We start from the raw sequence: 70046 nt of genomic DNA on the forward strand, positions 1-70046 counted from the left end.
CCAGCGCTGGGACGGGCTCCAGAGGCGGGTCACGGCCGTCCTGCGGAGGCTCAGAGTAACTGCTCAGCCCAAGGGTGCCAGGGAGGGGCGGCACGCGACAGCAGGCTTGCCACAGGCCTCAGCTGTCTGACATCCTTCCCTTTCGTTCAAGCCAAACCTGCCAACCTTTTATCTATAAAAATAATTTTACCTCTTTATTTTTAATATCAAGTATTATATTTCATTCTATTTCCTTTTTTTCTCTATTTTTTAATCTTAATTGTTGAGATTATTACAGATGTCTTTTTTTTTTCTCCCCATTGCCCCCCTCCTCCCGGTTCCCACCCCACCCCAGGCCTTCGCCACCCTATTGTCTGTGTCCATAGGTAATGCATATATGCATATAAGATCTTTGGTTAATCTCTTCTTGCCTCCCCCACCCCCTTTCCTCTGATAATTGTCAATCTGTTCCATTTCCATACCTCTGATTCTATTTTATTCACCAGTTTATTCTGTTCATTAGATTTCTTATTCGTTTATTTTGATTTTTAGATTCAGTTGTTGATAGGTACGTATTTGTTGCCATTGTGTTGTTCATATTTTTTATCTTTTTCTTTTTCTTCTTCCTCTTCTTAACGAATACCCTTCATTCATATAATACTGGTTTGGTGGTGAAGAACCAAACTTTTTCTTGTCTGTGAAGCTCTTTATCTGACCTTCAATTCTAAATGATAGCTTTGCTGGATAGAATAATCTTGGTTGTAGGTCCTTGCTATTCATCACTTTGAATATTTCTTGCCACTTTCTTCTGGCCTGCATAGTTTCTGTTGAGAAATCAGCTGACAGTCGTATGGGCATTCCCTTGTAGGTAACTAACTGCTTTCTCTTGCTGCTTTTAAGATTCTCTTTGTCTTTAGCCCTAGGCATTTTAATTGTGATGTGTCTTGGTGTGGTCCTCTTTGGGTTCCTCTTATTTGGAACTCTCTGTGCTTCCTGGACTTGTAAGTTTATTTCTTTCACCGGTAGGAGACGTTTTCTGTCATTATTTCTTCAAATAGGTTTTCAATATCTTGCTCTCTCTATTCTTCTGGCACCCTCATAATGCAAATATTGTAATGCTTGAAGTTGTTACACTATCTACATATTTTTGGATTCTTTTTTCTTTTTACTCTTTTGGTTGGGTGTTTTTTGCTTCCTCATATTTCAAATCGTTGATTTGATTCTCAGAATGCTCTACTCTACTGTTGAATCCCTACATATTATTCTTTATTTCAGTCAGTGTATGCTTAATTTCTGACTGATCCTTTTCCATTTTGGGGGAGGTTTCTAGAATATTCTTGAGTAACCTTAGAACCATGGTCTTGAACTCTATATCCAGTAGTTTGCTTTCTTCCATTTCTTTCATTTGTGACATGTTTCTTTGTCTCCACATTTTGGCTGCTTCCCTGTGTTTGTTTCTGTGTATTGGGTAGAGCTGCTAAGTCTCCTTGAGTTGACAGAGTGGCCTTGTGTAGTAAGTGTCCTATAGGGCCCAGTGGCTCAGCCTCCCCAGTCACCTGAGGTGAACACTCTAGGTGCACCCCTTTGTGGGCTGTAAGCACAGTCTTGTTGTAGTTGAGACTTGATTGCTGTTGGTGTCACTGAGAGAAATTGGCCTCCAGGCCAATTGGCTGTGGGGACCAGCTGCAACTACAGTGGGAGAGCTGCTGTGCAGGAGACACCCCTATGGAACAGGACTTGCTTCAGTGGAGCTTTGGTGCTCACTGAGTCTGCCCCTTGAGTGTGTCGCTTATGGATGTGTAGAGTTATAATCTGGTGTGGTCTGACACTGACCACTGGGTACACTGGCTCGTGGGTCTCCAGGGAGATGCAAAGCCAGCCACTGCCTGGGGCCACCCAGCAGGTGCTACAGAGAGATCTGCAGATTCCTCCTCTTTGTATTGGGTTTGGAAGTGCCCAGATGAGGCCCAGCTATGAAGCAAGGCAGACTGCTGCTGGTACTGGGTCTTGATAGGTTTGGGGCTTTCTGACCCAGCTGCAGCTTATTTGAGAGATTTTAGCCTGAGCAAGACCAGGCCATTCATATGCAAAAGCCGTTGCACACAGCTTGGGTGGGGTTGTAATTGGATGAGGCAGGGTCTTAGGGAATCACCAGGGCAGAGCAAACAGAAATGGCTGCCAGTCAGCCATGCAACCGGGAATATCCCAGCATAGGAATCCATCTGGGAGAAAGCCGCCCCTGAATTCCTGCCCCAGTGCCAGACAATCCAGTTCCTCCTGGTATGAATCTGTGTTCCCCAAAGCCTCACCCTGGTGCTGGAGCTCAGAGGAAGCAGGACCTTGTATGTTCAGTTTGTGGTGCCAACCTTTTAAGAGGAACTGGGTCTCCTGCAGCCTCTGTATCACTGAGCCCCAATCTGCACTGGTTTTTACAGAACATAGGGACTTCTTTTCCCAGCTCTGGGACCCTGGGATGGGGCTGGGACCATTTGCTCCTCCGGGCGGCCTCCACAAAGATGATCTCCCTCCCCGTTAAAAAAGAGCCCACATGGGTGCCAGATCAGCCCATTCTACACCTCCTACCCGTCTCGGTGTGCTTTCTTCTTTACTTCTCTAGCTGTAGGACTTCTCTTCAGCCAGCTCTCCAGTGGTTCTGGATGATGGTTGTTCTGTATTTTCGTTGTAATTTTGATGTGGTTGTGGGAGGCAGCAAGTACAGGGGTTTACCTACGCTGCCATCTTCCTTTTCCTCTCCCCTGCCAGATTTTTGTTTTTTTTAAAGGACTGGCCTCTTGGGCAGAGCTTGTTTGTGTGATCTGTGTTACACACATCTCTCTCTCTTCGCCGTCTCTGACCCCTGACGGTCACACTAGCTCGTTGTGGGCACTGCTGTCACTGGGGCTGGACCTCAGCCCGCCTTTGTGTCCCGATGGTTCTGATCTCTCTCTCTTCGCCGTCTCTGACCCCTGACGGTCACACTAGCTCGTTGTGGGCACTGCTGTCACTGGGGCTGGACCTCAGCCCGCCTTTGTGTCCCGATGGTTCTGGCACCCTGAGGGACATGGCAATCCCCTCTGCACTGCGCAGGCTGGGACAGCAATTCTCTGAATTCCAGGGCACACTGCCCAACCTCAGACGCTGCGTTTGATTTTTTTTTTTTAATGAAAACATTCACCTTAGATTTCTATAATTTAGAAAACGTGCTATGTCAGCCTTTGTGCATCGGGTGTAAACTGGCAGGACCCGTGTGTGCCGTGTCTGCAGGTGTCATTTTAATTCCTGCTTCTTTCTCAGGGCGGAGCCCTCTTGACACCATTCTAAAGAAATGAAAATCTGGGCTTTTGGTTTTCTTTTAACCCTCTTAGGCTAGCTTCTTGGAGAACCCCCTTGCATTAATTTTATCTCCTGCTGACTTGACTGTGACAATCTAAACCTCATTTGGTGCTGAATGCAATGCTGGTCTGGGAATTGGTCTATGACATGGTAACCTGAAAGGCATCCCTCATTGGGGGTGATGGAAACGCATCCAGAATTACATCAGGGAAGGCACACGGGACTGGTCTCAGCTCAACCCTGAGAGCAGTAATTTTCCATCATAAGCTACTAAATCCTCTGTCAAGCAACAAGCTTCCACAGTCTGCTGATGGGTAAAAATGGGCCCGGTGCCAGGCTTGGACTTTGAGGGGGTTGCTCAGAGGACAGGTTGGAAAAATCCCCGACCTAGACTCGAGAATCAGAGAGTTTTAAATGCTGACAGGACCTTAGAGATCACAGCCAGCATTTCCATACCTCGCTTGCCAGGGAAGACTCCGAGACTCGGAGACGTTGGGGGCTTGGTGGATGTCGCACTGGCCCGCGTGCCCTGTGGGCCCCAGGTCCCTGGAGACAGGCTTCTGAGTCCAGGCACCCTCTCCCTTCAGCTAGAGCCTTGCTGTGGGCCTCCATTCTCATGTGCCATCCGCATAAATGTGACTTCCTTCCCCTTTTGCAGCATTTCACCAACCAGAGGGAAGAATTTGAGGGCACGAGGGAGAGCATCCTGGTGTGGCTGACGGAGATGGACCTGCAGCTGACCAACGTGGAGCACTTCTCCGAGAGCGACGCTGACGACAAGATGCGCCAGCTCAACGTAAGCCTTCCTTCCCTGGCGCCTCGTAAAGGAACACAGCTGCCTGCGCAGCGGCGGGCGAGCGGCCAGGTCTGGGGGCAGGCTCCAGAGCTGGTTAAGCTGCCGGGCTGCCTCCACCGGCACGGCGGGGTGCTCACCAGCAAGGATACTGTTCCCTGCAGCCCAGGGATCAGTGGAGTGAGGCCCCTTTTTCTCTTCGTCTTTTATAATCATCCAGGGAGAGAACACTCTTTAGGCTCCAAACAGAAGGCACGAGATGCTGTTTCTCCAGATGTGCAGTATAACGGGAACAGCTGTATCAGGGAGCGGCCCAGAACAGATACCGTCTCCTCTCCCACTGTTACCAATAATCTGTGTCACACTTGAACCTCACATCACTCCCTCCTGAGCTAGGTTTCACAAGAAGCTGAGGGTGGACATTTCCGTCCCTGGTAGAATGGCACTAATGGTCATTCTTACTGTGTCCGCTGAAGCAAATGCCCGTTGGTGGCTGGCTACTCTTTTTCCACCGAAAATTACTGCTCTCAGGGTTGAGCTAAGACCACACTCAATGACAGTGCATGGCCGGCCATCCATGTCAAACTTTTAGAATCATTTTAATTGGAAAAGTCAGTACCCAGAAGGAGGAGAGAAAAATATGTACGGTTGTTGTAAATTATTAAATGTTTGTCACCTTGTTAAAAACGGATGAAGCTAAGAAAAAAAACAACACGGATGAAGCTAGAGTACTAGGTGAAGGCACAAAACAATCATGACATTTTGATGACTTTTCTATGGCTTGTTATAAGAAACAGACATTGTCTAATTCTCAGAGAAACCCCTTTCTTTGAAATCCTTTCTCATGTTCCTCACAGGGTTTCCAACAGGAAATTACATTAAACACCAACAAGATTGACCAGCTCATCGTTTTCGGGGAGCAGCTGATTCAGAAGAGCGAGCCCCTGGACGCCGTGCTGATCGAGGACGAGCTGGAGGAGCTGCACCGATACTGCCAGGAAGTGTTCGGCAGGGTCGCCCGCTTCCACCGGCGGCTGACCTCCCACGCCCCGGTAAGGGGGGCGCACCCACAGGGGCTTCTGGGCCACTCAGACTTGGGGTTTGACCAGACTTGTCGTGGAAAAATTTTATTTCCACTCTTATTAATATAGAGGCACGGTTACCTAGAGGCTCCCATCTCCCAGTGGAAAGAGTAGCCCGTCTGCCAAGTCCTGCCCCTTCGACACTTTCCCATGTGCTCCTGGGTACGCGGTTTCTGGCCCGTGTCAGTACTCCTGGGATATCTTTATAACTGTTCTGGTTTTGCTTACAGTGCTAACGGGGGGTTGTACTGGCCTTTTCCACTGTGTTAATGTCTGGGAGCTCTTAATATCTGTGCCTTTCTGGTGCTTCGTTCTCACCGTTGAAGTGCCGAAAGCGCCAGCTTTTGAAAGCAGCTGTGATGATTCCCTTGACAGAGGGGCCTTTGGGGAAATTCAGGTGGCGTCGGGCCATTACCCAGAGGCCACTGCCTTTGTGTGCCTGAAGCTTCGATGATGACCTTCGACCAACGCAATTGGCCATCTTTTCTTTTCTGTGTCGTCAGCTGCCCAACTTCAAACCTAATTTCTTCATCACACATAGCCTCAAAAATAACCTACATTATTCTCTCTCTCTCTTTTTTTTTCAGGACAGTTTTTTATTGCCTAAGTAGCTAGGATATTCGGTGCACTATACAAATCATTTCATTACTCTCATTTTTAAAGGTAGCAATTGATAGTCACTTTTCTTAGAGTCATGATAACACAGGGAGAATACGATTCTGTATTCTGAACAATAAGATTGGGGATAAAGCCGAACCGGTTTGGCTCAGTGGATAGAGCGTCGGCCTGCGGATTCAAGGGTCCCAGGTTCGATTCCAGTCAAGGGCATGTACCTTGGTTGCAGGCACATCCCCAGTAGGGGGCGTGCAGGAGGCAGCTGATCGATCTCTCTAATTGATGTTTCTAACTCTCTGTCCCTCTTCCTTCTTCTCTGTAAAAAATCAATAAAATATATATAAAAAACAATAAGATTGGGGATAAAAAGAAAGAACCTGGTACGTGTGGTCCTTGAACATGTGAATCTTATTCAGAACACAAATTGCCTTAAAAAATTTACTTTTTAATTTTCTGATTTTTGGAGGAACCTGTCATATAACCATCAAGGAAACTTTGGCCTCCCTTTCTTTTTTAGATAAAGTTGCTGAGTGTAGATTATCAAATTTAAGATTTTTCCTAGGAAAGAAAATGGAGTTTTGGCAAATACCAATTGTAGGTCCCACACTAGATGTAGAGTCTAAATTGGAATAACCAGGAACAGGGCCTGGGAACTGATGGCCATTTTCGGGAACTGCTGGGCGGGCCAACTCCCAACGCTCCTCAGAACCGGAGTCGCCTATGGTTTGGTTAATTCTTAAAACTGGATACTCCCGTTTTAGGGCTTGGAAGATGAAAAGGAGGCCTCTGAGAATGAAACGGACATGGAAGACCCCAGGGAGATCCAGACTGACGCCTGGCGTAAGCGGAGGGAGATGGAGGAGCCCTCATCTCCTCAGGCCCTTTGTCATCTGGTGCCCCCGGGCCCGGGGCCCGAGCGGTCTGGCTGCGAGACCCCTGTCAGCGTGGACTCCATCCCTCTGGAGTGGGATCACACAGGTGACGTGGGGGGCTCCTCCTCTCACGAAGACGACGAGGAGGGCCCATACTACAGTGCACTGTCAGGTAAGAGGCCTGGGTGTCCAGAGACCTTGAAATTGACCATGTGGCTATGTTTTTAGCTCCTCACAACACGGCCAGCTCTCAATGATCAGGAGTCCAGCTATGGCTGGCCCAGACTTCCTGTGGCTTCCTGCGTTCTGTCCTGCCCACTTCCGACTCACCTGAGAGTTGGCTCACTCCTATGGTAGAGGGGATCAGAGGGGAAAAAAAAACGGGAATTCACTTCAGGCCACTGAGGCTATTCACGGATGGCCCTGGCTCATCAGGGAACTTTCCTGGCCAGTTTTTCTGACTGCCCATAGATTGAGAGTTTTCATTCTTTCTGTGCACCGCCCCTCCCCCACCACTGCTTTGGACGGTTGGGAGTTGGCTGAAAAAATCCTTCTGGGTTTTTTTTAAAGCTTTCTAATAAAACAGGTAAAGGGTAGTTACCTTCCTCCTTCCGGCTGACAATGTTTCTACTGTTTTAATTTGATACTGGGGCGTTCCTGCAGTGAGGAAATTGACATTATTCTTTTTCAGATGTAGAAATCCCTGAAAATCCTGAGGCATATCTTAAAATGACCACAAAAACTTTGAAAGCGTCTTCTGGTAGGCCCCTGCCCGTGCATGTGTCTCAACATGGCAGCACCCTCGGCGCACACTGCATCCTAAACCTCGCTCCCACGTCATGTCTGACCTCTGCCTTCGTGGACACCATGGCCTCGTTCATGGTGTATTCACACTGCCATACTCACACATACCTGCGCACTCCTCCCAAACCCCCACCCAGACCAGAGCAGCCTCGCCGCCATCCCTCTCCCCCTCAGGCCTGCGCAGAAGGGAATTCTTCGTGGTGCCTTCTTAAGTGTTTATCTTCCTGCCGTCTAACTCCAGTCCCTTGGCATGGGCCAAGCTTTCTTCATGGTGGCTTGGTTTGGAACTATTTCCTTGCTTACGGTGATTTCCTGGGAAGAGGGTGGGTGAGTGTAGGTGAGGGTAGAGGTGCTGTTGCACTGGTTGCAGAAGAAACCTTCCTTTCCTCTACTTGCAGCTCTCATCTTCATTCCCTGCCCGCCCCACCTGCAGTACTGGGTGCAGCCACAAGTGGCCCTCTGATCCCGTTCACCACTCCCTCCCCACCCCCCTCCTGAAAGGCCTCCAGTCTTCGTGGCCCCAGACCCCCTCGCTGCCAGTGTCCCCACCACGAGACCCGGCTCCAAAACACCACTCATCCCGCAGCAAATCATATGTTCGTTGTGCTCCATGGTGAACCCATCTAGCGAAGGCCCAGTGTTGCTCAGCTGCATGACTCATTTCATTCCCTTCTGGGACATACTGACATTTTGCAAACGTGCATGCTTTGCAAGGAAAGCTGCAGAACTCATGTTCCACCGTAACCTGATGCCATGTTGCCGTGACCTTTTTGTGTAACTAAACAGGAATCCTTTGGTTGGAGAGAATGGACTGTCACTTGCTATTTTTTGTTTCAGGCAAATCCATTTCTGAGGCCCACTCATGGCACGTTCCTGACAGTCCTTCCTGTCCCAAGCATCGCTACAAACAAATGGGAGGTGATAGGAATGTACAACCCATCCCCTCAGATTCCAGCACCCCTTATAAACCAGCTTACGTAAGTCGTTTTTTTAAATTTTTTTATCGAATTCATTGGATGACATCAGTCAATAAAATTATGTTTCAGGTGTGCAGTTCTCTAATACATCATCTGTACATTGTATTGTGCATTCACCACCCCAAGTCAAGTCTCCTTCCATCACCATCCATCCCCCCTTTACTCTCTTCTACCTCCTCACACCCTTCTTTCTCACTGGTTTTGCTCAATCCCTTCACCTTTTTCACCCAGCCCCCCAACCCCGTCCCTTCTGACAGCTGTCAGTCTGTTCTCTATCTTATTGTTCTCTATCTGAGGGTCTGTTTCTATTTTATTAGTTTCCTTTGGTCATTAGAGTCTACATATAAGTGAAATCATATGGTACTTGTCTATCTCTGACTGGCTTATTTCACCCAAGTGCAGGAGTAAATAGTTAAAATTTTCCAGGAGAGGGACTTTGGTGCCTACTGTGTGCTCGCTCCCAGGAACATTTTGAGTTGGTTTTCCCGGTGACAGTATCTCTGCCAAGCTGTCCACACTTCATTAGAACCCTGGCGAAACTGACCTGAGTTAAAAATAGGTTTCTGGCCAATTCAGGAAGGACTGTCAGGAACGTGCCGTGAGGGGCCCTCAGAAATGGATTTCCGTGTGTGTATGGACATGATGTAACAGTGGTTATTACCGTTGAGTCGGTCATCCATGTAAATGATGGAGAAGTGAAGGGCGGGCTTCCCTGAGTGGCACCTGAGCTCCCAGACCTTGGTTATGGTTCCCTTTGACCACAGGGCACACCCTGTTCAAAAATCATGACTTCCCATCCATATGATTTGGCCTTGTACTGTGGTAGACGTGGGTTTGAGTCCTAGCCCTGCCAATAAATTGCTCTGGATCCATAAGCCCTTGACCTGCCTCTGTGAGCCTCCCTCACCTGCGGCAAACGTACCTTACATAATTGTTGTCAGGATTGGGTGGACGCAGTTATGAAGAAGGCCCTCAGGAGTGGTCGCCATCATCATTATTACTACTGCTATATCCTACTGTGTATATGCGTCATTATTGTTATTTATAACAGTGCTGTTCCTTCTTACATTTCCCTCTGGGAACATAGTCTTGGCACCCCTCCGGCTACACAGCTGTTGGGGCACAGCCTGCCTAGGATCTAATGTTGGCCCCAGATCATTCTCAGTGCAGAGAGTTAGTGATGAGTGAGTTGCATGTTCAGTGTCATCCCTTAGAAGAACCAGCAGCAGTGTCAGCCTCACGGGATGAGTCCTCAGCGTGCCCTCTGTGTCTAGGAGTGAAGAGAGCTCGATAATTGGAGGAGATTTTTGGCTGCACGTGGTCAGACCGGAGTCATTCGATAGTGGCTGCCCAGGCCCGATTTGGGAGCTCTTGCTGAGCAAGCAGTTGTCATTTGTAGCCTGTCTCTCTGCAGAATAGGACCTCACAGTCGGGGGGGGGGACCCCAGCACCTCACCTTTGCTTTACACCCATAGTTCCAGTGACTATGCTCGTGTCCCTCCCTCGCCTGGCCGGTTTCAACGGCTCACCGCTTTTTTTGGTGTCTGAAACCAGGATGTCACCAGAAATCGGAAGGTTTTTTAGTTATTTTTTTCATTCCACACAAACAGGCCAGATGGACACAATCCAAAGAAACCGTGGCTTTTCTAAAAAGGCTACGTTTATTTTTGGAAAGGCCTGAGATAACAGACCAGTCAGCTCTGTGATGACAGAAGAGCAGCGAAGAATAAATGCTGGGTAATGAGCAGCCGGGGGCAGATTCATCGTCCGTGTGGTTCCGATTCCTGGGACAGGAGTGCCCCCCGCTCTCCAGTGACTGGGAGGGAGAACTAAACGTCTGTAGAGACAAAAAGGTGCTAAGCTCCACGGTGGTTTTAACTCTCCGCACGGTTCCTTTGGGGAGTGTGAGGTCGCCGCACGTCAGCTCGGTCACTTTATTCCCAGTGTGGACTCACCACGGCTTCCCCCTCCCTGGGCCAGCAGCTGGGCTTGCTCATCAGTGCTACCTACCCACACCCGAAGCGCTTGTATTTCCAGGAGGTTCCCCCTGGAAGGAAAGGGCTCCCAGATCCTCATCTCGTACCTGTTAACATGAACCAAGATACTCTTCAGCCTGAAATGGATAGATGATAACATAAAGTTGGCTCCTTCTAGGTAAAGCTGCTGTTGTCTCCAGGAACTGATGGTGGCAAGGAAGGCCCAAGCGTCTTGAATGGCAGCCCCCAGCCGGAGGACGAGGGGCTGGCCCCCCTCACCGGGCAGCAGTCAGGTACCGTGAAAGCAGGTGGTGGTGAAGAGGGTTCGAGTCTGTATTGGGGGGTTAGTCGGGGATTTCAGTCACGGCTCGACAGAATATTAATTAGGAATTGCCCAGCTATGTAACTCAGCAAAACTGCTACCCTCCCCCACAGCTGCCAAGTTATTTTAGAATTAGCTGACTTGTATTTATGAACACATTCCTAGACTATTCAAAACTAATCTTTAAATACAGACAAAGTGAGCCTCAGTGATGAAGTGTATGTTTTAGTGACTTCAGTTGTATGTGAAGAGCAGACACAGGAAGATTATTTTCGAAGCGGTCTGTCAGGTGTCTCCCCATGAGACCAGTTCAATGATTATAAAAATAATTACTCAACCGAGTCTAAAGTCAAGCTGATAGCCCTGACCTGATCGTCACAGACCAAAGGAGAAAGGGCCGCAACTACAGCACGAACTGAAATGCTGAACTTGGGACCAGACCACATGCTGGCCACACGCGGGGTCTCCTACCCAGCGAGCTGCCTCCCCCCAGCCTCGGGGGGAGTGTGGTGGCCTCCCCCCAGCCTCGGTGGGAGTGTGGTGGCCTCCCCCCAGCCTCGGTGGGAGTGTGGTGGCCTCCCCCCAGCCTCGGTGGGAGTGTGGTGGCCTCACCCAGCCTCAGTGGGAGTGTGGTGGCCTCCCCCCAGCCTCAGTGGGAGTGTGGTGGCCGTGGCCTTGAGCCAGAGCCCGGGGATCGTGCCCGTCCACACTCCAGGGAAAGGAAGGACTCGCCAGTGCTGAGCCTCAGCAAAGAGCATCCCCTCCAGGTCTTATCACTCTGACCCTCACTTAGTTGGAGGCAGAGAATTCTGTTGGCAGAGCTGCTTCTTTTTATTCCAGGTGCCTTTGACAGCTGGGAGCTGATTCAAGCACAGGAACTTCGGAAGAAACTCTTAATGAAACAAGACTTGCAACAGCTGAACGCTGATGTCAACGACACCATCACCTGGCTGAAAAACACCGAAGCAGAGCTGGAAACGTTAAAGACGGCCAAGCCTCCCTCTGACGCCCAGGAACTGGGACTCAGGGTGAAGAGACTGAAGGTGAGGCGGAGGGTGGAGCAGAGGGATGCAGAGTGCGCCTGCAGGTGCTGGCTGTGCTGGCCGAGCAGACCAAGTCTGTCGGGCGGGGCGGGGGAGGGGTGGCCGTCCCTCTCTTCCATTTCACGTCTGCAGCTGGCAGGGACGTGGATGCAGATCTTCGTTTTCATCTACAGATGGACCCAAAGCCCAGCGCAGTGCTGGGCAGGTGTTGCTCAGATGCCCAGAGCTGGGAAGTCTGACTTCAGAGGCACCTGCCGGCTCTTGCAGAGGTGCTAGTGGCCACTGAGAGGCAGCTTACAACACCCTTCCAGCCTGTGTGCGGTCCAGGCTGGTGGTGGAGCAGTGAGGGTGGGGAGTGACCAGCTCACCTGCTGCTGGATTCGGCGGCCTGATCTGGCTCCTCTACTACACAGTTAGGAGTTGTCAGCCACACAGTCAGTCTTCACCATACTGGAATGCCCGGCCAGGGAACAGGGAGGGGCATGAGCCTGTGCTTCTAAGAGGACCCAGGACAGGGGGCCCTTCGTGTTTGTACTGTTGTTTCACTTGTGCATGGATATATCAGGGGTAACCATTCACCCTAAGGAATAGCACTTCTGTGTAACCAAGTGTACTTTATCTGCAAGACTTTTTTAATCTGATCCAGAAGTGTTAAGCCAGCCAGAGCTCAGCGGGCCCGGCTGAGCTGGCCTCTGGCTGAGCTGGCCGGCCAGGAGACAGGCTTCTGCTCTCTGCCCAGCGGCCAAGTGCACTGACCTTGTAAGGCAGCTTCTTCACCTGACGCTTCCCAGCCAGTCATAGGCGAGGTCGCCCTGCTTCTGTGGCCTCGGCTTGGGGACGCGTTTGGAAGATCTGTTCCCACGGAGGTTCTAAGTGAACCCCACACCACTCTCTTCAGAGCGCCTCACCCAGCCTTTCCTTCTGCGGCAGGAGATATTAAACGCCTTGGACACCTACAAGGCTTTGGTGGTCTCTCTCAACGTGAGCAGCAAGGAGTTCCTGCAGACGGGGAGCGGCGAGTCCAAAGAGCTCCATGAGAACGTGGGCCAGCTGCGGCTGCACTGGGACGCGGCGCGGGCTGCGGTGGAGAGCTGGAGAGAGGGCTTGCGGCAGTCGCTCATGCAGTGCCAGGTACGCCGCCACAGCTGGCGCTGAAGGCCCAGTCCCGGGCACAGCCAGGCCCACGTGGGTGGGAGGGGCGGATATTTTTATCATCGTCAGGCTGCGTTGGCACAGCCAAATGTGTCTTGTGTTAGGAAACATGTGCTTTACCATTTGTTTCTGAAGAGGCCCACCTGCTGTCTCACAGCCTGACGCTTACCCTGGGTCTCCTGCTCTGCTGCCCAGGCCACTCATCGTGTGAGGGTTTCAGCAGGCATTCCAGGGGTCAGAAATGCCACTCCAACATTGCCCCATCTCTGTCCTTTTGTCAGGAAGGCTCCTGGCCCTGGAACAAGGAGCAGTTTAACCTGCTCCACAGCCTTAGTAGCCGTATAATTTTGGGCAAATCATTGAATCTTCTGGACCTCAGTTTTCTTATCTGAAAAACTAGAGTGCCGGTGCACAAAATTTGTGCACGGGTAGGGTCCCTAGGCCTGGCCGGCAATCAGGACTGATCAGGGCCTTCCAGGTGCTGGCTGGGCCCTTCCTTCCCCAGCTGCCAGCTGCTGGCTGGGACCTCCCTTCATTCCGTGCCACCCCCTGGTGGTCAGTGCACGTCATAGCGAGTAATCGAACTCCCGAGGGGACACTCCCGAGGGGACACTTTGCATATTAGCCTTTTATATATATATATATATGAATAATTTTAGTGTCTCCATCACAGGATTCATTTTCGGACAGTATGCTTGTAGTCTTAGCCCAGCACCTGACACATACTAAATGCTCAGCCCAGGTTACCTCTAACCCCATCATAGGGAGCATGAGCCACCAATAAGCCCACATGCAGCCCTGTCCTTGGGTTATTATACATCAGGGGTAACCATTCATCCAAGGAATAGCATTTCTGTGTAACTAAGTACTTTGGCCACTCAACCCAGCACATTTGTGTGGTCTTCCTGTCATAGCAGGTGGGGCATTCTGAAGCCCCGCCTTTGCGGCAGCCCCTTTCACTTGGCAGATTTCATCCTGCCTCCTGGAGCTGTGCCCAGTGTTCTCTCCTTCCCCCTTTCCTTGTTTTGGGGCCTTTTATCCACTGGATAGGACAAGAAGAGCAGATGACTCTCATGGACGAGAGATGACTCTCATGGCCAACGCTGTGATGTGTGTTGTTTTTTAAGGACTTCCACCAGTTGAGTCAGAATCTGCTCCTGTGGTTGGCGAGTGCCGAGAGCCGGAGGCAGCAGGCTCATGTCACTGACCCAAAGGCAGACCCCCAGGCTCTCCTGGGGTGCCGGGAGGAACTCCTGGTAAGTCTCCTGGGCGGCTCTGCACCTCCTGGCCTGTCAGGAGTCCTCCTTAGGTAGCCTCACCTAGTTTCTGGGAACAGCAGTGCCAGTGGGTGTCTGAGCACCCCTCTGTGTTCTGAAGCAGGATGACCTGCAGGGATGAAGAGCAGGGCCCAGAGCAGGAGGTCTTCAAGGCTCAGGAATTGAAGGGAGTTTAGCAATATCCTGAGACACTGAAGGCCATTGAAGCACTTTTCTCCCGTGTGAATATGGCTCATTTCGGGGGAAATCGGATGCAGGTGGTCCACCTGTATGAGCTTCCTTTATCCACTATAGAAAAGCCTTCCTTCTCAGAGGTCACTTGTGTTTCCATATATTTATCTCAGTAACGTGTTAACATGAGACCTCATTTGCACTCAAGTGGACATTTTTATCCACATACTTATATGTGGTTTAATTTTAAATATTTAACATTTAATCACAATGCTGGTCATTGTTTAAAAAACATCATTGTGCTAAAAGCTCTGTGAAGCCACGCCCTGCAGGATCGCTGTGTCCCACAGGACTTTCTGTGACGGAATGTTCTGTCTGCTCTCTGCCCGGTGTGACAGCTACTGAGCCCCTGAAATGTGGCTGGTGGGACTGGAAATGAACTTTTCATTTTAATTAATATAAACTTAAACAGCCACATGTTGTCTAGTGGCTACCATATTGGACAGCGAGAGAGCCACATAACCACCCTCAACAATACAAGCAAATTTGCCGGCTGCCTCCATATTTCTAAATAGTACGCTGCCGCTGCCTTTTCTCAATTCGTTAGATTTTCCCTTGCCCTCCTGCCATTAGTCGATAAGGGCCTTGTCTCCCCTCACTTCTTCCTCTGACTCCTCCAGCAACACAGTTGTCTCCAGAATGAGAAGGAATAAAAAGGGGCAGGGTGTAGTCAGCTTGCTGTCCAAGGGATGCTGGGCTTGTGGACATAGGCGGGAGGAGCAGAAGGTTCTGGAGTGGAGCACCAGCCAGCGCTCATCCCTGATGAATGAGCACCTGCTCCTGCCGCACTAGCTCCCCTTTGCATAAACACTGTTTCACACTTGTCTGTCCTTAGCAACTGGAAAAGGAGCTAATGGAACGTCAACCTCAGGTGAACTCCCTACAAGAGATTTCAGACAGCCTTCTCATTAAGGGGCACGGAGAAGACTACATTGAGGCCGAAGAAAAGGTGCACGTCATTGAGAAGAAACTCAGACGGTTACTGGAGCAAGTGTCCCATGACTTAATGTCCTTGCAGGGAAGCCAGGTGAGTCCCCGGGTGGCTTTCACATACAAAGATGTCATAACAGATGCAGGCAGGAAAGCCTCGAGCTCGCCGTGGGAGTGGCGTCCCGAGTCATACCCCTCTCTAGCCGTGTGGCCTTAGAACATTACATAAGCCCTTTAAGCTGTTTCATCGTTTGTAGCATAAGAGGGATGGAACAAGAGTGCCTTCCTCTCAGCAGGGCTGGGCTAATCAGAACAATCCCAGTGCTTCTACCATTTCTGCCTTGCCTTCACGTTGAAGACGCGAGCCTTCACTTTTCTCACGTGTCACACTTTCAAGTCCTCTTCTCTGTCCCGCTCACTCTCCTCTGACCACTTTCTCATTTGTCTGCTTTCTGGCCTTTAAAATGTGTCCCAACTCAGAACAAACGAACACCCAAACCGTGGCCCCTCCAGTCCGGAGTCCACATGTCCTCCTGTGCAGCAGGACCACGTGGTCTCGCTGGCACGCGGTCCCGGCAGCACTTGCGCAAGCTCACTGCCAGCTCCTTCTGTCCCTCTTGCTCCTGCTGACCTCAGCCTCCCCCCCACATGTGCTGTGGGTTTTTAATGCAAGAAGTTGGCCTTGTTTACATACATTCCCTTTTGTCTGCAAAAGCCCCTCTTCCGGGAAGATTTGAGCTGGGGGAGGGGAGGTGGTGTGACGAAGACTCTGCACGAAGCACGTTTTTGTGCTGTGGAGACTTCAGAACCTGTTTCCCTGAACTGAATGGACTCGTGGGGTATGGATTGCAGATCCCAGACCCGTCTCTGCCCGGCCTGGACGAGGTGGATGCTGGAGACCAGCCTCCAGCAGTGTGCGTGCCAGCTTCCCCGGCAAAGGTGAGAGCCCTTCCCTGTGAGAACCGCACTGATTAGTTTCCAAAGCCACTGAGAGGACAGGAACGGGGGACTGCGAGGCCCCCAGAGAGCGCATGGCGCCATAGACTGCTCCAGCCTGCGGCGCGGTGGGGAAAGGCTTCCTCCGAGTTCCTCTCTGGGACGGTAGCAGGTTGGGAAAGAGGGGAGCCCTCCAACTGGAGGCTTCCTGGTCTCCAGTAACAACAGATCGACAAACCCAGCTATTACCTCACAGAGCTTCGTGTCAAACGTGTTCTCTAGTCGCCAAAGCTTGTCAGGAAGCCCACCTAAGGAAGGATGTTTCCTCACCGACAGAACTAAGAATTATATTCAGGTCACTAACTGGATTGTTTTCATCCAGGAGACCGGAGCAGAGAGAACTACCAAAGGCAAGAACAGGACAGACAGCAGGTAACAGCCCTGAATGCCCCTGTCCACCCACTCACCAAGGCCACGATCGAGGTCTTTGTAAAAACCTGGTTTTCATCCATCTGGAAAGGGGGAGGCTTCTCTCCCAAACCTGCACCCAGCCGTTGGTCCCATTTTAATCTCAGTCCTGGGCGTCTTACTTACATGAGCGGGCGGTCAGGAACCGGGAGTGGGTTCTGCCTCCAGGCCTCTTGCTGAGCTCTCCCCCTTCTCTGTTGCCAGGGTGCCAGGCCCGGCTGACCCAGGCCGCTCTCGGCCACAGCGCTCCTTCCTGTCCCGGGTGCTCCGGGCGGCACTGCCCCTGCAGCTGCTGCTCCTGCTGCTGCTGCTCCTGGCCTGCCTGCTGCCCTCCTCCGAGGAGGACTACAGCTGCACGCAGGCCAACAACTTCGCCAGGTCCTTCTACCCCATGCTGAGGTACACCAACGGCCCACCCCCCACATAGAGGCTCAGCCTGTGTCCTCGGGAGCCCAGCTCGCGGCCCCGGACCCACCTGTGAGTGACGGAGCGGCAGCACCGCCCAGGGACCTGCTGCCGACACCTCCCTCCGGGCGCAGCCAGAGGACTGGTTTGGGGATCCCTGGAAACTGCAGTTTCCTCAGGAGCCAAGCACTTTGTGAATTCTGACTTATTTGTAAACATTATTAAAATGTAGCTAATATGGTCAGGTGAACAGTAGTGTTCATCACATAGTATATATTCTAGAAACAAGCAAGCGGATTCTGCCTTAGGAATGGTTCGGAAACTCGCGTGCACCCTTGGCTGATGGAACAAAACAATCGTATTTTAACTGTTTAGAATTAAATTTTACTCCAATCAGCTAACAATTCTGAGCTACAGGTTATAAACCAAAATGTTCTGTTCAGTACTTAGATCTGCTCTTTTATATTGCGTTAAATTTTTAAAGAGATTATATTGCATGGATGTGTTGTGCATATTTTTTAACAATGCTGAATCTGTATGAATGTAAACTTTGATTTTTTTAAGAAAATCAGATTTTAGCTTTGGACTAATGTACAGTAAATGCCAAAATACATACTTGATAGGGGCGTTTTTATAAGTTAATTTTATAAGACTTTTCACATTCAAAGTGCTGCTTCAGGTTTTAACTGTTTGGCTACAGGGGGGTTGGTACAGATACCTGAAGCTGTTTGTCGTATGTACAATGTTTCTCATTAAAACAAAAAATAGCCATACATTTGTTGTGCTGGATTATGTTACAAAGCAGCTAAATAGTGTATGTAATCTTCCAGAACACAAAAATTATTTTTAAACTATTTAGTTCTGAGATAAGCTTTATATTCTACTTACTTAACGTTGTACAGAATAATAAGAAATCTAGAGACCTACACCTTTATATGAGGCAGTTTCTCGGTGTGTGACCCTGTAGAGCTGCAGGGAAGGATAATTTCACCCAGATCTTTCTATTCCCAGCTCTCTCCAAAGCGAACCAATAGTGTTTAGCAAACATAGGCAGAGCCACCTGCTTTGCATCCAGTCCCACTACCGCTCTCATTTTTCACTTAAAAAAAAGAGGGTGGTTAGAAGTTTCTGAACCAGTTCCTCGTTAACCACTCCTAACCTGCCCCTTGGGAGACACCACTGACTCAGCAGCAACCTCAGTCCCCTCTCTCCTCCCAAAACTAACCTCTGGGGAAGCCGAGGAAGCGACTTCCGAAGAGGCGCCGCTTCTGTGGATCAGACACCCCCAGGACGCAGCAGGTCACAAGCAGCTCACAGAAAGGGATCGTTAAAGAGATATGGGGGGGAAAGGTACCTTTTTACCAAGTAACTTCAGAGTCTTTTAATTCTTTAAAATAATTCACCTCTCTGACCAAAGGAGGGGACCACTCAGACCTTTTCTGCCCTTAAGGAGGGACTCTGGCGAGTCCGAGTTGGAAGGGAAGTGTTGTTTGCATTTTGAAGCCTAATTACGCACACCAAGTCTCAGGATAAACCCTCCCCGCAGGGGAGCCTTTCTACAGGAAACTCAGTGCAGCCCCAGAGGTTAGTTAAACCTAACCCGCTTGACACTGTCCTAAGGTTTAGTGTTCCCCACCACAAAGGCACGTTTCATTACGATAACTTCAGCATGAATGAATCTTTTTTCCCCACCCCTAACGTGGGGGTTAATACTAAGTGACTCAGATGAGATAATTACAGAAAATCTACCCAAATTTATATATTTATATTTGTGGGCTGCATTTTACTTGAGCACACAGCACCGGTGGTCATAAATCACAAGTGTGAGATTAGCTAACGATTAAATTGTAAAAAGCGTTCAACACCATAAGTCAGAGATTCTTAACTCTTGAAGTTGTACACAAGCATTTGTGTTTATGTACCTTTTTCTAGGAAGAGTATCCGTGGTTTTCATCAAATTCTTAAAAGGCTCTGCAAACCTAAAATAGACCTAAAATAGAATAGAATTCAGAATAGAATGGCAATGCTCCCTGAAAATCCTTATGCTCAACTCTCAACAAATACAGTTTTAAAACAAAAATTATGAAAAACACTTTATTTAGCTTATGTGACATTAAACTTCTTTCTGCAACAATGCCATAGACAGTAAAGGGACACAGCAAAGAAAAAGCAGTACCTGGAGGAACGGAAAGCAGATCTCAAAATCTTTCACACAACAGCAAACATTTGTAAAAAGGCCCAAATTTAAAAGCCTGCTAATGGTACAAAGCATTCATTTGAAAAAAGTGACAAATGATAGGCAGCCAACAGTCTCAGGTACACAGGGCCACTGAGTAGAGTGACAGGACCGAGAGCCGCAGCAGGTAGACACCGCGCAGAGAACACCTGCAGCCGCAGAGGCTGTGCAGGTAACGGGCGCTGTTCTGGGCCGGCATCGCAAGCCTTGGCCCATCAAGGAAACCCACATCACATAACAGTGACTGGCCCACAAATGAATAGGATCCTCGACTCCAAAGCAAGAAAAAGGGTTATAAGATCACATATCACAAAGAATGCATATCTTTAGAGCTGCCACTACAGCCCAAATTCCAGCAACTTGGAGAGCTACAAAGAATAAAAAGCATGTGTTTCACACTATAGGAAACCGCAGGGAATCAGCAGTGCCTAAAAGATGTGAGAATTTTACATGAGTAAACTGGTAAACTTCCAAGAAACTGCACCTGGGGAAAGCAGTAACAGATAAGAGGAGGTGAGGGCAGTACTACTTACTAGCTGATGAGCCCAGGATGGGAGGACTGGAATAACAAAATGCATCTTATTTTTTCTACCTGTCAAGGATGCTATTCGGGCCCTAGCCGGTTTGGCTCAGTGGATAGAGTGTCGGCCTGCAGACTGAAGGGTCTCGGGTTCAATTCTCAGTCAGGGCACATGCCTGGGTTGCGGGCTTGATCCCCAGTGGGGGCGTGCAGGAGGCAGCCAATCAATGGTTCTCATCATTGATGTTTCTATTTCTCTCTCCCTCTCCCTTCCTCTCTAAAATCAATAAAAATGTATTTTTTTTTAAAAAAAAAAGGATGCTATTCTGTAAAAGTTCATGTGAACCCCATCTAAGCTGAGAAGGTAGGCAATTGTAACTTAGCGGTCTCTCCCTTACGCACTGAGGCTTTTCAGAGCAAGCTCTGCAGCAGGGACCATGCTAACCAGAAGCAAAATCTGGCCTAAGCGTTGCCGGATGTAGGCTTATTGACCTTGGGCAGGTCAGTTTACCCCTCTGGCCTTTAATTTACACGTGTGTAAAAGATGGGACGGGACTTGTTATCTAGAAGGGTGTTCCAGAAATTGGGGCCGGCCCCACCACAAGCAGGCCCCACTGAAGCCAGAGCAGCCATGCTTGTCAGGCTGCTTTTACCTAGTTAAACTGCACGGCCTGCATTCAGTTCTGTCACTTATTCCCTGAGTGACCTTGAGCAAGTTTGCTTATCCTCTCTGGCTTCCACAGCCAAAAAGAGAGGACAACAGTCATTGCTGTGAGGATTAACTGGATGGGTGAGGCACTGAGAACTGTCTGGCACACAGTAAGTGTTGCTCAAATATTTTTAGGTACTAAATGATGTATTTTTACAATTCCCTTCACATAACCTTTACTGTTTTTAAAAGGTTTTTAGTGCTTAGAGAAATGTGTCAAATCTTATTTTTAAAAAATGGTTGGTTTCAAAACAGACCTAGAAATGGAAGGTTCACCTTGAAGAGGTGTCAACTTATGCAAGTCCCTCAGCCAATTTAAATACAACCAAACTTGATTGTCACATGCTAGAAAATGGCTTATATCTATGAACATATAATATAACTCTGCCAAGAATTGGAAACTGATTGTTTTTTACTGACATCTGAAATAATTGTCCTTCCAGCTGAGTTAGCAGGGGAAGTAATCCAAATAAAGGGGGTCTCACTGCAGAGCTTTTGACTTTGAGTTTTGTTTTTACACAGTTAGCCTCCAGACCTGCTCTTATTAGGCTGACAAACGATAATCCTCTGTTCTCACTTCAATGTGTCAGGAAAAATCTCTTCAAAATTATTTTAGGGTTGAATCCTTTGTAGGGAGTCCTGGTGGACAGCAAGCATGTGACAGGCCAGACCGAGGAGGTGTGGTGAGGGGGGAGGGAGTGCAGTTAGAACAACATGTGAAAACACAGCGCAGCTCTGGGTGCCCACACAGTCCCCCTCAGGCACTGCCTGCTCTCTCCGAGGAACCTGAGTGAACACTGTGCTAAGAGAATAGTCCATTGAGAATAGTCCATGGTGGTTATATAATTGAAATTTGTCTATACGACTCCATATTAGACCCTCATGTTTGGAAATAAGCCCAAATCTCACTCATTCCCACAAAATAAGTTTCTCATATTAAATGATGATTTAAATATCAAAAGAGTGGATCACTGTCCCATCACACATTAAGGTGTAGTTGGGCCCTAGCTGGTTTTGCTCACTGGTTAGAGCATTAGCTCGAGAACCAAAGGACATGTGGGAAGCAACCAATTTATGTGTCTCTCTCATGTGGATGTTTCTCTCTCTATCCCTCCTTCCTCCTTCCCATCTGCACCCCCACCCCCACCCCCCCCCACCCCCCCGCCACCTTCCACTCTCTCTAGAAATCAATGGGGAAAATATCCTCAGGTGAAGATTTTTTAAAAAGTGTAGTTGGGTGGGTTTTTGTTTTTCAATACTCAATTCCTGTTGATAGTTGTCAGCTCCTACTCCCCCTAGTTCAGGGATAGGGAACCTTTTTTTCTGCCAAGGGCCATTTGGATATTTATATCATCATTCGTGAGCCATACAAAATTATAAACTTAAAAATTAGCCTGTTATATTTGGTCAAACATTTAATTAACTCACCCCTAATGCCTTGGCAGGGCCAGACCAAATGATTTCACGGGTCTTATATGGCCCTTGGGCCGGACGTTCCCCACCCCTGCCCTAGTTAATTCCTTTTAAAGACTGAACTTGAAAACACTGAAACCCTTGCATAGCTATGGGAGAATTTTAAGTTGTCCATGGACCATTTTGGGGGATGGATACCCTGCAAAAAGACATTTAAAAAGAAAGTGCTATTAAAATCTTTAAAATGGACATTGATGAGTTTCCCCAAAACATGTAAAAATGGCAGCCTGATCTTGCACACTGGTGGTTCTTAGAAATGTCTTAGAGGATATTTTTGGAGCAGATGGGCACAGAGACTCAAAACACTTCATCTGAAAGTGGGAAAATGCCCTTGAATATTAAAACAAAAACAAACAAAAAACTTTAAACTATAGACCATGCTATCTCAACAGCCTACTTGGCCCAGGCCCAGTACCAAGTAGGCCTCTCAGGTTGGACTAAATAACCTGCGTCCCCAGCACACGCAAGTGAGGCCTGAGCCAGGAAGAGGTTACCAAGATGGTACATCCCCTGCTGCGTTGCGTCCAAATGCAGTGGAAGGCGCAGCCTCGAGAAGCATCAGGAATATCTGTGAACAGGGAGTCGTGGCAGTGATGAGTTTTCCTAAGAGCGTGCACTAGTCTGGATCAGCACAGGCGTGGCATGGAAAGCTGCTTGATTAGACACGAGTCCAGCCCGGTGCCTACCTTGGGCATTAATAATCAACCTAAAGACCTTCATTCCATTACCTCATTCTGTTTTTTGTTGTTGTTTTGCTTTGCTTTTAACCTGTTATCTCTTTTATAAATACAATTAAGAGAATTTCATCGGCAAAGAACTGTTCAAGGCTAGGCTATCTTCTTTGCTTCTTGTCCCCCTCTATTTGTCATGGGGCTTCTAAGCTACTCAGAAGTAAAATTGACCCGGATCACACTGGTTCCCTGGTCCCTAAACAATCAAGCTTATTTTCTGTATTGAATCTCACTGAGGCTGTAACACTGAGTCATTAAGAATAATTTCAGACCACCTCAGAATATAGACAATGGTGTGTTCTCTAGATGTATGTCCCAGTGTTTCTGAAACAGTTCTGCTCAACTTTTAATAAAATTGCACCAATATCAAAATTAAGACGTATTCAAGGTCTCACTAGCAGAAACCAACCTTTATATCATTGAATTATCTTAATGACTTAGTAAATACAGAGCGTGCTAGCCACAGTAAACCTATTTTCAAAAAGAAAATGTGTTTAATCTCATATCACAAGGTAATTTTTTAAAACCACAAAAATCACACATGATTATTTAATTGCTCACTTTCAAAACATAGATGTAACTCATTTTATGCATTCACTATGTTCCTGAAAATTTCCATTATTAAAAAGTAAGTTAAAATTGTAATTTGAGGTGCCTTATCATAATGTCCTATTTATGTTCTGCTTGGAATAAAAACTAATATTTTACTACGTTTCCATTTCGCCCAGTCTACCATATAAATATTCTGATGTTTCTATTTCACCCAGTCCACCATATAAATATTCTGATACGAAAATATTTTAAAAGAGCCCGAGGGTGTAAAGAATTCTCTTGCTATAAGTAATTATTCTCTTCTTCATGTCAAGTTCACAAACCAGGTCTTGTTCAAGTCGGAACAGTTTGACTCTAAACCTGACACACTAGTTGTTCACCCTTCCCTAGGACGGGGTGCCTGGCACACACACAGCCGTGCCTCTGGATGGCTGTGGCTGCCCAGGAAACTGTGGCTGCCACCCATACCCACAGGACAGAACCCTATTCCTGCAAACAGCACCTTTCCCCAGCACATACACCCGGCCCTTTGGGACAAGAGAGTTTTTATGGAAGGGCAACTCCAGGGGCAGAGAGATTTAAATCTCCACAGTCCTCCATGAATGTGATCACACACACGCACACACACACACACAATGAGCAGGCTCTCTGAATGCGCATCAGGAGGGAATGAAGAGGGCAGCAAGGTCTGGGGAAGAACCTGGCTCCCATCCTAGCTGGAGCACTGGCTCCCTAGTCACAGTCCCTCTGTCCTTCAGCAGAACAGTGCTGACATCAGTCCTCGCAGGCCTGTGAGGCAGGAGGTTTTCAGCCCTGCATTCAAGCAGTCCAGAGAGAGCTTACAAAGGTCTATCCTAAAAGGCAGGTGAGGTCGCACAATAAAGGTTGTATTGAATCTCACTGAGGCTGTAACACTGAGGCACTTGTAGGAAGTAGGAGCCTACTTCCTACAAGTGCCACATTCTCTCAACCCTTCCAGGCCCGATTCCCACCGTGCATTCCAAACCTTCCAAGATGTTTTTCCCAAAGGGGTGGGGAAAAGATGGAAAGTAAAAAAGGGACCACACTGATATCCTATGAGGCCCAGCAAGACAAACTGCATCCCAACGCGCCCCTAGTAACAAGGAAAACTGGCTTTCTCACCCCGACTCCTGGGAAGTAGGGAGGTCGGGAAAGGATGGTACAGACTGAACCCACCGTGACTGAGGAGGGAGCAACAGAAAGACGAAGCCCGCCCATCGCGATGGAGCTCACGCTTCAGCCGCTACCTCTGCAGCCTGTTCACCTCAGGGCTGATCTTCACTGAGACAGGGGTTCTGAGAGCCCTCTTTGCTCTTACTCTTCTCTGCTGGGCTGCACTCAGACTCCGTGACCAAGGACTTGCACCCATGAAGCGTGTGGGCATTCAGCATCTCCAGCAGCAGGTCGTAGACTGGGACCACGTTTTTGCACTTCATGCTGAGCAGGTGTTCCATGCCCTTGTTGCTATGGGGACAAAAAGGTACTTAGATTCTGTCCTGTGATGCAGCCCCAGGAACTCAACGTAAGTCTCGCACACACTCGGACACACGCACTTCCCTAAGCCCTTTGTTCTATGGCTCTTGCACCTGGCTCCTTCAATAATCTACATTCAAGGGCGAGGACAATGTCCTATGACCTCTGTGTCCCATCACCCACCCACAATGGCCTGGCAGTGCCTGGCACAGCGTGCAATCAATACTCATTTGTTCATGGTAGTCACTGCAGGCACTGGGTTGGCTGAACCATTGCTCCTGAGGGAAATGCAGGGTTAGGGTCCTGAGAGCCTTGGGAACACTATACGGCACTTTGGTACTATGCATGGAGGCCATTTGTGGACACTGAAATCTCCAACCACAAAAATGCAAACACATGGCACTAAATAGGCCACATGAGGAACACTTGCTGCAGCGTAAGGAAGGCAGAGCATGGCCTTGGTTGACCTCGGCTGGGGATGTAAGCACAGGCCACTCGAATGCTTTGCCACTCTGTGACTGTCCTCAAGTGATCACGAAAGTGCCGTGAGTAATCAATCGGGAGGTTACAAATAAAGTTTAGCAAGCGGTCAAATTCGCAAATACAGAAACCAGGATTATGATAGACTACTTGTTCTGCAAATGGTTGTGTGCAGAATGATCATTAAACAGGGGCAGAGGCTGTTCTCATTTCTTAACCCTTGTTAAAATTCTTGAGGGGCATGTGTTCCTCCCCATGGCCCCTAGACTTTCCTCCTTATCTCCCCTCTTCCGGCCCCAGGGCAAGCACCCTCATCCTGGGTGACACAAAGCCACCATGGGACGTCCCACAGCACTACCGCGGCCCTGCCTTCCTAAGAACTGCGGACTCACCAGTTCTCAGGTCTCATCCTTATGTCCTGGTGCCATCGCAAGGAGAGAACAGCTCTCCGGGAGGGCTTTGTGCACTCCCCCAGATCACAGATCTCAGGAGTTGCTCTAGGAAAGCTGGGTTTAACCTCTTTAAGGAAATGACCTGGGGACTCCAGCCCTAGGTGGTGCAGGGATGGGTGGCAGGTCACTTTAAGGAAGAACCTGCCCCTTTTAGAACTCCATAAACAAGCTAAAATCCCCAGAAATTAAGAATTAGATGAGCCACCACAGGATGCCACCAAGATCCTGTAAGGAGCCACGTGACAGCCATTCGGTGCCCACTATGTGCTGACCTTTGGTTACAGGTGTGTGCCCTGATGAAGAACCCCCATCCCCTTTCAGGACTTCATCGTCCTTTAAAGGCCACAATTCTACTGTATCCACCTCAAACTTGAAAACCCTCTTCCCAAAGCTCTCCACCCTCTGAACATGCGCCCCCTTCCCCGCCACGTACCTGGGGGGAAGGGCCCCTTACGGATCGTACCTGGCGTGCCTGACGTGAGAAAGGAGCATCAGCAGGTTAGCCAGGCGGACGGACTGCTGCTGGGAAGGGATGCCGCTCTTGGCGATCACCCAGACCAGAGCATCGGTCACAGCATTCAGCAAGTGAGTCAGCTTCCGGCTGCTCTCGGCCTCCTGAGCTGCTGCAGCTAAAGGGTACATACCTAGACAAAGAATCAAGGCCATGACTCACTGCTCTGCGAAAAGGAAACAGAAGTTGTGTGCTCAGGCACTAGGCATGCCAACATTCTCCTGACAGGAGGGCAATGATCAAACGGGTTCTGACATCTGCATGGACAGTGGCGTCCCAAGAGCCAGCCCCATGGCTGAATGGGAAGAGTAAGCCTGGCTGAATTTGGCCCAGAATTGTGGCCTTGCCTTGAAAATGTATCAAACCATTAAATGGTGAATGTCATTTGCATGAACAAATACACATACAGAGATGGTCAGAAAGCCCTTGGAGAGCTCTTCATTAAGGGGAGTTTAATAAACATAAACTGCTGACCACTGCTACACAGCTTCTCCCGCCCACCCCCTCGTGTGTGCCATGTGTAGACAGTCACGGTAGGCTCACCGCCACCTCTGTGCAGGCCATGAGCATCCAACCTCTGGCGGCACCTTGCTGGGCACAGGAAGACCACCAGTCTGGAGTCAACAGACCTACTTCACGTCCGCTGTCTGTAGCTCTCTGACCCAAGACCAGTTCCCAGCTCCTCCAACCTCACCTCGTCATTGAGCAAAGCTTGCAGACACGTCTGCTGAGGTCTCCACAACCTTCCCACCAGGTGCCCTGTGTTTAATTCCCCTCTGACTCTAGGATCTGAGACACTGTGGCCTCCCAAAGGTTGCAAAATAACAGCTCAGGTAGCTCTCCTTCCCTCCACCCCATCCCCAACCTCTGACTCCCTGATTCCTGGAAGCAGGAAAATAACCAGCTTCTCTTCCAGATTTTCAATTTCAAACTATAAATAGCAAATATATGAAACCAACAGGGGAAATGCCAATCTTTGACTGTAATGAGAATGAAGGATGGTTGGTACTCCATCACCCACCGAATCTGTTTTGGCAATTTCTGTTCTCTATTTTTATTGGCATTTTCAGTTCAATTAAGGCAAGGGACATACTGAACCAAATTATGCAAGTGTAGTGCTTCACCACATCCCTGCGGCACATCCCTCCATAACGTCTCATGATGCAGATTTAAAATATCCGCCTTTTAAACTGCCCGGAACTGCTTCACTAACCACCTGCTCACCTCCTTCTCCACAGGGACTGAGTCCTCCCACTGTCCCCCCCAGCACGTAACCTGCCCTTCCACTGCAGAGGAAACAAGCCCCAACCTCACCCCAACGTGCCCCTTTGAATGGCCAAAATCAGATCTGCTCTCGGGGTTGAGGCCAACTGGGACAGTTCTCAAGGGCACCAGACTCTCCCTGCTCTTTTCATCCTCAGCTCCCACCACACCTCACCTTGAAACTTAACTTCAATTCCTTGAACAGGTGATGCCCTGAACATGCTAAACTTTCTGCTTAGGAACTCTCTTATCATCCTCCTCTCTCCCTACTCTTGTTATCTATATTCATTCCTCCTTCAGATCCCAGCTTGCTTGAACTTCCTTCTGGAAGCTTCCCCTGATCTGAAAGCTGCATGTCTTCACATATGCCCCACCCCCAAAGAAATTGGACATAAGCACTTCAAGAGCACAGACCCATCACCTAGTGCCATGACTGGTGTGAAAGAAATGCTCATAAATGGAAGAATTAGAATGAATCCCATAGGTTCAAATTTTTGCAATTTTTAGCCAATCACGCCATCATAATTGAAATGATAAATATGCATGCTAAGGCATATTTTAGGTATACCATGGAAAATTATTAATCAAATGAAAATATGGGGAAATTGTTTTAAGCTTCCTTTCCTTAAAACTGACCCCAGCTCCAAAGTCTGTTTCATACATTCTGTCAGAGTTTCTAAAATGTAAGGAGAGAAAGTGGACTCTGTCCTTGCTTATGCTTTTAATTTAATGTTACAAATAATCCAGAAGAAAAAAGCCTATGCCTCCAGATGTCTAAAATCTAGCATAGAAAAGACCCACCTCTCCTATCAGTGGAAACTTTCCAATAGAAACAGAATCCCACTTTCTAACAGCTGAACAGATTAAATTCATCTTGACAACTGTTACGACTACTACCAAACAAGAAAGGAACTTTCCTAAAGGAAGATTTCTTAAATTTGGATTTACCATAAACAAACGCTAGTCATTTACTGCCATGAGTGGTAATTACATCACATGCCTGCCTCACCCTCTGTAATTCTCTCAAATGTTGACAGTCTGTCAGATGCTGCCGGGACGCCATAGCCTTAGTCTCCCATTTGCACAGATGATGCTTTTAGCTTTCACAACAACACAATATGATGTCTCACAGGCTAGAAGGACCGTAAGGAGCCTTGCCAAACAGAAGGCTTTCTACTGCAACGTGTTGTAACAACAAGGAAACTGCTTTCTAAGGAGCACTTTGCTGCACAGAAATGAGTTCTAAACGACTTCTGAAGGTAAGAGAAGCCCCATACTGTGGCATTGGCTGTTCCTCCTGTGCCAACGTGGGACTATACTTCTCAAGCAAATCTTCCCTTTAACAAAGATAGAAGTGGCAGCACACATCAGGTGATATCTGTAGGTGGGTTGAAAGAGATGAGTAAAAGTTTATTTTTTCCATGATCAATTCCCAATGTCCCAGCTGGACATTTCCTATAGGCACATCAACTTAATTGCTGATGTAAGCTGGGCCTTTGTATTGTTTTATAAAAAGTGAATGGTAACAGTAAATGTCAAGATGCCAGAAGCACCAAAGCATTTAGGAGTCTTCTTCACTTTCTCTACAGTTTTCATTGTCCAATAATTTATCATTTCTACTCAAACTGCTTGCTTTCCAGAACTGAGGTAGGGAGTGTACCAGGTTCAAGGGGCATGCCCTGTCAGGCAGGTGAGGCCATATTTACCCAAGGAGAAAACAATATGCAGGCCCGGTCGCCATCTTGTGGTGGCCATCTTTGACTACATGGGGGTGGCCATCTTGTGCGAGGGCGTGACAGTCAATTTGCATATTACCTCTTTATTATATAGGATGGTAGAGAAAAAAGGAACTGTATATTAAGGTTTATTGATAGAGAAGTGATTGAACAATTTATTTTTTTTAATATATATTTTATTTATTTTTTACAGAGAGGAAGGGAGAGGGATAGAGAGTTAGAAACATCGATGAGAGAAAAGCATTGACCAGTTGCCTCCTGCACACTCCCTACTGGGGATGTGCCCGCAACCAAGGTACATGCCCTTGACCGGAATAGAACCTAGGACCCCTCAGTCCCCAGGCTGATGCTCTATCCACTGAGCCAAACCAGCTAGGGCAGTGATTGAACAATTTAGATCAGCGGTTGCCAACTGGTGGTCCGCAGACCACTGATGGTCTGTGAGGTCCGAAAGGTTGGCGACAGCTGATTTAGACAATGCCCTCACTGGAAAGATTAAGTTAGTTCTCTCCTAGTTGACCTGAAGGGTTTTCATAGCATTTTGAAAAGTAAAAAAGCAAGATATGGAGAACTATCTTATATAGTGTCCCAATTTTTTAAAAATTAAAAGCCTACCTTTGTATATGTTAGAAGTGAGGTATTATTTTTTTTTTAATCCTTACCCAAGGATATGTTTTTGTTTTTGTTTCATTGATTCTAGAGAGGGAGGAAAAGCCGGGGGAGAGAGAAATAGAAAGACATCAATCAGTTGCCTCCTGTACACGCCCCAGCTGGGTATCGAACCCTCAACCTGTGTATGTGCCCTGACTGGGAATAATACCTCACAGGCCTGGACAGTGAGTGGTGGGACAACACTCTAACCACTCAGCACACCAGCCAGGGCTGTGAAATATTATTTTAAATTATTATTAAAAGATGGGAGGTCAAAAGAAAAGAAAAAAAAGATGGGAGAAGGTACAAAGTCAACACTATGGTTAAGATTAACTATTTGGTGTTGGGGTAGAAAAGTCAAGCAAAGGCAATTATGGGTACTCTTTCAAAGTACCCATAATTTTTTACATAAGATGTTATGCTGTTTATGTAAAACTAGAGGCCCAGTGCATGAATTTGTGCACGGGTGGGGTCCCTCGGCCTGGCCAGCGATCGGGGCAGGCCGGCCAGGGGGAGAGACTGCAGGAGGTGGGCAGGCTGCAGGAGGTTGGCTGTGGGAGTGCACTGACCACCAGGGGGCAGCTCCTGCATTGAGCATCTGCCCCCTGGTGCTCAGTGCACATCATAGCTACTGTCCTGTCATCCAGTCATAATAGTCGCTTAGGCTTTTATATATATAGACTGGAGGCCTGGAGGCCCGGTACACGAAATTCGTGCAAGAGTAGGCCTTCCATCACCCAGCTTCCAGCACTGGCTTCCCTCTGGTACCTGGGACCCGGGTTTCCCTCCAGCCACCGGCAGGCACCCAGGACCCAGGCTTTCCTCCAGCTGCCAGCAGGCACCTGGGACCTGGGCTTCCCTCGCAGCCCCGGCTTCATCTGGAAGGTCGTCCAAAAGGACGTCCAGTCTAATTAGCATATTATGCTTTTAGTATTATAGATTATGTATATAAGTATGTACATATATTTCTTTATATATATTATCTATAATACTAAAAACATAATATGCTAATTAGACCGGACATCCCTCCAGACTAAGCTGGGGCTGCAGCCACGGGATCAAGGCAGCCGCAGTGGCTATGAGGGAGGGATCCAGATCCAGGCAGCCACCCATGGCTGCGAGGGAGGGATCCAGGCAGCCGCACACAGCTGCAAATTTCGTGCATCGGGCATCTAGTTATTATATATTTCTCTCTCTCTCTCTCTCTCTCTCTCTCTCTCTCTCTCTCTCTCTCTATATATATATATATATATATATATATATATATAGCTCTATCTGTCAATTGATTAATAGGGCTGTTAAAGAATGGTCACCAAAGTTATGGTGGTTTTCTTGTGGGGGGATTCCTAGTAATTTTGGTTTTCTTCCTTATGTTTTGCTTTTGTTAGAATGTTTACAATAACCGGATATTATTTACATAAGAAAAAAACAGCAAAGCTACAACATAATCATATCTTAGATAAGACCTCCCTAATTTCCCAGCTCTAACCCTATATTTCCCTCAAGGCAGGCCCCTTCCTTCCTGGCCCCTCCACACCACATTAGCTTAGGCTCTCGTCACTCTCAGCTCTGACTGGGCACCATGCCTCGGTCTCCCCCCTCTCCAGTCAGTCCCCCATGTGGAAGCCAGGGTAACCTTTCGAGAAGGCCCTGTCCATGACACTCCCATCTGAACCTCTTCCAGGGCTGCTCGATGCCCCAGGCGGCAGTTCCCAGCCCAAGGCAGGCAGTGAATCTTCAGCCATGCACTGTACAGTCCTGTCCACCGCCCTCTGCTCTGTCACTGCGTGGCTTGCAGCTCCTGGCTCACCCAGGTCCTTTCATTCCTCTACACCTATTTCTTCCACCTGCCCATCCCTAAAGACTCATGCACTCCAACATCTCTTGTTTTCCTGTAGTCCTCTGTACATGCTTTATTATAGCACTCGCTCCACCATAAGCTACTTGAAGGCAGGATTATATTTATAATGTCTTTACTGAGTGAACCAATGAATGAACAAATGAATCTGTAAAAGCAGAACTCAAAACAGAAAATACAAGCGCATGTCAACCATTTACAGTGTCTGCATAAATATTGAAAAAGGCTGAACGGTAAACATTTTAAAGTTCATTTTTCTCTTTTCCAGCAAAGTGGCTTGAGCCACTTTTTAAATTAATACTGGTAATTTGCCCAATGAACAATTTATATTCAAGTTAACTACAGTTTAAATTCCTAACAGAGAAGTCAGAAAGAAAGCCATTTTCCCCTTTTTAAATAAAATAAGTTGTTCAATACTCTTCTAGAAATAGCATTCCTCACCACCACCATCTCCCCCCCCCCCCGCCCCATTCCCCTTCCCAATAAAACACGGCCCAGCTGTGGGTTACTCACTGGAGTTCAGGAGGATCATGGCCTTGACACAGAGATACTCGTTGTGTTGGAGTTTTAACTCACGAAACCTTGAAGTCGTTGCCAGGAGCATGTCAAAGATTTCCAGAATTCCTTCCACGCATTTCCCCTCATCCCTACAATAGTTCATTTGGAAATTTAAGAAAATCACAGCCACCAACAAAGGCAATAAGGAGTATTTTCTTTTTAAACTTAAATTTCATTTTGTACATGCTTTAACTATAACAAGGTGGCGATGAGACCACACCCAGAGATATGAAATCATCAGAATTATCTTCTTATAAAGAGAACAGGGCATTTCCTATAAATACCTAAATTAAACACTTGAATAAATACTATTTAGGCAAAAGCCTGCATTGGAACTACATTTTTTTTCTACCTGTTCATAAATGTTATCTTAAAGGAATAACATTTTTGTTGGTAATCTAAGCCATGTCAGCCAACCAGCCTGTGACATGACACATATTACTGAAGTGAGACATTCCATGGCCCCATGAGATGGCTCTAAAGTGTTCATGAGGAAGATTGACCATTACAGAAGCTAATATCCCAAGACGAAATAACCCTTCATATCTAGGGTTTAACTCTCATTTCCTGGTGGTCATTTAGAAACTGGAGGGGCAACTAAGAGACATGTAAATGTAATTTGAAAAAAGTTAGCATGACATACAAAGAAATAACAATTAAAGAAGATAGATTAGAATTAGAAAAGGCAGAGATGGAGACATGGAAATGTCTGACTTGCCAAAGATTATTTTTAAGCAATAGTTTTAGACAAACTTTGAAACATGAAATCAAAATTCTTTTCAGCACTCCTTAAAGAAATGATTCTTTAAGTATACATTTGAAATAAATTACTTTAAAATACCAGCTAGAAAATATCAGCTTCAATTAACTCCCACCAGACACTTATTATTCTGCCTCACTGCTCCCCAAAAATGTCTATCATCATTTGTCTTAAGAGTTATTGGAAGTCCTTGATAAGCAGTTAGATGATTGTGCTACAAAACTTTCATTTGCTTCTAAAAACCCGTGGCAAACAGTAAAGGGCAGCCATGGGTTTCTTTGAGTTTCATTTTCAGTCTCCGTAGCAGCCCCGGGGAGATTTAAGATCTTCAAAGAACTGACTATCCCCCCTTCCTTCCCCCAACCCCAAGCCAGGCCATTTACGGGGATGGTGGTGGTTGAGGAAGGGCCTCTGTAGAATTCAAATAAACAGACACCAGCGGGTACTGCCAAACCTGGGGAAGCCCTTCCCGGACAGTGCTGTGCTAGGACAGCAGCTCACCAGGACCCTGCATTCCACAGCATTCGAAACCTCTTACCCCCAGACTCACCTACACAAAGCTACAAGCATGCAAACTGCTCACTTTGGCAAGCAAGCATGGCAACTTCTGCAACCAGCTGAGACTTTCTGGAAGTGCACTCATCTATATATATAAAAGCCTAAGCGGCCATTATGACCGGTTGACCAAATGACTGGTCACTATGACACACACTGACCACCAGGGGGAAGATGCTCAACACAGGAGCTGCCCCCTGGTGGTCAGTGTGCTCCCACAGCCAACCTCCCACTGTCCCTCCCCGCCGCCGGCCAGCCCTGATCGGGACTAGGCAAGACATCCCTGATTGGCCCCAATCGCCAGCCAGGCCAAGGGACCCCACCCACGTACAAATTCGTGCACCGGGCCTCTAGTTAAATAATGAAACCACCAGTGTCCTGAAGTCACTCATAGGGAAAGGCCACCTTGGAGAATCAGAGCCCTGACAAAGGGTGCTAAAATCTGTAGGGAACCCCTATCCCTCCCCTCACCCTAGCCTACTGCCTCCCCTGCTCTGCACTTCCCCAGGCAGCCTGCTGCAAGCATCCAGTAAGGACAATGCATGTCCTGCACATAGCAGAGGCACAAGAAATTCTTGTTCACTAATTACCCCTCATGCCACACCATCAAATCACTCTGCCTAGGGAGAAGCAATACTAGAAATTATGATTATTGGGCTTGAGGACATCTTATACTGGGAAAAGCTGGTTTTAAAATATCTCTGGAGGCAAAAACAAAAAAATCCACCAACTCCTGAATAATGGTTGTTTCTTTATTCTTCTGTGAAACTCAGTCACAGGTGAGTTTATGCACACACCAGCGCACATGTGTGTGCGCGCACACACACACGCTCACCACCAACCCTAAGTAGTATAAGGGGACTCATCTGAAATCAACCCTATTTATAGAAGTTATCACCAATGCCTAAGAACAGGTCCATAAACATTGAAATTAGTACCCTTTCCTCATTAAAATACATGCCATATTTAATGCAAATTCATATTTCAGAAATGAAGGAAGAGTTTACATCTTAGAGCATAAGCTTTGACAAATGCTGTAACTAACAGTAATCAGAACATGTGTACCTCATGGAGAAGGTGAATTTCTAAGCCACCTCTAAAGAACTAAGTCTGATTTGCTTTCTCTAGCAGGTGTGATAGCCAACCATTTCATTCAAGGAGTGGCAAAGTTACAATACTTTATCTCACAGGCTGTAGAAAATAAATGAGCAATATAGGATCAGTAAGGCACAATACCTCCTAAATGATACCCTAATATAGTTACACATAGAGAGAATTATGCAGAACAGAGTGAGGAAGGACTTTAACAAATTAATGAGCTCTATATAATTGTAACTACAATTGACAGTGAATTATGTGTAAGAAATTAGGACAGGATTAAAATATTTGAATTCAGGACAGAGGGTAAATGAGTTGAATGTTAAAATGTTGAAACAATATGTCAATCAAACCAGTCTACTCATGGTAAATTACTGCACACCATTTGTCCATAAACTAGTTTTAAGTTAAAAAGTAGTAGTTCCATGGAAAAAGACTTGACTTTGGGTAGTAAACACACAATGATGTATTATAAAATTGTACACTTGAAACATATATAATCTTATTAACCAATGTCACCCCAATAAATTCAATAAAAAATTTTTAAAGTAGCAGTTCCATATGGACTATCTTATTATTTGATAACCACACCCCTTTTATAAAAGAAAAATATTCTGTTTGATACCAAGGACAAAATGTTACATGAGTAAGCCTCATTTTGGGGTACACTATTTTGTGCCTACTTATATATCCACTGGCAGCATCCATGTGGCTGCAGACCTCAGTTTACCTCTGTGTGGATGGCAATGGGAAGAGGGGCTCAAGGCTTAGCGCATGGAAAGAACTTAAATATTGTACTCAAGTGGAAATGTGAGTACAAAAGGGAACTGAAAATTTAGAAGTGAAAATTCTGTTGGTACCTTGAAGAATATTTGGTACACAACTAATGTGGATGCAAACTCAGAGCACTCATAATTATGTGTATGGTTCCACGAATCCCATAAACACTCATAATGGGGTCCAAGCCCAGATCCAAACCTCCTCTGACTTTTTAAATAACATTTAACATTAGACAGTTTTCTGTTTATGCTAAGGACACCAAGTGTCTTAGCATATATGATTTTTTTTAGCAAATAGAAGCTCACATTCTGTGGTAGATCTTCATCAGAATTTGTGATTCTAGCGGTTACTGAAAGAACTACCTTGTTAGAAATAAGCTGAGACAACCGGATTTTCCTCTCATCCTCAGTAGGTTCAAATTTTCCCTCTGCAGAAGCCTCAACAAGTAGCAAAGGAAGCAGAAATTATATTCTCAGTCTCACAAATGGGTTAATTTAATTGTATTCACTGCTTATATGGTCATACCACCACTTGAAGGAACTCTGATAGGACAATTCACCAAAAGACAGTTATTTTAAGTAGTGTGAAAATTATTTATTCACATTGTAAAAAAGATTCATAATAGAATGTCTTTATGGTGGATTTCATAGTAGAATTTCCTTATGACTTCTTGAATAAGTAGCATTTTGAATATTTTTGAATAAGCAATTCCTCCAAAAATATACTCATTACATAAGAACATATTTTTCTCTATATAATAAATGCACTAAAAATCTTAGATTTGAAATTCTAGACTTTACAGAGTTAATGTGTTAAAAACAATAACAGGAATGGCAACAAAAATAACCATCCATAGGCACTCCAAAATAATGCCTGCTCAATGTCTGCATTTACAATTCCCAAGAACTCCTCTTCTATGGTCCAATAAACTAGATTTATGTTGTAAACAATACTTTCAAATATTTTTAAAGAGTAATGTGAGGCCCTGGCTGGTTTGGCTCAATGGATAGAGAGTCGGCCTATGGACCGAAGGATTCCAGGTTCAATTCCGTTCAAGGGCATGTACCTAGGTTGCAGGCTCCTCCCTGGCTCAGACCCTGGTCAGGGCTAGTGCAGGAGGCAACCAATCGATGTGTTTCTCTCACATCAATATTTCTGTCTTTCTCTCTCTCTTCCACTCTCTCTAAAAATCAATGGAAAAATATCCTCAGGTGAAGATTTAAAAAAATAAAGAGTAATTTGAGTCTGTAAAAGAGTAATGTGAGTCTGTTAAAACAGTATCTCAAAACAATGACTTCTGGTGCCCCCCCTCCCTGAAGCACACCTGTGCCTTTTCTTTTCCCTTCCCTTTTCCCCCTCCCCTACATTGCCCCCCCCCACAAATGACTTCTTTGTGTGTGTTTTTTCTATTAACTAAAAGCTGCACTTAAAATTTATCTAGAATTTGTGTCAATTTATAGTAACTTACACACATACTTGCAGAAGTTAAAGAGCCCATACAAAGAGGAGAGTGAATTGTACTAAAAACCAGGAATGAAACAGTCATTGAAAATTAACACTAAGTATGGCATCAATTTAGAAATCAAGACAAAAAAGTAAAATACCTTAATCCCAAGTCTGAAAATGTATTGGTTCATCAAGGGACAGCACTAACTTCTAGGAGAATTGTGTGTGTGTGTGTGTGTGTGTGTGTGTGTGTGTGTGTGTGTGTATGAAGGGGGGAATGAATGTGGCTTTAAACACCAAGTGGAACATAATGAGGGAATGAATGAATGAATGAACAGGAAGGATGGCTTGATTGGCTGCTTAGCCTTTCAGCCTGCTTCACAACATGGTACCATGAAATGACAACAGGTATAGGTTTCTGAAGTGGGCAGGGAATAGAATAGAGTTGTTCTAAGACAAAAGTAGAAAGTTAGTTTGCCTTTTAGCCTCCTCCTCTTCCCCCTTCCAGTTCTCTATCCAACTGAGAGGCATGTGCTGTTGTGGTTAAGAGCGTGGATTTCACAGCCAACCCTCCAAGTCCAGCCCTACCATTTACTACTCTATAACTGTCAGAATTACCTAACCTCACATTCTCATACCTGAAGGATAGAGATAATAATGGTGCTTACCCAGAAAGGGCAACTGTGAAGATGAAATGAGTGAACACACATCAAATGTGAAAGATGGTGCCTAGCCCTGGCTGGTTTGGCTTGGAGGATAGAGTGTCAGCCTGGGGACTGCGGGCCCCGGGTTCCAGTCAAGGGCACATGCCTGGGTTGCGGGCTCGGTCCCCGGTGGGGGGCGGGCAGGAGGCAGCCGATCAATGATTCTCATCATTGATGTTTCAATCTCTCTCCCTCTTCCTTCCTCTCTGAAATCAATAAAAAATTGTAAAAAAAGATGGTGCCTGGCACACACAAGCCAATACGTTAGCTAGTTTTATTGTTACTAGAGGGTCCTACCTGTCCAAGGCTTTCAGAACCTCCCTCCGTGGTTTGCCATCTGGGCTTGCTCCTGCTTCAGCCACATTCCCTATTCCAGCTCCTCCCAAAGGCTCTGTTCTCTACCCAAACACCTCCCATTACTTACAACAGTACTCTTTGCCAATGTTGCCGTGCATGACCGGTAAAATGGGTGCTAACATCTTGGGGATACTTTTCATCTGTCTCACATGATGATCTAAAAAGGTAACACCAAGAGCTGGGGCAGATATTTCCATTCACAGCACTAGGTACCTTCTCCTCTGCAGAGTCAAATGTGGCTGAACATTCAACACTAGAACCTTTTTGAAATGTGGAAGTTAATTGCCATGGAAATTTTCACATTACTCAAGTTTGCACCAAGGAAGAATTCTATTTTACCTACTAAAATGCTTGAGTGTCGCCTAGTCCAGATTTCCTTCCATGAATAGTTCACCTAAGCTAGTGAGAAATCTTTTAAAAAAACTAAATGCAATCAAGTTATGGCATTCCCCAATTTCTGTTAACTTTCATCTAGTTTTAATAACCATTCCTTCCGCTGCTATTGCCAAAAATACTATATAGTATCAGCAATTAGAATGAGTTAAAGAATGTTACAATGAACCTGGCAGATTGTAAGAATTTTATCACCTTCCAGATAGCTGGCAATGTAATTGGTCCTGACAGGTGGAAAGAACAGCAGGACAACTTAAAATTATAACCTGAAAATGGGACTTTTAAACAGAAAAATCTAAATTGATTTATCTACACTTGGTGGCCACATACCCTGCAGAACACAGGCCCCCCCATTATGGCTGCCACACTAAGAATGAGTCATAGGACACTGAATCTTTGTACCCATTCTCTCCTTTTCTGGTTCTTGACCCAGTGAAGGAGCTCATGACATTATAATCCTCTTAATTGCCCTTCCAGGTGAGAGATTTTAATTGCAGCCCCAGGACACCATGCTTCACTCAAGGCAGAAAAGAAACAGTGCATTTTTTCTCACCTGTCCAGAACAAGGTCTGGAGCAAAGATGAGCTTGCCAGGGTGGTCGATGGAGCGCCACATCAGCCCCACCATTAGCACCTCCATCCAGCAGTTCTCCAAGAGCCGCACTTGGTCATACAGGCTGAGCTCCACAAAGCCTGGGGAAAGCGAGAGGCTGTGAGACGCAACCGCCCTCCCCCGCGGCTCCCCATTTCTCTAGGAACAGAAGAGCAACTTTTCAAAAGCTTTGAAAACACAAATATAAGGATCTATATTTTAAAGATGTGGTTAAATGCTGACCTAAGAAAGAAAGTTTTGAACTTAAGGTGTGCGACTCAAAATTTTCAGTCCTAAACCCCTTCTAGGGATACATATACTTCATTTAGCATTTATAAAGGACTGTTATCTGGGCGTATACAGCTCCGCAGACAGATGCTAGTAAAGAACAGGAAGCTGGGACCAATCTTTGTTGGTTATATCCCAATAATTGCCCTTCACTGCTGAGAAAGATAACCCGGGCTGCCAGCCAGAGGGGCTGCCTGTCTGGCCCCGTCCATGATTGGGGCTGCGGGGAGTGAGGGGCATGCAAAGAGAGCAGGGCCAGCCCCTGTAGAAAGTCAAGGCTTCAACTGAAAGAATTTTTCCGATTGCTTAAGATTTCCCATCCAGTGTTAGAATCATACTTCTCTGCGTAGGAGCGCTGACCTAGGCTATTCTACCCTGAAGAGCAAATATAACAACTTATAACAACTGAAGCGGGTCCCGACAGCCTGATAGCCTAATAGCACGCATTAGTCAAAGAACTGGAAAGTAAACAGGTAATCTCTAGGGAGCTGAGCACTTCAAAAGTAAAGCAGAGCTCGCAGATGCTTTCTCCACCAGCCATGATAAAAGGAGCCGGCAGTGTAATATAAAGACAGTCACCAAACCTACAGCCTTGGCGTGTAATGGGCTCCAGTTAAAACTCCCAGCTCGGCCTCTCCCTAGCTAGTTACTTAATCTCCTTTTAAGTCTTTGTTTTCTTATAAGCCCAATAGGGGTAGCAATGCCTGCCTCTGAGAATTTCCTACAGGTACAATCTCATCATCCTCACTTTACAGATGAGGAAACTATGGCACAGGGAGCACCTGTGGTTCAAATCTTTGACAATTAAAATGCAAATCTGCACACAGAAGAATGAATGGAGTAATGAATGGAAAGATGGACAAATCCTTTCCAAAGCCACATTCTAAGCTCAATTCAGGTTCCTATGATGTGTACGCATTCCGATCTCACCCACAGTTATAGACAATAAGCCTACCAACGGAGACCAAGCTTTTTATGCTTGTAGATATTCACCAAGATCAAGGCTAGGTGATATTTTAATATTTCTTTTGGTTTGGACAATGACTATATCAGCTGAGAGGTCGGGGGAGGGAGGGATCACAGCTTCAGACTATGCCTAAGTTTTCTGAAAACTTTTCAAAATACCAGGCTTGAAGAGCGTTAGAGTTAGGTTGTGTTATGGCACAAAGAAGCTGCACGAGTCTCAGCAATAATTAATTTCAGCACTGCTCTCTACTTGGGGTTCTGAGAAATAGTGTTTGGAAAACATATAGAGCAAAAGCTAGAGGAAATGCATCAGTATTGTCTTCTCCGGGAAAGAGAAGAGAAAATAATATAATTCTGGCAAAGGTGATGCTAGCCCAGCCGTGGGCAAACTACGGCCCGCAGGCCGGATCCGGCCCGTTTGAAATGAATAAAACTAAAAAAAAAAAAAAAAGACCGTACCCTTTTATGTAATGATGTTTACTTTGAATTTATATTAGTTCACACAAACACTCCATCCATGCTTTTGTTCCGGCCCTCCGGTCCAGTTTAAGAACCCATTGTGGCCCTCGAGTCAAAAAGTTTGCCCACCCCTGTGCTAGACTATCGAAACAGAACTGGAAACCAGAAAATCCTCAGGGAACTCAAAAGCCAACAAATGATCCCAAGAGATACTATTACCCTAGGCCTGGGCCCCACAGCTCTTTACCCCCAACTGCTCTTCATCAGCTTCTTAACACTTCCAGTCTTTCCAGTTCGCCCAATGTGGGTGCTGCCCCCAAGGCCATGGGAATTGTCCCTAGTTGCTTAAAACTTGGAGAGAGACCTCATTTTTAGATGTCTGTAAAGATGTGCAAGGAGAAGCCCTTTCGGAGGGTGATGGGTTGCTGCCAGTCTAGTTTAGCATCCTAGATTCATTCTCACAAAAAAACACCAAGTCAAATAATAATTAGGTGGTAGTTTTAGTACAATGCAGTACTGCAGGTTATGTAGTACCGAAGGCCTAAGAAAGAGACCACATTTCAGGCTGGAAAATACAGGCTCCAAGTGACCACTAGTGAATCATCAAACCCATTTTTAACTTGATGGTATTTCAGGTTTACTGATGATTCATGTTATTTCAGCTGCAGATTTACTCTCTTTGTCCATATATATTTATTCATGTACATACTACTAATTCTATCTCTACTGGAACAATAGCTTACAAATTCCTACTTAGGATCTGACAAACCTTTTACTTGCACAATGGTCATACTGCACCCACTGCACCTCACCTGCCTACACCCCCCTCTCAATGTGAGGAGTCCACAGCCAGGAGACTGGTCAGTGTGGAGCCCAGATCCCTTCCTTTTAGACCATGTTCCAGGTCCCAAAGCCCTCAAATTTCCTGCCCAAATGGCCCCAAGCCAATTTCCAGACTGGTCTCTGCCCTGGTCTATTCTCCTAGACAAGGCATGAGAGGTGACCAAAGGCTAGTGTCCATAGTACAGGTGGACATGCAGGGTTGGGTGTGCACATGGCTAGGTGGGATGCAGCTGGGGATGGGTAAAAAAGAGCTGGGAACAGAATAGAAGGGGCCCTCCATATATACAAGCCTTCCTGCTCTGCCATGTCTGGTACAGAACCCAGAGGAGCCCAAGAATTCTAAATTGGAACCTGGCCACCCAGGCCATGTTGAAGGTGTAAATGTCAAGCTAGGAAGAAAGAACCTATTTCATTTACAGGTTGTAAATCAAGCTGTCAGACTGTTAAACACAGAGACATCTCTGTGGACCTCCATTTTGTACTCTTGCCCCGTAAATGTTAGGGGCAGGCCTTTCTACAAACACACAGAAAGCCAAGACCCAGAGAGCCCTACCCGGAATTTTCTTGGCCCAGCCGATCATGTGCACCAGTTCCTTGTCGGCCAGCTTGGTCAGCGACATCATCATGGAGGCCTCGGTGAAGGGCGCGCTGGGGCGGCTCACCAGCACCTTGGGCGGCTCCGCCTCCAGGAGTGTGAGCACCAGTTGTTCCGGGCTCAGGGCGCTCAACAGTAGCTCCTTCACTCGGCTCACATGTCCATTTTTCTTGGCTTTGTTCAGACAGTGCAGCTGCTCATCGGAACTTCTCTGCCTGCGTACTATGCGGTACCCACACCGTTCCCTCCGGGAGCCTAAAGTGGAGAGCAGATAACAGTGCTTTCCCCTGTCCCTCCCCGAACCCAGCATTCAAGTTCCCCGAGTAGCCAGGGTAAAAATGAGTCACTAACATCATTGTAAGACCTGAGTCTAGTCTCAGAATGTGTCTTAGAACAGAAGCCCGACTTATTTTCTGGAGCCTGCAGGGCATGGACCAAAGATTATTATATTTGTGACTGTATTAGCAAAATCAGGAACATGAATTTCTAGGGACAATAGCCCAGAAGATCTTCAGGTCTCCATTTCAAGGTAATCTACAGATACTAAATCCATTTCTCTTTTAAAGAGTGATGACATATCTCAGTTTCCAAACCATGAAATTAGGAATTTTCTTCAAGCAGAAGATGGGGAAAAGTTAGGAAATGAACATTGATATTTCCAAACAGTTATCAAACAATACACTTTTATAATACATTCTTAAAATGTTTGCATGCATGTGTTTGTGTATCTATATGTATGTGTATATATTCTTTTCAGGCACACAAAAAAGTATATTTCAAATAATAAATTAATTTTTAAAAATCTGGAAAATATAGAAGAGCACAAATTTTGGCATGTTCTTTTAATGCTTTTTTTACTTTTCCATATTTTAATATATAAAATGATAATCATAATGTATATACTATGATAATCATAATGTATATACTATTATATAACCTGCTTTTTATAATAAAAGATAATTCAAAACTCATATATATCAAAACAACAAAAGCAACAAAACCTAGTCTACAAATATAACACCAAAAAGTGATTGAAAGAAAAATAGAAATTGACAAATACACTAATATTATAATGAAATATTTTAACATATCTTTCTCAGCACTTACAGAGCAGAAATATAGGAGAAAATGTTCAGAAATCAGCTCAATGAACAAAGTTGATCTATAAAAACTCATGGACATTTGCAAAAATTATCACATACCATGTCATGAATAAAATCTTAACTAAAAATGTTCTCATATAGAGCATATTCTCTGACTACAATATAACAAAAATAGAAATTAACAACAAAAATATAACTTCCAAACCCCTATAAATTTTAACACAAAAGTATTTCTAAAGATCCATTGATTACAGACCAATGTGAATTAAAATTAAGAAAGATATGTCAGAATGTAATTAACATGGGTACAATTTTATATGAATTTTCCCTCAAAGAAAAAAATCTAAAAGTTCAAATCTGCAAAATGTCTAGTTTCTGTATTACCAATATATTTGTTCACTAAATTCAATTGTCCACATTTTTTAAAAATTTGTTAATTAGCAAGTATGAGAAAATTTTAATTATTTGCTCCCAAGAACATTTATCTGAATTTCTTCTTATCCTTGGCTAGTTGCAGTAGAAGGAAGGACTCCATCCATTTAGAGATAATTTGAATCAGACCTATTACTAAAAGAATTACTAGTAAAAGCCTAAAACATACTCATTTTATTAGTAATCAGATAGAGTGCTACAGACAGTTAAGATCAATTATTAACCCCATGGTAAAATGGAACAAAATGTTTGGTTTAAGAAAGTACCTTTCTGATCACACATTTCTTTTTTGTAGAGTATATGAGAATAAGGAGTTTACATATAAAGAGAAAGGTTTTGAATCCATACATTCAAATTTATTTGACCAACTTTTACTGATAAAGCACTTATATACCAGGCCCTGTACTAAGTTATGGGGATTCTGGGATCAATCAAACAAAGCCTTTGATAAGGAACTCACATTTTTCTACCAAGGACATTTCTAGTGTCCTGATTGTGACACTTTAATCTTGGCAGAGTCTATGTGCCTGTGAGTGAACCTAATGAGAAACCACCAAATGGTAGTGATCATCTACTGTAAGCTTCTATGTGTTAGATACTGTTTATAGTACATAGATTATCTCATTCTGCAAACCGCCCTAGAGGACAGGTACTACTACTATCTCCAACATACAGAGGAATAACCAGGCACAGGAGATTGCAAATCACTTCCCCAAGATAGAAAAGCTAGAAAATAGCAGAAGCAGGATCTAAACCCAATCAGTAGTCTAAATCCCGAGCTGGCGCTTTAAGTCACTCATTTATATCACCTCTCTAGCAAATTTCTTTCACGTATATTTCACCTGTATACCTGAAAAGATGTCTGAGAGATGCTGAGCTCTTGTCCCAACACAGATCAAGTACATTTACATTTCAGTGTATCCTTCCAGAGAAGCTAGTCTGAAGTTAGTCTGATGGGTGTCCTCCTGCCATTTAGACAACTATAGCAATACCGCAAAAGAAAAGAGAGAATTGGAAATGCAGAAGAAAAAAATTGGTAACAGAAGAGACATGACTTCTGGATAAAAAAGGGAAGTGGAATGGTGCAGGAAAACCCAGAATGCGTATAGGAACCCTAATCCTCTAAGACTGGATAGAAGGAAGATTGTGGGTAGAGGGTTTGGGGGGAGGGTAGACGAGAAAAGTGCTGGGAAAGTAGAGAGGCGTCGTTCAGAAAATTCATTCCTAATTGTCCTTCTCAGGGGTCAGTAAAGGGCCAAATATCCAACTGTTTGTACATTAACCCATCTCATTTCTTCTGTAATCTCCAACGATATTTTTTCTTAGAGATTCCCTACCCAGTGACTTTTTGGCCAAATTCAATTCTCTTTTTCTCATTCTCTTTTCCATGAAAGTTTCTAATTACGTACATCTCTATACTTTGCGTCATGAGTCTGTACTGTATCAAACTCACAACTGTATGAGATTTTCAATGGGGGTTGGGGGGAAAGGAACACTAAAATCTCATACCTATTCCTCACAAAACTCAATTAAGCAGGTATCTCTGTTTCAGAGATAAGAAAACTGAGGGTCAGAAAGGTCAAGTCGTTTGAGCACAGTCAGAGCCAGAAGTGATGAGACAAAAAAAAATGAGATTCAGTCTATGGCAGTCCAGTCCTCCTATTCTTCCCACCACATACACTGCCCCCTACAGGTGGAGTGTACATGTGCTGCTGCCCTGGTCCTGAACTTGATCAGGCTACAGCCATCCAACAGATCCTAGTATATAATAGATCCTATGACTAAATTGTAAATCATGTTTTTAAAAATATACACTTACATTAAATATTGTTAACTTAAACCATGAAATATGTATTTTCAATCTTTTTTCAGAAAGCAAGGCTTTCTCTTTAAGCACCTCTGCCAATTAAATCACATTATTTTCCTGCATAAGCCATACCCATGATACACTGACAATGAATTTTCAGTTTCAGCTTCTTTAAAACAGAGTAAAACCTAGGCACTCATAAAGCAATCTGAATTCAGAATCTTTATAGGCTTGTAACTTCCCCCTCAATCTCACCCATACTTACCTAACACAATCACTATCCGTCCTATAATTTATAGTTTTATCCAAAGCTTTCACAGAAACAACTGTTTTCCCACTCATATTTCATATGTTTGCACAAACTTTCATTAGATTATAGAATTTAACAATTATAATGAGTAGAGGTTTGGGAAGAAGCCCAATGGTTACTGACAAGGATATAACTGAAGTGGTGAGAGCAGAAATGTTCGAGTGTTTTAGAGAGTAACCAATACACATGGGCTTTGAGAGGATGTTTTACAGAGGAAACGGAAAACATCGGTGCTTCTGGGAAGCCAGAGAACCGTGCTTAAATTAAGAGAGCTTCTGCTGTAATTCTGAACTAGGTGAGGGGTCTTATCTATTGTTCATATGAAGAAAAACAGGACAGAGAATGTTAAAGAGACAAAGTTACTAAAAGATCTTCAGATAGGAAAAAGAGAGATTTGTTTTAAAACTTTTAAATAGTTACAAAGAGAGAAATTACACTAACCACAGGGAAAAGTTTGGCTAGCAGAAGAGTAAGAAAAGTACAGACAGAGTTGGTATGAGTGTATAGAAACATGCAAGTGTGTACAGACAAATGAATCAAAAGTTAGCTAGGTGGAAAGAACAGGATGCAGGCATTACTGTCAGCTGTTATACTAATGTGCTCATTTTCCTTTGTGTGTTTTTTTCACTAGTCAATAAGGGAATAAAGAAATTTTCATGTATGTGTATATGTATATGTGTGTATGTATGTGTGTGTGCAGATATATATATTTACACAGGTATATGCACACATATATATTGTCATAGAACAAAATCTATGCTTTATGTACTTTCCATAGTTCCATCATATTTCTGACTCCTATGCATTTCTTCCCCACTTCTAGAAAGCTATTGGAGGGATAGGCATGAACCTATCTATGCCACCCAAGTAACACAAAATATGCTACTTTCCTGTCAGCTTTAACATGAGCATTTACCAGACCTTCATCCTTAGACTTTTCAAGGCCTCAGGTAGTTGGTCATCTGGCCCCTGTGTGAGCACTTCAGTGGCTCGAGTTCCCTAATCCATGTGGCAGCCTATTCTGTTGTTAGACCACTTGAATCACAGAAAGTTCTTCCCTATATTGGGCCAAAATCTGCCTCCTATAACTTACTCCCACTCACTCCAGCTCTATCTTCTGCAGATACAAGGCATAAGTCAACGCCACCTCCAATGTGACAGCATACAAACACTTGAAGATAATTAACAAATCCTAAATCTCCTCTCACCCAGACTACAGGTCCTTTTAGCTTTCCGCATGTCCCACTTACAATAAAAAGGGAAATGAACACTCACCACACTTCACCATCCCGACTTCATAGCACTTCCGAAGTCGGCAGGCTTGGCAGCTTTTGCGCCGGTTCTTATCTATTGTACACTGATTTGTAGCTGGACAAATATAATCAGTATGTCCTACAGCAAAGCAAAAAGATGAAGGTTATTGTTACAATATGTTCCTCGCCAACAACACTGATTATGCTACCCAGCTGAGAGATAAGGGGCATCTTCTTAATGACAGGCACAGGTACAAAGGCCAAGTTCGGCCTCATCCATGCCTTGTTAGTAAAGGAAACCTGGGAATATTTTAATACCCTACTTTTTGACTAATAGGTTATTCTCTGCATGTACTTAGAATTCTCAAGAGATACATTTAGAAATGTTCTCCTTTGGACATGGAAAGTGACACAGTCACCTGGAAGTGATTTGCTCCAAATCACAGAGCTCCTCAAATATCAGGTCACAAATTCAACTGCTTATATTCTTTAACATATATCCCCCTTTGAGATCTAACATGATATTCTTATGGGAATTCATAGTCAAATAAAAGAACTAAACTAGCTTTCCACGCTACCCAGGGAGGGCTCCATACGGCGTTGTTCTCGGTTCCCACGTAACTTAAAGGGAAACTTTTCACAATGTCCGGAGCCCTTGATGTCCTGCAAATGAAGGAGGAGGATGTCCTCAAGTTCCTTGCAGCAGGAACCCACTTAGGTGGCACCAACCTTGACTTCCAGATGGAACAGTACATCAACAAAAGGAAAAGTGATGGCATCTACATCATCAATCTGAAGAGAACCTGGGAGAAGCTTCTGCTGGCAGCTCGGGCCATTGTTGCCATCGAAAACCCAGCTGACGTCAGTGTCATATCATCCAGGAATACTGGCCAGCGAGCTGTGCTGAAGTTTGCTGCTGCCACTGGAGCCACTCCTATTGCCGGCCGCTTCACTCCTGGAACCTTCACCAACCAGATGCAGGCAGCCTTCTGGGAGCCAAGACTTCTGGTGGTTACTGATCCCAGGGCTGACCACCAGTCTCTCACAGAGGCGTCTTATGTTACCCCGCCCACCATCGCTCTGTGTAACACAGACTCTCCGCTGCGCTATGTGGACATCGCCATCCCTTGCAACAACAAGGGGGCTCACTCAGTGGGTCTGATGTGGTGGATGCTGGCCCGGGAAGTACTCCGCATGCGTGGCACTATCTCCCATGAACACCCGTGGGAAGTCATGCCTGATCTTTACTTCTACAGAGATCTTGAAGAGATTGAAAAGGAAGAGCAGGCTGCTGCTGAAAAGGCTGTGACCAAGGAGGAATTTCAGGGTGAATGGACTGCTCCTGCTCCTGAGTTCACTGCTGCTCAGCCTGAGGTTGCAGACTGGTCTGAAGGCATGCAGGTGCCCTCTGTACCCATTCAGCAGTTTCCTACTGAAGACTGGAGTGCTCAGGCTGCCACTGAAGACTGGTCTGCAGCCCCCACTGCTCAGGCTACTGAATGGGTAGGGACAACCACTGAGTGGTCCTAAGCTGTTCTTCCACAAATTCTTAACAGAACGGAAATAAGGTTGATGGAAAATAAAGTTTCTTAAAAATAAATAAATAAATAAAATAAAAAATAAATAAAATAAATAAAAGAACTAAACTAGTCAATAAGGGAATAAAGAAATTAGCAAACTAAGTAAGAACAAAAGAATTGCTATAACAATGGTTGAAGATTAGATTCTTCTCAATTCTTCACTCCCTCCCTCAGCCTTGTGACCTTGTAGTGTGCTAGAGTGGGCAGAACATACTTTCCCACCAACTGATGATGGACTTGGCCATGGGACTTGCGTTAGCCAATGGCATGTTTGTAGATGTGCTACTCCAACAATATGGCTTGGCCTCAAGTCCCCATAAGAAAATACCTCAGGTAGCCACTGGCCCAGGACAATATGGAGAGAAATGGAGATGTGAACTCAATCCAAGCTTTATGAAAAGAGCCAACCTAACAACTCACAGACCTACAACTAAGAAAAATAGTGCTCATTGTAGTAAAATACTAGTTATATTGCAATCTCTAACTAAAGACAATGGTACTTCTTTTAATTCTTTTAAGGAAGAGAGAAGAAAATCTCCATTTCAGAAATTGTTTCAGACGCTACATGGAGGATGGATTAGAGACAGTAAACTGATGGAGGCCAGGAGACCAGGTGAGAACCTGCTGTAGCTGTGCAAACCAGAGATGAGGCTGTCTGGGCTGTGAAATGGTACGGAGATTGAAGAGAGCTATCAGAATCTGAGAGATTTAGGGGATGTAATAGGAGAGAATAGAATTATAATTAAAAAGATGAAAAAGAAAAGTGCAGAGGACATTTTGGTACCTTATTTCTTAATTGTGTCTTTCTAATAAACAATATGGCCTGAACTTCTTAAATTCAAGCTACAATGGGCCAGAATTTCAACATGGGAAATGGATGAGTCTCAATGATAAATTAAAAGGGCAAGTCATAAAAGAAACAAACAAAAAATAAAGGAGAAGATTCATTTATGTAAAGTTCAAAAATAGAGAAAATGACACTGCATTGTTTAGGGATGTATGCTTAGGTGGTAAAACCATGGCAAGGGCGTCAAAAGTTAGGATTGTCTTACCTCTGTAGGAAAGGAAGGAGCTGTGACTAGAAGACCACCCAGAGGACTCTGAAGATATCCTATTTCATGACCTGAGCACTAGTTACACAGGCATTTGTATTCCTTAAACAGGATATAAATAAATACTGGAATAAATACATTCCTTAACTCTATCCTCTCAGAGAGCCTGGAAGCAGGGACATCCAAGAACAATGAACGAACTAGCACCCAGATCTTGGTTTATAAATATCATTCTCTTTTCAAGAAGAAACGGGGCTCTTTGGAGAAACAGTTTATTTCAGGACTGGGGCAGAGATAGTACAAGATGAATCTGAAACAGCTTGTTGTGCTGGGAAGTAAAGAAGTGCTCAAGAGTGAATGGGGGTAAAAGGAGGGATATTTGTAACACTTTCAACAGTAAAGATTTTTTTAAGTGCCCAAGAATTATGGGTACATCACACACACACACACACACACATACACGAAAAGTAAAGCAAACAAACTCATAGACTCAGACAACAGTATGGTGGTTACAGAGGTAGGGAGAGGATAGAGAGTAAAGGGGGCTAAATAGATGGTGATGGAAAGAGACTAGACTTTGGGTGGTGAGCACACAATGCCATGTAAAGATGATGCATCACAGAATTGTATACTTGAACTTATATAATGTATTAACCAATGTCACCCCAATAAATTTAATTCAATAAAAAAAGAAAGTGACTTCAGCAAATTTGGGCTGGCAAGGAAGGAATAACATGGCAAGGACAGGTGAGATGATGACCTAACTGGCCTTGAAAGCAGGTGTGCACAATTTAAAATTGATTAAAAAGATGATTTTAAAAAACTACTCGGCCCAACAGGAATTTGGAGACTGGTAGGGAAATAGTCTAAACCCAGACAAGGAAACAAAAGGATTGTGAATGGAGGCTCCACTAGTTCAGGACAAGACAGGCCTCTAGATCAATTCTCAAAGCCCACTGGAGTTGAATTCCTGATTTCTGACCATCTCCATAAGATGTATTTATTCTCTCTTCCTCAGGAGCCAGCCCACCATCATGTCTATTACTCATGCCAGATATTAAACATAAGTCAAAGGAAGAAACGATCTTTGCAATTCCTAATGAACACACATTTTTTTCCAAGCTTTATCTTGACAAGAGTTGTAACTAGATGTCTTCTCCCAAGAAGATGGTGATGGATAATTGTAAGGCAAGACCCATTTGAGTTCTGGGGTTCTGAGGTGGAGATCCGCAACTTATAAAGTGCTTTAAACTTGAAACAATCCACCCCCCCCAAACACACATGATCCTTTAAACTGCTCATCAAGTACTTTGTGTACAAGAGGCCTGTGGTGAAATTTTTGCCAGGTCACCTGCCAAACTATTTGAAAGCAAAAGTGGAAAACTCAAGAAACAACTAACAATACTCTTGTACCTTGAATGCTTCTTTTAAAAAACGCCTTACATCCTTCACATGACCAGACTCCATAGTGATATCCTGATGCGTAGTCACTGCAGACAGCACAGACGTGGGCATCCCTCTTTGAACTTGGACTAGTCACAGGGCTGGCACAACTGCTCCCACTAACCTTCCTTTTCAATGTCTCTCTGGAGGCAAAGAAAGTATTCTTGTAAAAAGCATTAGGGGGAAAAGAGAGATTTCCTAAGAAAATACAGAAACACAGCATGCAGCATGAACGTTGCTTCATTTATCTCTTTGGCCTCCAGGGTTCATAAACACTAAATTGTGTTTCACTTACAAGATAAGGAGGATCCAAATTGAAAGTAAAGTAAAAATTTCTTTTTCAAACCCAAATCACTTCATCTGAAGAAAAGTGATGTAAATGGTCATGATTGTGAGTTCTCTCCACAACACAGATCTACAAACTCAACTTTTAATGAGAACTTGAATATTAAAATGGATATTCTAGAATATCATGTTCTAGGTGCTCTAAGTAATCAATGTGACTAATAAAAACCTCATATAATGTATATCTTTCTTCTCAAAAAATCATAAAGTGATTTGAATAATGCCCATGAACTACAGTAAAGACTAGATTTACCTGTTTACAGGTAAGGTGTGTTCTAGTGATCTTGCTTCACACCAAGGACTCTTTTGAGGTTCTGCATACAGAACTGAAGACTGGCAATGGATGGCTAACGGAGAGAGGTGTCCAGGAGTTGGCCACAACATGTTTGGGCTTGTGGTCTGTCGACCAGGTCCGCCCTCCGAGTTACTGCCACTGCTGGGAATACTGTAATTCATCACAGCCGGGCTGTAGAATGTCATGGCTGAGTATTCATGGCGGCTCTCTACATAGGAGGAAGGTATGTATATGGGGCCGTGCTCCAGGGGAAGGATGGACTGACTGCAGTTGTAGGAAGCAGGGGAGTTAAGGCTAGACGGTGAGTTTTTGATATCCATGTCTTGAATAGGTAACATCTGAGAAAACTCCTTGTGAGAAGAGCCACATAGGGACATTATAATGGTCTCAGTCTCATGGGCAGGTATAATGGCTGTAAAGAGTAACAAAGATATTTCTTAGTCAGAGATACAGGCATAACTATTTAAAATGTTTAAGCATTTTTATTAAACACACACAAACACACACACACACACACACACACACACACACACACACACACACACACACACTGGTATGAGCTTAGAAATACATCCTGAAAGATACACATGAAAATATTAACCTCAGAAGGATGGACATGTGAAGCAAGGGACTCTCATTTTCTACTTCATTCACTTCTTTATTGTTCTTGTTGATAACCAGAAGAGAATTTTACCATGGGAATGTGTTATAAAATTAAAATTCATAGGCTTATATGAAAATTACTGGGGTTTTTTTAACCTGGAACAAGATAAAGTTGTTACAGAAAATTAATCAAGAATAACCAGGGAACCCCAGAAGGAGCGCATCAATGAGCAGGGCCAATAACAAAGAACAAGGACTCACCAGACCAATGTAACTGTCAGTTACCAATGTATTCAGCTTCTATATATGCTCCCTTCAAACAATCGAGTTCCCATGGCATTTAAAATGACCCAATGCTAAACTTTCTCAGTAGAGGGCGCTGCAGGGACACTGCAGGAGGAAGAGGATGCTGTGATTTCTGGCCCATTCATTTCCTATTTGTGTTCATGACAAAGCCCATTCCAATTATCTTTGTTGTCTGCTTCATCCAATTACCTTTAATCACCAAGGCACATTGGTTTTTTCTCCACGGTGCCTTTTCCCATGCTGTCCTTTGCCACCATCTGAGCAAGCTCTCTTATCTGAGCATCTGCAATAGGCTCCTTACTACTTACTCCTCATCAGAGCAACCAGATTAACATTCTTCAAAGCCAGCTCTGATCAGCCCTCCACTTCCCACCAGCTTCTGTGGTAAGTCACGGTCTTCTAACATTCAAAGCCTTCCACTGTTGTCCCATCCCATCACTCAACTCTGATCTGCTATTTTCCTACAGGAAACCTGCCATGTCCATAAGGAATATGCAAAGTCCGTTGGTTGGCATTGTATGCCTTAACAGTTTTTTTCATTCTTAACACCCCTACAGTTAACATATAAATTTAATCCTTTTTATCAGATTACAACTATATAGAATCCTTCTTGAAAATGGTAGAGGTGGGGTGGAATTACAATTAGATTTTTAAACACCTTGAAGGCACCCACTATATTTTATTCACCTCCCACCACAACTCAATAATTATTTGTTATAAGGAAAGAATGAGGAAATATGTTTAAAATATAAGATTTCACTAAGCAAGGGTATTAATCAAAGGTGAGAGCACTTTTCAGCAGGCATGGTACTGTGCTGAGAGAGGGGATTTGAGTGAGTCCCAAAACATGCACCCTGCCTTCAGGAAACCCTGTGCCAGGGAAAGGAGGCAGGATCGACCAGGTAAATGATAATGAACTAATACAAAAGGTGCTATCATTTCTAATCAACATGGATTGACCACAAGGGACAGGAAAGAGAATGGTAGCTGGAGAATGTAGGATGGAGGAAGTCTATTTTGTTTTTTAAATCTATGTGCATTTTATTCATCAGGAGTAATTTCATGTTTCAATTACTTAGATTCCCAACCAACATATACAATCCCTGATTCCTAATAGAAAATATGCAGGATAAAACGAACTTTTGCCAAAAGTTTCCAAACTTTTTTTTAAATTGTGGTAAAAACATATAACATAAACTTTACCATCTTAACCATTCCTAAGTGTACAGTTCAGTGTTAAGTACATTCATACTGTTATGCAACCAATCTCTAGAACTCTTTTCATCTTGTAAAATTAAAACTCAACACCTGTTAAACAACAGCTTCCCCCATTCCTCCCTCCCCCAGCCCAGCAACCACCTTACTGTCTGTCTCTGGATTTGACTACTTGGTCCCTCATATAAATGGGATAATATAATATGTGCCTTTTTGTGACCGACTTCTTTCACTTAGCATAATGTCCTCAAGGTTCACCCATGTTGTTGCATGTGTCAGAATTCCCTTCCTTTTTACGGCTAAATTCCATTGTATTTATGCACTACATTTTATTCATCAATGAAGGGTTTTAAATAGATGCTTGAAAACATTTACAGATCCATGGAAATGACCCAGGTTAGAGTGAGTGGCTGGCATAGGAGAGACCATAGGAGTTGGTAATTAGGTCATTGGTAACCTTGTAGATGGCAGATCCAGGACTGACAGCACTGCAAAAACTTCTCTTATTTCAATCCACCTACACATACACCTGCTCGCTGTACTTATGTTTTCAATATTGTATCTTGGCAACTTCATTTTAGTGCATTGTTTTTGCTACGTGATCTCAGCATATCTTATACAAGCAAATATTTCATCAAACGGCATTTAAAGCACATTAACAGCACACTTTAAACCATATACAATTATAACAGTTGAAAGCAAAATATTTAAAGTAACAGGTGTAACAAATTGTATCTATGCATAATAAAATGGAGGTAATATTTAAATTTTGTATTTATTAAACTTTTTTTAAAAAAGGTGTAAGAAAACAGGCTGGCGTACCCAATTACATAAATAAAAAGTATATCCAAAAGTTAGTGTGGTCACCATGTTGAGTATATTAACTTTCTTATACAAAGTACTACTCAAGGTATACTTATATATGAATAAAGTCAACACTCTCAATAATCAAATGAAGACTAAATTATATTCAGGAAATTATGAAGCAGGAAAGCAGTGAATTTTAGAATAACAATTTCAACAGGAGACTTCAAATTAATACTCAATTAGCTCTGGCCGGTGGCTCAGTTGGTTGGAGCATTGTACTATACACCAAAAAGTTGGGGTTTTAATTCCCAGTCAGAGCACATATCTAGGTTGCAGGTTTGATCCCCAGTCAGGGCACTTACAGGAGGCAACTGATCAATGTTTCTCTGTCTTTGTCTTTGTCTCTCTCTCTCTCTCTCTCTCTCTCTCTCAAATCAATAAACATATCCTCAGGTGAGGATTAAAGAAATTAATACTTAGTTAATGAAAAATAAGTAAATTAAACAGATTAAACAAAACAAAAAGACATTTTGGTCAATGACGGTATTACTGAATTTCATGTTGTCTCAACTTTACATTGCCCAAAAGAAACATATTTAGCATTTTAGCATAAGTATTTCAGCAAAGACAACAAAAACTTCTTTATTTTCCTTTTATTAGGCCTCTTAAAACATTAAGCTTCTACTGACACAAAGTGATAAATAGTAGCATGGAAATTCACGAACTTGAAATAACACCTCCCTTTACCTAGTTGGAAAATGATCACACAATTTAAAATGAATATGACATCTCTCTCAAAAGCAGAGAATCAATCTCATCACTCATTTTCACCTATAAGTGAAACTTTCATTCTCGGCCCAGAAATGCTGAAATGACCTGTCAGACACACACCACCAAATGGCAAATGCCAGGATTCATCCAAGCAATCAATCAGGTGCCACGCGACACTGCTTAGAAAATTTGGATTTCACATATATACTCCAATCAACCTCTCTAGAATTTCCACACATCCCTGTACCATGATAATTAATGTGAGAGAACTGGTTGCTGGACAGTGATTAAAAGACTGTGTGTTGTTTTTTAGCTGGATATATTTTAGATGTATCCAGATTCATGTGACAATTCAGTGGAATCTTGGATAACTAGTAACTTGGTAGCCAGTGAAAAAGGATTTTCTTCTTAAGCAAAGACTCAGTAAGGGGTGATGAACTGAAATCACTGCTGTAGACCTGGCAGGCAGGAGAACAGGCAGCAAAAGAGAAATCTTCCCCACGGAAGGTCTATACCAGTGAAAGTGAATTTTTTTTAAACCTGTCTGGTCACTTAAGTAGTCCTACTCTAAAACAGGGATATAAACTGCTTGGAGAAAAGAACCGCCAACAAATAAAATGTCTTCAACATTATAGGACAGGATTTCCCCCCACTCACTTGTTTGAACACCCAAGCATTGCCTCGGTGACTACAATACCTGGTACAACAGGGAAATAGTCTCTAAACAGTTTCATTGTTGGGCCTGGCAGGCATGGAATTTCACCTGGGCAGCAAAGGAACAAGAACCCAAACACCCCAATTCTACGAAGTAACCATTTCTTTGCATATCAGTTTTCTTAAATTAGTCATCTTAGCCAAAAATAGTTGGCCCATTTCCTTTGTGACCCTGCCTTCTGTCCAGAATTCTCTCTCCACTGGCCCAGCACACACACCTGTGTTGAGCCCCCTCGGGTCACATCTGCATTCAGCGGCAGTTTTTTGTACACATGGGATTGTACATAGTGTTCTATCATACTGACTGGGAAACACATTATAGCTCTTTAAATGAAATCACTTAAAATTCCAAATACTGACAGTGATTCCTTGAAGAAAAAGGCAGGCCTTGAGACAAAGCAGAAAGACACTCCAGAAAAACTAGACTGGTTTTATCAAAGTACCTATCAAATCTAGTTAAAGACTAAAGAAGCAATCACCACCAGGCCTGTCTTTACATATTTTCTGGCTCCATGGACAGAGCAATACATGGGGTCCCAGCTCTGCCTGGGAGCCAGGTGATCTTAGACAAACCATGCAAACTCCTGAACTTCCATTTCTGTGTCTTCCTCAGCAGAAACGGGGGCCACCGAGGGGCTGCACCTTCCACAATGCTTGGACCAGAAATGAAGTGATGGATGTGAATGCATCCTGTAAGGTATCATTACCTGTCCAAGAGGGGGAAGTCAATCTACTGCCATGCCACTGGATGGGCCTGAGTATTTCCAGATAATTTAGGTTACAATGCCTTTATGGCCACCTTGAACATTTTTGCCTCCTATTTTTCTTTCTTAACTTCTACTCTACAATCCATCACCGTCAGTCCAAAAAGCTGGGCCAGTGGCAGCCTGTCAGCACTGTGTGGAGCACAAAACGCCACATTCTCCTTATGCTGTGTTCTCAAGCCTGTCTATCACACCTGCCCAAGCATTCAATGCAAACACCCCATACCTGTGTGCCCCACACAAGTCATAAATTCACACTCAACAACGCAGATACTAGAAAGGGTTTCACGGAAAAGATACAAAATATTTCTGAAGTGTCAAGCATCCTTGATGTGTGTATGTGGTTGTTTGCCAACCATTGGCCACAAGTGTCTCTTTTCCTAAGCAAAATATTAATGTTCTCAGTCAACTTAATATTAATTAGAAAAAAGAAAAAACACTCGAAAACCACCAGAGAACTGATTGTTAATAATTAATTCACATGCAACTCTTAAGAACATATATCTTCCAAAATGAGAAAAATATAATTCCCCTAGTAGCCCCCTGGCCCTCACTGAGCAGGATGGAAAACAGACTTTTGAATAGGGGAAGAGGCTCAGGCTCAGGGTTATCGCACGCTGAGGCAGGAGGATAGGGAAAGAGCCCATCAGTCTTCTTTCATCAGCAAGTCTTCCTGAGACCAACAGTCAGAGACAATGCTCCACTCTCAGGAAACTAAACCATATTCAAATATTCATTTGAAGCAGGATGGGGAAGAGCTGTGGGTAAAGAGATTCAAGAGGACATAACCAATGCAGAAGTTACACGGAAATCACTCAACTCCCCTTCCAGCCCTGGGTTAGACAGAACACAAAACATTCACCAGCAAAAGGTTGCAGTCCTGCTTTCAGAAAACACAGATAATTCCAGCAATCGTCTTTCCAGGTGACCCTCACTCTCCTGTCCATTGGAAAGTACACCCACACAAAGATTCCCCACTAAAGGCTCTTAATTATCAAGAGCCGTAACAGTTCCAGTTACAAATGCCAGCGATCCAGTTTGCTGGTGTCTCATAAACTTGCCTCTCTGCATATCCTCGTTACTGCCTCTGTAGTTCTCTGAAAGGTATTTAAAATGCAGGCTCTTGTCTTTCATAGCACTAAGGAAAAACAAAAAGAAAGATATCATCTGACAAATCTTTATAGGGAGTTACTAGCAATAATGGGCTCCTGTTTACTGAATTGAATAATGTATTAAACAGTAAAAAATATTAGTCTGCAAAAGATTTTGCATCTATGTCCTGCAGGAAAATCTAGATTTCAAAGCATGAACACAGAAATGAAGAAATCCTGACATCTACAAATAAATTGGACACAGACACTAGCTCCTATAGAGGAGAGTATTTTAACTTAAGCAGGCACACTCTCTATATTTTATTTTAAACTAGAGGCCCAGTACACGAAATTCGTGCACTGGGGCGGGGGGGGGGGGGATCCCTTAGCTCAGCCTGCCCCCTCTCACAGTCTGGGAGCCCTCAGGGGATGTCCTACTGACGGCTTAGGCCCGCTCCCTACAGCTTAAGCCACCGTCTGGCCTCCCTCTGCAGGAGGCAACCAGGCTGATCAGGGGAATGCGCCACCCCTATCACCCCACTGCTGCTGCCACTGCCGACCACTGCAGCCGCCAAGGTGTTTTCATCAACATGGACTCCAGTCCCTTCACCATGAAAAAATGACAACTTCCTTTAGGCATTTTTAAGATGTCTCTTTCATAAGATATGACATTTCTTTCTTTTTTTTAAATTTTTTATCCTCACATGAGGATATTTTCCCATTGATTTTTAGAGAGCAAGGAAGAGACAGGGAAAGACAGAGAGAAACATCAATGTGAGAGGCACACTTCGATTGGTTGCCTCCTGCATGAGCCCTGACCTGGGCCCCAGCCAGGGAGGAGCCTGCAACCTAGGTACATGCCCTTGATCAGAATCGAACCTGGCCCCCAGCCGCAGCCGTGGGGCTGGGGTTTGGGGCCGGCCCCCTGCGGGTTGTTCCCTCTGGCGCCGGCGCGGGCTGCCCTTTCTGTTGTTCTCTCAGGCTCTGGGCCTGAGCCAGGCCCCTTCTCCTGAGCTGGTTGTGACCGTTACAGCATCTTGGCCTAATTTGCATATTACCTCTTTTTATATACAAATTGTCATTTTTCAATCACTCTGTTGCTCTTCACTATTTGATAGTATCTAATTTCAGGTAACATTTAATCTCAAGTATAATAAAAGTATTTCTTAGATGCCACAATTATAAAGAAACAATACATTACATTAATATTACATAAATAATAAGTAAATGTTAAATGGCTTGTATTTTAGTTTAGGATAACTAATGATATACACCATAACCAAAGACTTTAACCACAATGGAATACAAACTTTTTAAGAATTCAATCTAGCTCTAACCAGTTTGGCTCAGTGGATAGAGCATCAGCCTGCAGCCTGAGGGCCCCAGGTTCAATTCTGGTCAAGGGCACATGCCTGGGTTGCGGGCTCGATCCCCAGTGGGGGGCATGCAGGAGGCAGCCAATCAGATTCTCTTACATCATTGATGTTTCTATCTTTCCCTCTCCCTTCCTCTCTGAAATCAATAAAAATATTTTTAAAAAAGAATTAAATCTATTAGCTCAATATGAAGTTAACACTTAGTCGAAGTCTCCAGTTTCCTATTTATAAAAGTTTTGTCTTTGCCTCAATTTACATAGGATTAAAACAAAATACCACAACCTGACTCATCCCTCCTCCCCCCCCCCCAAAAAAAAAGAGAAGGAGGACTATTACTTCTAAGTGAAAACATATTTAAGTGCAAAACTATAAAATCAGCGAACATCAGTGAGTTCCAGGTTCAGGGTGGGTGGCAAGGGTTGGTTACAAAGGCTCAAAGGCAACTTTTGGAGGATGAAGGTGATGGAACTGTTCTCTTGTCTTGATGATGGAAGTGATTATATGACTGCATGCAACTGTCAGAATTCATAGAGTGGGATAGCTGGAGGGGCTAGATTTTACTGTATATAAATTATACTGCAATAAACCTGCCTTTTTAAAAATGTTATTATGTCTAAAACAATGTGCTAGGCACTGAATTATGAAGTCTAACATTCAAGTGCATGCATATTCCTCAAGGCTTCTAGAGGTAATTATCAAAAGTTACCAGTAAATGATTCAGATTCAGCCTTCAGTATTTTATATAATTATTTTAGTATCTATTTATAGATATATAAAATGATTTAGAACATGAACTAAAATTATCACAATATGTATTCTGAATCATTACCTGTTGGATAAACATTTATTGAAAATTGCAGCCTTATTCTTAAAAATGGACAGACATATCAATATCTATTAAATGCTAATTGTATTTTAGGGGTTAAATTTACTATAAATTTTACCTTTTCCATATTTGTATATGAATTTTGAGAAATGTAAAAGGTGATTAGATTCATTGAAGTTCCTAAAAACCACTATGCAATTTGTCCTAAATATGTTTTTAATTGGTTGCAGAGACTATATATCTTAAATGTTACAGGAAAGCTGGCTGCTTTTAAAGTACGCATTTACAGTAATTCAACAAAAATAATGCTTTAACATAAAATGGAATCCTGAGGTTTCTGCTTTACCACTTATTGATGAACAGATCCTTACATTTTCCCTCTTCTAGAATGTATGCAGAAAGATACTGATTTTCTAGAGGGGAAAAAACAAAAACAGAAGTCAAAAAATGTGTGCAATATTCTTTTCATAATCATAGCACATTTACTTTCTACAATGCTCTCAGCACAAATGTTTCTTTTCAAATGTTCACTATTTAAACAAACATCCTTACACACACACAAAGGAGAATAGCCAGTGAGTTTAGAAACGTATAACTAAAGTGAAAATTCCTAATGGAATGCCCATGTAAGTACCAGAAATCTAACAAAATAAGACAAAATCCTTCTTCCAAAGGTTGTGTGCCACAAAGTTACCTCTTAAAAAGCTGATAAAATTGAATCAAACTTATTTTCCTAAGTAGAAACCCACTCAAATCCAAAATTCTGTTTTTCAAGAAATTAATATTCCCTTGACTTACTTTTATACTTCCAATATGAATTAGGCAGGAATAGTAACACAAAGGATTAAGAAGCAACAGTTGGGATCCTCTTCAGCAGATAAAACATCCCAGAACTTAATCTCCCTCAGTCAGCCCAGAAACCAATCTACTTTCTCATAAGACAAAAGGAATGCCAGTCAGTACAGTTTAAAACCCCGGTCACCTGGCCGATTCACGTACATCGTCCCAGGCCCACAGAACCCCAGCTGAACAGCCCTGTTCAACTTTCCTTTTGTCAACATTTCACCGCTGTCGGGAAACCCACGAGAAAATCATTAGACGAATGATTTCTTTTAAACAGACATGTATTATTAGCACAATCAACCCAGAGCTTACAGGCACAAGCTAATTAAATAAGTTAACTCGCCCACGTCTGGGATGAAAATGTTTTAGCCAGAGCATGAAATTTCTGTTCCCAGTTTTCAAGACAGTTAGATTGGGAAGGGGAGGTGTCTTTTATTCTCAATAGTACTGGTTTCCCACTGCAGGATTTCAAACAGAAAATCAGACATTTAAATCACACCTTCAGCGAAGGGGCACCTACCTCACCGGCCTAGCAATCTCTGAAATGCGGACACGTGCTTTTCCCGAGGCGTTCTATTCCCCGCACCTGGCAGGCAGCCGCCAGCTGCAGAGTGAGCGCACCTCGCGCAGCGCAGACCGCGAACGCCAGCCTTCCCCGCAACTCGGAAAGCCGGTCACAGCCCAGGGGGGTCCCGCTCCCGCCGCCTCCTCTCTGCCCAGCAAGTTCCCATAGGCGGCTCTCGCGGCAGGAGCGGGGTGGGGTATCAAAGGGTCCAGTAGCCGGAGACGCTGCTAAGCTCACAAACCACTGAACCAGGAGCCTCCTCCTCCTCCTTTTAAAGACCCGGGAGAGGTGGGCGGAGGGGAATCCAAGAGCCCACGTGACCGCCGAGCGGGTGGCCGGGAGATCTCCGGAGGACCCAGACTCCCTAGCTCAGGATCCACACGCACCTGGGCGACGTGGGACGCCCCGGGAAGAGGCTCGCAGTCACCTGCAGGGGTAGCGATGCACAGATGGCGCCCCTCGCCCTGTCCCGGGTTTAGGGAGTCTGAGGCGGGGCCTGAAAAAGTGCATTTCTAACCAGGTTCCGGGTGATGCTGAAATGGATGCTGCCGGTCTGGGGACCACACTTTGAGGATCTAGAGACCCTGACCCACGTGACCTGAGAGGTGCGGGATGCTTGGATCTCATTAACGGCGGAAGTCTGACTGAGAACCTAGTGGTTAACCCTGAGAGGCTTTGAGCTGGCCCAATGCCCAGCAGCACGAGCCGCCGCGTACCCCTGGAGAGGCAAAGCCGCTCGGCCAGGTCGGGAGGGGAGGTGTGGGTTCTCAGCTCTCAGGGACTGGCTGGGGAGGCCTTTCACCCCAGATCAAAGATCCCAGGAACATCCACAAACTCACCTGCTGTAAGGAAGCATCCACGAGTAATCTGTGCCTGCTCGGCCGGGGCGCCCCTCTTCTCTGGCTGCGCCTCTGTCAAGCTCACTCCCGGGCGAGCGTCCCCTGGTGGCAGCTCCAGTTCCCCCACCTCTGCGGGGTTCCCAAACTCTCCTCCCCTACTCCGCAGTCGTCCACATGTGTAGACTAGGACTGTACTATAGCTAAGAAGCAACTGGCTTTAGCACAGCTGTTGATGGCAAAAATGAAGAGGAAAATAGCAGATGTCCCACAGCCATCTCTAGTGAGCTCTCGGTTTCTAGGAGTGAGGTCCACAGGTGGTGGAGACAGGCTCCAAATGTGGAGAGCCACCACTTTTTTTTTTTCCAAAATATATTTTTATTGACTTTTTACAGAGAGGAAGGGAGAGGGATAGAGTTAGAAACATAGATCAGCTGCCTCCTGCACGCCTCCTACTGGGGATCGAACCTGCAGCCTGCACGCCCCCTACTGGGGATGGAGCCTGCAACCAAGGTACATGTCCTGGAGGGACCTTTCAGTCCACTAAGCCAAACCAGTCAGGGCAAGCCACCCACTTTATAAACAAGGTAACAAAAATCTCTACTCCACCCCACTCGGATTTTCATTAAAGCCAGGACTCCAGGACTCTCAAGTTGTAAGGCAGAGTTTCCTGCTCCGTGAGGCAGAGGAGTTAGTTTGGACAGGAAGTAGAGTTAGCCGACCAGATCCACCCTGGGAAGAACTGTAGAGGACAAGATGCTTATCTTTGCCAATCTCAGCCTCCCTGCTCCCTCTCCTGGGTGTCTCTCCAGGTACCCAGTGCCCATATCTCCTTCCTTCTTTCCACCTTAAAGAGAAAAATCTTAAATAATTGTTAAAAAGATCTTTCTCCCTTCCTCACTCTAAAAAAAGAGAAAAATCTATTTTTAAAAAACCACACACACATATTATTGGGTGAGGATTAAAAAACAACCCTGCAGCCCTAGCTGGCTTGGCTCAGTGGATAGAGCGTCAGCCTGTGGACTGAAGGGTCCCAGGTTCGATTCTGGCCACAGGCACATGCCTGTGTTGTGGGCTCGATCCCCAGTAGGGGGTGTGCAGGAGGCAGCCAATCAATGATTCTCTCTCATCATTGATGTTTCTATCTCTCGCTCCTTCTCCCTTCCTCTCTGAAATCAATAAAGAAATATATATTTTTTAAAAAACAACCCTGTAACAAATGGCTAGAAGAGTGTAATGCTATATAGCAAGGCTTTGAGTTGACACTCTCTCTCTTCTGAGCCTGAGGACAACTGAGAAGATCTAGGTCCTGTGATGCTCCTACCTGCTCTAGAGCAGCGGTTCTCAACCTGTGGGTCGCGACCCCTTTGGGGTCGAACGACCCTTTCACAGGGGTCGCCTAAGACCATCGGAAAACACATATATAATTACATATTGTTTTTGTGATTAATCACTATGCTTTAATTATGTTCAACTTGTAACAATGAAAATACATCCTGCATATCAGATATTTACATTACGATTCATAACAGTAGCAAAATTATAGTTATGAAGTAGCAACAAAAATAATTTTATGGTTGGGGGTCACCACAACATGAGGAACTTGTATTAAAGGGTCGTGGCATTAGGAAGGTTGAGAGCCACTGCTCTAGAGTATAACAGCACCAGGCTCATTCTTCATATTATGTGGCTATAAATTAGTCTGTTTTAAATAAAATCTAGAGATGAAACCCTAAATTTATGGAATTAATAAGAGAAAAGGGAAAGACTTGTGGAACCTGCAATAACACCTTTATTTTGTGGTGAGAAAGGTGAGATTACTAATGTGATATGTCAGGTTATCTTAGCTGCTCATAAATTAGGATTCATAAAACAGAATTTGATATTTGAAAGTTGAATTTGGGTAAAGCTCTTCAGGATCATGTATTTTGTGGAAATAAAAATGGGCCTAATATTTATGCATCTTTACAGCCCAGGCACCACAGTAGGTGGGCTCAAACAGGTTGGTTCGTTTTTATTTCATGTAATCCTCATAACTTCCCTATATGACTGTCCCTGCTTTATAGATGGGGAAACTGAGGCTCAGAATGATGACATTTCTTTTGTAAAGTCACCCTTATGGATGTGGCAGAGTGAAAATTCTAAGAAAGTTCTTGCTTTCTCCACTGTTACCCGTGATGCTTTTGTTATTTGTTGTGTAAACTGAGCATGTTTGTCCTGAAGGGCCCAGATCTCGATGAATGAAATTTTGGGAAGTTCTTGTCTATCCATGACCACCTGTGTGCATATTTACATAACTTTATTCTTTATTGACATATGTTTGACTGGAGCCCTTAGTAAGGTGACCAAGGGCATAAGCAGCAAGGTAGACCTAACCTGATACCTGGGCACCCAGGCCACAGGACAAGGTTACTCTGACCTGCAGCTGAAATGAACCACCTGGCAGCCAGATGTGCAGCCAACTCCTTATAAGTCACCCTCCTTTGTCTCAGTCCTTGGTCTTTGACATTTGCAAACAGGCATGTAAACGTTTAGTCCTGCCTAATGCTCCTTGAAGGGACTAAAATCCCACCCAGATCTCTTCACACCTTGAGTTTCTAATTTTCTATCCATTTTAAAGCAAACAACATGAAGAATATATGTTCTTGTCTTCAGTTGGCTTTATCCAACTCTAATTGAAGCAATTCTCTCTTAAGCTAGAAAAGAAACGAGCCCCTAGAGGTCACTGGCATGAATGTGAACACCAGTTGAGAAAGAAAATGTTAAAAACCTATTAGAAATGGTAGCAAATTGTAACATGCAATTTCACAAATGACTCAAATGCAATTCTGGAAGTGCAGCATCCTTACTCTTCTGGCACAAAATAAGATAATATGAATAACAGATCAGACAGTGTAATATTCCCAGAAATGAGGTCAGAAAGGAAACAGTTTATAGACAGACATGGCTTATGAGGCCACAGATTCTAATAATATTGTCTGATTCCATGGAGTTTAGAATTCAAAAAAATTGACTAAAGTTTTTTCTACTTCTTGTAAATATATTTAACATTTTCAGGTTCTTTGTTCCTATCATGGAAGGTTACTAGCAATGTCTCATACTGTTCTTCAGACCCTAGCCCACTAACATGTGAGTAATGCACATTGCATTAATGGTTCTTAGGAAAATACAGGCCCTAGCTTTTGTGCACAGAGAGAAGGTGCTTCTTTCACATATATTTTTACTTGGCCTGATGGGCCTAACCAAAGAAAGGAATGGTGTTCTCCATGATTCAATCCCCTCCTTTAGTGGGAATTACAGCCACAAAACGAACTGCAAGTAGTTCAGACAGCTTCTGAGGGATTGCCAATGTTGTCCAATACACATGCTCCCTGCATCTTCCCCTTTCTTTGTCTTCTTTTTACATCTCTGTCCGGGCAGTTTTGCTCACTGATCTCCCCATGGTTCCTTACGAAGAGAACTCCCACCCTAGGATGGCATTGGCTTGTGCAGTTAACAAAGCACTTACATGGCTATGACATGATTCATTTCTACACCAACTCTGTGACAATTGTAGCTCCACTTTACAGTTAAGAAAACTTAAGTGAGTGCTTCAGATTTACACTGAGAGGAACCTAGGTCAGGTCACCTGACTCATGTAGATCCATACGTGCCTCCTGAGAAAGATTCTTTCCCTGTGCTTCTAGGGAGCACTGGGGTCTGTAAATGTCTGCCATATTGCTACTGCTAGTACCTGTAGGTTTGTGCCAGCTTGACCCCATCCCTCCCTCTGCCTTTCTCACCCTATCTTGGTTTAAAATAACATTCAAGGGAGAAAATTATTGACAGCTCTTTAGTTTTTTTCACCCTAAAATTATTCTCACACAAAAAAATAAAAAATAAATACTCACATGACATCACATTTATTCTTTCATAGAACACTCTTCTTTGACAACAATTCTTGCCCTTGTGCATTTATCTCTTCTTGAGGATGCCACCTTAATGCTTTAAGTCCCTACCTGAGACAAGAGAATAGGAAGGTGCTCACCCAGGTGATGACTAGGGGGAGGAGGAGGAGATGGCCACCATTTATTCAGCAATTGCTTAGAAATCCTTTCTCTGCACTATTTCATTTAATCCTCAAAACAATCTCACAGGGTAGGTACTATTTATGTTCTCATCACACAACTAGTTGCCCAACATCGCACAACTAGTAAGTAGCAAATGGTTCAAACCAGACCTGTTTCACCCTAAGGCCGTTCTCTCTGAACTGCTGATCTCCCTCAGGCTTTATACTCTAGTTGAGGAGAAAAGATAAATGCCTAAGAAATTATCTACAAAGGCTGTGGGTTCAATCTCTGTCAGGGCACATAGAAGAAGCAACCAATGGCCCTAGCTGGTTTGGCTCAGTGGATAGAGTATCGGCCTGCGGACTGAAGAGCCCTGGGTTTGATTCCAGCGGGGGGCGGGGGGGAGGGGGGGGCACATGCCAGGGTTGCAAGCTTGATCCCCAGGGTGGGCGTGCAGGAGGCAGCCGATCAATGTTTCTCTCTCATCATTGATGTTTCTATCTCTCTCTCCTTCTCCCTTCCTCCCTGAAATCAATAAAAAAATATATATATATATTTAAAAAACAACAAAAAAAGAGAAGCAACCAATGAATACCTAAATAAGTGGAACAACAAATCTCTCTTTCTCTCTCCTTCTCCCTCCCCCTCCCTCTCCCTTTCTTTACCTCTCTCTAAAAATCAATAAGTAAAAACTTTTTAAAAAGAGAAATGATCTACAATACCTGCTACAAATGATAAGTGAGAAGTGAATGGTGGAGATGGGGAGGTTTGTGGACATTCAGAGGAAGAGAAGTCGCTTCCCTACCGGTTGGGTTCCTCTTAGTGACTTACATTAACCCCAGAGCTCCTTACCTGAGCTGACTGCACTGCAGACAGGAGGGTGCTGATCCCCCTGAGGTCTCCCCTGAACCCCATAGTGCCCAGGCCAGCCTTGCATCCTTCCCTCAGAAGCCCTCATTCTTCCACTCCGGCCTCTGGGAGCTGCGTTCAGGGCACTGGACTTCTAAAGACGGGACGGAGAACAGGAATGCACCAGGGTAGAGAGACCAGAAGCACTGACGGCAGAATGGAGCCAAGGCTTGGAGTCAGTGGAGCCCAGGTTGGGTTTTCAGCCCAACTACTTACCAGCTGTGTATCCCTGACCACTTTCCTGGCCTCTTTGATCTTCCTCTGTAGAACGGGAAGAACATAAAAATCTAATTTATACGATGAGTGTGAGAATGAAAAGAAAGGATGAGTTGTAAAATGCCTGACACGTGGTAAATTCTCAATAAAGTTGCTTTAAAAAAACCCAGAAGTCCTGGCCGGTTTGGCTCAGTGGATGGAGCGTCGGCCTGCAAACTGAAAGGTCCTGGGTTCAATTCCGATCGAGGGCACATGCCCAGGTTGTGGGCTCAATCCCCAGTGGGGAGCATGCAGGAGGCAGCCAATCAATGATTCTCTCTCACCATTGATGTTTCTATCTCTCTCTCCCTCTCCCTTCCTTGCTAAAATCAATCATATATATGATCATATATAAAATCAATCATATAAAATCAACCCAGAAGTCCTTGGAACAAAAGGCTTCACAGATGTAAGGAGGACTTGGCCTAGGAGAGGGCAAGGAGCAGGTTTCCTCTTTAAAATGTTTGGGGTTTCCTCCGAGGGTGGAGGAGGGAGTAGGGAAATTAGCCCTACCTGGAGTTAGTCCTAGAACTCTGTATACATCTCTTCAGGCAGGCCCAACTGGAAAGTGAGTCACAGAAAGACCCACTGACACATGGCCCAACTGTAAGACTAATTTAGAGCAGTGTTTCCCCACATTCCTGGATAATAAGAGACACTTCGTTCACTGTTTAAAATACAGATTCGAAGGCCCCTCCTCCTTAGCAGGCTCTGAGCCAGGAGCTCTGGGGCAGGTCCTAAAAATGTACATTTTTCACAAGACACTGGGTGATTTTATGATCAGGGAAGTTTGGGAAATATTGCTTTAAGTGTTCAAAGTGCTACCCTGGTCAGGTGGCTCAGTTGGTTGGATCATCTTCTCATATCCGCAAAAGGCTGTGGGTTCGATTCCTGGTCAGGGCACATACCTGGGTTGTAGGTTTGATCCATGATTGGGGCATGTATGAGAGGCAACTGATCGACTTTTCTCTCTCACATTGATGTTTCTCTCTCTAAAAATAGAGAACAGTATCCTAGTAAAGGATTAGGTGCGATGGCGCCATCTTGTGGACATTATGAAAACAACACCCTAGTAATGAATTCTAGGAGTCTGAAAAGAAAACCCAATGGACAGTTCTAGGGCTCTCGCCCTGCAGGGAGTTGTGGCAATAGCTCCCTCTTGTGGGCATTTTGAGAACAGCGCCCTAGAAATTTATTCTGCAGTCTGAATATAAAATCCAAGTTACAGTTATTGAGGGCTCTCGCCCTTGCAGGGACGTGTTGTGATAGTGCCCCTTGTGGACATTCTGAGAACAGCACCCTAGTAAGGGATTAATCGCAATACCATCCTTTTTTTAAATCTTTATTGTTGAGAGTATTACAGATGTCCTCCCTTCCCCCTCCCTTTGTCCCCCTCCACCTGGTCCCCAACCCGCCCCAGGCCTTCACCAATCTGTGCCCACAGGTAAGATCTTTAGTTAAGGGGGAATGTCAAGGGGGAAAAAAGGAGACATGTAATACTCTTTATAATACTTTAAGCAATAAAACAAAATATTAAAAAATAATAAATAAATAATAAATAAATAAATAAAAGATCTTGAGTTAATCTCTTCCCACCCACCCCCGCCCCCTTCCCTCTGAGATTCATCAGTCTGTTCCATGCTTTCATGCCTCTGATTCTACTTCATTCTCCAGTTTATTTTGTTCTTTAGATTTCTTGTTTATTTATTTTTATTTTTAGATTCAATTGTTGATAGATATGTATTTGCTGCCATTTTATTGTTCATATATTTTATCTCTTCTTCTTCTTCTTAAAGAACACCCTTCAACATTTCATGTAATACCGGTTTGGTGGTGATGAACTCCTTTAGCTTTTTCTTGTTTGTGGAGTTCTTTGTCTGACCCTCAATTCTAAATTATAGCTTTGCTGGATAGAGTAATATTAGTTGTAGGTCCTTACTATTCATCACTTTGAATATTTCTTGACTCTTTCTTCTGGCCTACAAAGTTTCTGTTGAGAAATCAACTGACAGTTGTATGGGCTCTCCCTTACTGGTACCTAACTTCTTTCCTCTTGCTGCTGTTAAGATTCTCTTTTTGTCTTTAACCTTTGACATTTTAATTATGATGTGTTTTGGTGTGGGCCTCTTTGGGTTTATCTTGTTTTGAATGCTCTGTGCTTCCTGGGCTTATAAATCTATTTCTTTCTCCAGGCAAAGAAAGTTTTCTGTCATCATTTCTTCAAATATGCTTTCAATATCTT

The 70046-nt window shown here is 44.4% G+C and overlaps 2 protein-coding genes and 1 pseudogene across 4 annotated transcripts in view; 2 read left to right on the top strand and 1 right to left on the bottom strand.

Moving 5' to 3' along the window:
- Positions 1-17968, top strand: part of SYNE2 (spectrin repeat containing nuclear envelope protein 2) — a 254062-nt gene extending 236094 nt beyond the window's left edge. The window contains 14 exon segments of the mRNA XM_023743920.1: positions 1-55; positions 3971-4108; positions 4963-5157; positions 6564-6846; positions 7366-7434; positions 8316-8455; positions 10610-10724; positions 11594-11796; positions 12727-12927; positions 14076-14204; positions 15292-15483; positions 16239-16325; positions 16705-16754; positions 16995-17968. The exon segment at positions 1-55 is cut by the window's left edge and continues 26 nt beyond it. Of these exon segments, the coding sequence (XP_023599688.1) occupies positions 1-55; positions 3971-4108; positions 4963-5157; positions 6564-6846; positions 7366-7434; positions 8316-8455; positions 10610-10724; positions 11594-11796; positions 12727-12927; positions 14076-14204; positions 15292-15483; positions 16239-16325; positions 16705-16754; positions 16995-17217 (2080 nt within the window). The 3' untranslated portion in view covers positions 17218-17968.
- Positions 17969-24633: 6665 nt separating this feature from the next.
- Positions 24634-52287, bottom strand: ESR2 (estrogen receptor 2). 2 transcript variants are annotated; one of them, XM_023743918.1, is made up of 8 exons: positions 51833-52287; positions 51205-51377; positions 47182-47298; positions 42213-42509; positions 39066-39204; positions 32375-32508; positions 26306-26486; positions 24634-24901 (listed from the first exon to the last, which is right to left on the bottom strand). In XM_023743918.1, exons 1-8 carry the CDS (start codon positions 52249-52251, stop codon positions 24703-24705), a joined length of 1659 nt encoding a protein of 552 aa, XP_023599686.1. In that variant the 5' UTR covers positions 52252-52287; the 3' UTR covers positions 24634-24702. The 2 variants fall into 2 exon arrangements, with proteins under 2 accessions (XP_023599686.1, XP_023599687.1); XM_023743919.1 differs by lacking the exons at positions 32375-32508; positions 39066-39204 and having other exon boundaries at positions 51833-52280.
- Positions 47727-48743, top strand: LOC102427184 (annotated as a pseudogene). Its single transcript, XR_001351095.2, has one exon. The product of XR_001351095.2 is annotated as a 40S ribosomal protein SA pseudogene (transcript).
- Positions 52288-70046: the final 17759 nt, after the last annotated feature.

The sequence above is a fragment of the Myotis lucifugus genome, unplaced genomic scaffold (genome assembly GCF_000147115.1).
Source record: "Myotis lucifugus unplaced genomic scaffold, Myoluc2.0 scaffold_419, whole genome shotgun sequence".
Lineage (NCBI taxonomy): Eukaryota > Metazoa > Chordata > Mammalia > Chiroptera > Vespertilionidae > Myotis > Myotis lucifugus.

Coding starts and splice junctions, on each gene's coding strand:
- ESR2 (XM_023743918.1), bottom strand. CDS start 52,251: ATGTCCCTATGTGGCTCTTCTCACAAGGAGTTTTCTCAGATGTTACCT. Junction 42,510..47,181: donor AGTCGGGATGGTGAAGTGTG/GTGAGTGTTCAT, acceptor TCTCCACTTTAG/GCTCCCGGAGGGAACGGTGT. Junction 32,509..39,065: donor CCAGACCTTGTTCTGGACAG/GTGAGAAAAAAT, acceptor GAACTATTGTAG/GGATGAGGGGAAATGCGTGG.